Raw genomic sequence first — 63,742 nt, 5'->3', positions numbered from 1 at the left:
ACTCTTCCTAGAGCTGGCCACCCGTCTAAACTGAGCAATCGGGGGAGAAGGGCCTTAGTCAGGGAGGTGACCAAGAAGCCGATGGTCACTCTGTCAGAGCTCCAGCGTTCCTCTGTGGAGAGAGGAGAACCTTCCAGAAGGACAACCATCTCTGCAGCAATCCACCAATCAGGCCTGGATGGTAGAGTGGCCACACGGAAGCCACTCCTTAGTAAAAGGCACATGGCAGCCCACCTGGAGTTTGCCAAAAGGCACCTGAAGGACTCTCAGACCATGAGAAACAAAATTCTCTGGTCTGATGAGACAAAGATTGAACTCTTTGGCGGGAATGCCAGGCGTCATGTTTGGAGGAAACCAGGCACCGCTCATCACCTGGCCAATACCATCCCTACAGTGAAGCATGGTGGTGGCAGCATCATGCTGTGGGGATGTTTTTCAGTGGCAGGAACTGGGAGATTAGTCAGAATTGAGGGAAAGATGAATGCAGCAATGTACAGAGACATGGGGGCGACATGGCTCAGGCAGTAAGAGCAGTCGTCTGGCAGTCAGATGGTTGCCGGTTCGATCCCCCGCCCGGGCTGTGTTGAAGTGTCCCTGAGCAAGACACCTAACCCCCAAATGCTCCTGACGAGCTGGTCGGCGCCTTGCATGGCAGCCAATCGCCATGTCGGTGTGTGAGTGCGTGTATAAATGGGTGAATGAGAAGCAACAATTGTACAGCGCTTTGGATAAAGGCGCTATATAAATACCAACCATTTACCATTTACCATTTAGACATCCTGGATGAAAACCTGCTCCAGAGCGCTCTTGACCTCAGACTGGGGCGACGGTTCATCTTTCAGCAGGACAACGACCCTAAGCTCATAGCCAAGATATCAAAGGAGTGGTTTCAGGACAACTCTGTGAATGTCCTTGAATGTCGTATTTATAATTTTGACTTGATCGCTACAGGAATCCTGTACTGAGAAGAACTCGCTGAACAATCCTCTGCGGGTACCACCGCATGTCACATCGCGCGTAATGTGCACGTCTCACGAACTGACTAGCTATCTGTAGTCATTACAGAGGTCGCAGGAATAGCTACTCTCGGGTATATCTGTTTACAGCCTAGGGACCCAAGCAGACCAACATAGCTAGTCAGTTCGTGAGACGTGCACATTACGCGCGATGTGACATGCGGTGGTACCCGCAGAGGATTGTTCAGCGAGTTCTTCTCAGTACAGGATTCCTGTAGCGATCAAGTCAAAATTATAAATACGACATCCACTAATGTGGATAACTAATCTAAATTATTATTCTAAAATGGAGTCAGATAAACGAAGGTGAATCTATTGGCCCTATTGTGGAGATTCTGGGTCAGCCCCGGACCAGTAAAGAGCGGAAGGCAGAGTGGTACTACTGCCTTTGTATCGTGGTTTGTTTATTGGCTGATCTAGACTGTCTGCATAGGGGCCACTACTTTTTAACCCTATTAGTATTCATTCAGCAACACCAGAAGGACGAGCACGCTGATACCTTCAGCCCTCGCTAAATTTCGTCGTTGGGTTAGCGTTGGGTTTTACAGTTGGTGACCCCGACGTGATCTAATTCCATTCATGTCAGATTCGTCTGCCGACGTGATCTGCTTTCATCCGTGTAAGATTTGAGCCTTACAAGGGGTGAGGTGTCTGAAGTTTGCTCCTTCTGGTGGTGTTGTGCAACCCGGCATGATACCCGTTACCCCGGGTGTGTGGTTTTCCTTCCATCTGGTTTTGCGATCCTTGGTGTGGTGAGTAGCATGGTTTCTTTCTATCAGTAATGTTAGGGAGAGTTGTGTTATTTTGCTGCATGAATACTGTGTAGGGGATCGACATATCCCGGACAGGACTGGGACCGTAGAAACCAGCCATATTTGCAGGTTACTACCCCTCAGGGTACGTAGCGCGATCATGGTAGAGGGCAGAGAGAGAGAAATGGTGGTATGCATGTTTTTGTAACTGTGCTGTGTTACTGTGACTATTAGCTTAAACAGCAAATAGGCTACAGTAGGAACGGTTTTAGAAATAAGCATGTCGCAATTCGAAGTATATGAGTAGTATTTTTGATGGCTGCCCGTAGATGTGCAATATGACAACATGCACATATATATAATATTAACTGTGGAGTAAGTTTGAGCTCTGTTAAAGGTGGCAAGCTTCTCCATCTTATTTAAGTGTATAATTATAAGTTGCGACTGACTGCTGAGTCAGGAGCATAGCCTAGGTTTTAAGTTCCAGCTCTAGAAGCAGAGTTTGGGAGGCCTGTACCGGTGGTCACTATACCTCTGTGTACTGGGCCTGATGTTACGTCACAGGGCCGCTGGGTGCCACAGCAGATACAAGTCTCCACCCCTCTGATGCGCTGCTACAAGGTTGGGGAATCAGCTGCATGTGGGGCCTATGCGAGACCTCTGAGACTGGTGTCGGGTGTCGCCTCACAGAATTTCTGTCTTTCTGAGCTGCTGGAAACTAGGTCCTCTGGCCTGTGCTACCTGTATCAGTAACAGTTGTATACTTATAATTAAATACATAGGCTATAGTTTGTGAGACATTCGTTATAGACATGTGTAAATTAAATCTACCAAATGTTCTATAATAGATGTCACATAGGCTTTGCCCTAGTGGGGATACATCTGTTGTAAAACAGGATGAAATCCCTGATTATATAATTTGTCCTATCGGATAAATTTCATTCTATATAGGCGTAGGCCAAACGTATAGTGCATCTTGGTGCACCATATTGGTTCCTCTGTTTTACTTTGTGTGCTCTAGTAGCACCATTGTGAATGCAGAGGATGTATATTATTATAATACCGTATACTGCATGTCTTTGCATGCCATTTAGGAAATGTTAGGGAAACTAACATACTTACTTGGGTGCCAGTTAGATTAACTGAGGCATGTGTGTACCTAAATCTAATTGTATGTTTGTGTGGTTTCTCCCACTAACACAAAGTATATATATTAGGATATTCCCTAGACCATAGATAAACCAGTCAATGACAAAATTTACCCTTAAAGTTGACTGACCTAACAGTGGCCAGCCTCATCTGTCACTGATGGGGAAGACGTTTACGACCAGAGAGGTATTTATAACCTAGGGGAAATAAATTGGCTTATATTTTGGAAGAAGGTGTTCCAAATGGAAAATGCTTAAGCAAATTTAAAAATAATGAGTAGAAGCAATTTCTTCTCTTGTTTTATTCCCTGGGCATTAGAACTTCATAAGGGGGGTCATTTTTGGCAAAGACTGGCTTATGGGTCATTCCCTCCTAGCTCTCCACTGTTGTCTCCTTGATTGTTGTTTTTCCTCCCCCACTTTGTCTGTCACCTATTATGTCACTTGTCTTTAGAACAGTGAACCTGCACTCCAAATGAAGTGTATAATTTGTTATGTTTTGATCTCTTTGTTTAGGATCAATTCTTGATTGGATATCTGGATTTATGCAGATATTCACCCCGAATAAATGTTTATTTTTAAAAGTAAAATAACTGAATTATAAATCTTGTAATGGTACAGGTGAGCTATATACTTTCCAGTGTTCTGTTAGCATTCTGTATGCAACATACTGCAGTGTTGTACAAACGTATGCATGGCTATAGGCACGGCTCAATGATTTAGTTTCTGAGTATTTAGACTTGTCGTCCAAATATTTATAGGATAATTTATAATCCTAATTTTCAGCATGTTTGGTAAACCAGCTGATCACTGGTTTCAAACATAATCAATTGTCAATAAAAATATATTCCAATCAGTAAGAATTGGAGTGCAGGCGCTTCAATTCTATCAGCCATTTCCTTTTTCATCAGACCCGTACCATCGAGCGTGACTTAGCCTGCAGAACATATGCTGAGGATTTGCTTACTGCTGTCATACAAGATATTCTGGACCTTTGTCTGCACACGTCTCCTAGTCATGTTGTAAGGGAGCTCATTGAAGCCTTAGACTGGCATAGGTAAATTGTGTCAGAACAAAGGGAAAATATTCATTACCCACAGCATTTATGTATGTATGTAATGTTTATATGTTTGTTGTAAATAACTGTACCGGTTGTATCGGATTCTTAGTTTTCTTTCTTTTGATTTACCCAAACCTGGTCTATCCAAATTCCACTACCATATGCTCAATCTGCATAGTAGTGCAGAATCAGGTATATAAATTAAATCACCATATTGGTGGATATCACTATAAGGGGCATAGAAGCCATATTCACCACTCGTACTGATTGTCATGAAACATCCTGCTATGATCTATATGCGTAACCATCTTTTTCCCATTATGACACCAGAGGTATTAGTGTTCAGTTTTTGGATGGCCATGCTGAAATCATCCAGGTGTCTCACCCACAGTAGTACGTCACCAGCGAGATGAGTTCCTTCACAGGTGGAGGTCTGACCTGTCCAGCAAGTCACTTCACCAACTGGAAGTGATTGAGGACTTCACAAGGGGTCAGATCTGCGTTCTGAGGAGAATTCCGCTGGAGGTGGACGTCTCTCTGTGGTGGAAAGACACTCTTTTGGACAGTGTGCGTGGTCTCTGACTGACCTAATGGACCTGGTGCAACAGGTCGTCCAGGGCTGGCTCCTTTACCAGCTCTGCTCAAGACGCCTACACATGGTGGGACTGGTGGGACTGGGTGTTCTGAGGGTCCGTCATCACCAAAATTATCATCCTCCTATTAAGCTCCTTTACCCATGCTGCTTTGGTGCTCAGCCCCTGCAGCTGCCGACAATGTCGGGACTGAGACCCCAAGCCGCAGGGAATTACATACACAGCCACGGCCTTCATAGTGACCCCTTGGGAGTGTGTTATGTTTGCCCCATGGGGTCAAGAGAGGAATCTGTAAGGCCGAAATCTGGCATTATCACTCAGGGCTGGTCAGCTTGCTGACTTCCTCTGGTATTGTGGAATATGGAGCTGTAAAGTAATTTAGGAGCATGCATCATGAACCCCCGCCTTATCTCCACACCTTATCTCCACACCCATACGGGCAGGAGCCTGTGGGGGAGGTTTCAGAGGGCACGGCCTGTTAGGCCCTGACCTTCTCCTGAACCCCCCTTCATTGTTCTCTCCCTCTTTGCTCAGTCACTAAATGATGTGTACAGCATTGGATGTTTCATGACAAAGTCAGTTTAGATAATATTCATGTTTGGTATTATTCTGATTGTTTCAGTGCGACTGGTGCAATGATTTTATTTCTGCAACAGCAAACCCTGTACATCATAACCAACCAGGAGAAGCTGTGTGGAGCTCTGCCCCAGTGAAAGCCATGTGCCTCAACCCCCCTGCGCTTCCTGGGGAGGCGTGGCTCCAAATTACAGATGGGTGACTCATTTCTAAGGTTAACATCAAAGGCCAGAATTTGGATTTAAGGACAGCAAACTAAGCAATCTGGGAGAATGCAATCAGCCTCCCGTGCACTCCGTGCACGTAGTTTCTACGTACAGGGTGTCTGTAGCCAGACTCCCGTATGTAGCTTTTATTACCAGGTATGACGTTTAAGACTCCGTAATTTGGTTTGCATTGTAATGTTTTTATTTGGAACTAGTATGCAATTACGTGTATGTAACCTGCCTGGTAAAATAAAATTGTTAAAACTTGATCTGTTTGGTTTTCCTTACTGACACTTAATGTTACACAGGGAATGCGTGGTTTACCCCCTCGAACTGGTCTAGGGAGGATGATTATTTCCACTTACTGTATCACGGCGTATAGCACCCGTAGACCTATGTTGGTAAATCCCTCGCCTCCGCTTGGTAGTTCATTCATGTCGAGCACAGCCGTAGCTATGTTGGTCTGCTTGGGTCCCTAGGCTGTAAACAGATATACCCGAGAGTAGCTATTCCTGCGACCTCTGTAATGACTACAGATAGCTAGTAAGTTCGTGAGACGTGCACATTACGCGCGATGTGACATGCGGTGGTACCAGCAGAGGATTGTTCAGCGAGTTCTTCTCAGTACAGGATTCCTATAGCGATCAAGTCAAAATTATAAATACGACATCCACTAATGTGGATAACTAATCTAAATTATTATTCTAAAATGGAGTCAGATAAACGAAGGTGAATCTATTGGCCCTATTGTGGAGATTCTGGGTCAGCCCCGGACCAGTAAAGAGCGGAAGGCAGAGTGGTACTACTGCCTTTGTATCGTGGTTTGTTTATTGGCTGATCTAGACTGTCTGCATAGGGGCCACTACTTTTTAACCCTATTAGTATTCTTTCAGCAACACCAGAAGGACGAGCACGCTGATACCTTCAGCCGTCGTTGGGTTAGCGTTGGGTTTTACACAATCATGTAGATGCGGGTCAGGAGCTTCAACCATCAGAATGGGGAGAAAACGTGAGCTAAGTGACATTGTCCGTGGAATGACTGTTGCTGGCCATCTGCGAACACACATCCATCCATCCATCATCACCTACTTATCCGGAGTCGGGTCGCGGGGGCAGTAGGCAAAGCAGGGTATTCCAGGCGTCCCTCTCCCCAGCAACGCATTCTAGCTCCTCCTGGGGGATCCCGAGGCGTTCCCTGGCCAGGAGAGATATATAATCTCTCCAGTGGGCTCTGGGTCTCCGTCGTGGTCTCCGCCCAGTTGGACGAGCCCGGAAAACCTCCAAAGGGAGGCGCCCGGGAGGCATCCTGATCAGATGCCCGAACCACCTCAATTGGCTCCTTTCGATGCAAAGGAGCAGCGGTTCTACTCGGAGCTCCCTCCGGATGTCCAAGCTCCTCACCCTATCTCTAAGGCTGAGCCCGGCCACCCTACGGAGGAAGCTCATTTCGGCCGCTTGTATACGTGATCTCGTTCTTTCGGTCACTACCCAAAGCTCGTGACCATAGGTGAGGGTTGGGACGTAGATCGACCAGTAAATCGAGAGCTTCGCCTTCCGGCTCAGCTCCCTCTTCACCACAACGGTCCGGTGCAACGCCCGCATTACTGCTGACGCTGCACCGATCCGCCTGTCGATCTCACGCTCCCTTCTACCCTCACTCGTGAACAAGACCCCGAGATACTTGAACTCCTTCACTTGGGGCAAAGACTCGTTCCCAACCCGGAGGGAGCAATCCACCGTTTTCCGGCAGAGAACCATGGCCTCGGACTTGGGGGTGCTGACTCTCATCCCGGCCGCTTCACACTCGGCTGAAAACCGCTCCAGTGCGTGCTTAAGGTCACGGTCCGATGAAGCCAGCAGAACCACATCATCCGCAAAAAGCAGAGATGCGATTCTGAGGTCACCAAACCGGACACTCTCCTCACCTCGGCTGCGCCTTGAGATCCTGTCCATGAACACCACAAACAGGACCGGTGACAAGGGCGGACCTTGGCGGAGTCCAACACCCACCGGACACGTGCTTGACTTTGTGCCGAGAATGCGGACACAGCTCTCACTTTGGTAATACAGGGACCTGATGGCTCGTAACAACGGCCCCGGTACCCCATCCTCCCGCAGTACACCCCACAGGGTTCCCCGGGGGACACGGTCGAAAGCTTTCGCCAAGCCCACAAAGCACATGTGGACTGGATGGGCAAACTCCCATGACCCGGCCAGCAACCCTGCCAAGGTAAAGAGCTGGTCCACTGTTCCACGGCCAGGCCAGAAGCCACATTGCTCCTCCTGAATCCGAGGTTCGACCGTCGGTCAGAGCCTCCTATCCAGTACCCTAGAGTAAGCTTTCCCAGGGAGGCTGAGGAGTGTGATACCCCGGTAATTGGAGCACACCCTCCGGTCCCCCTTCTGGAAAATGGGGACCACCAGCCCAGTCTGCCACTCTACAGGTACTGTCCCCGACCTCCACGCAACACTGAAGAGGCGTGTCAGCCAAGACAGCCCAACAATGTCCAGAGCCTTCAGCATCTCAGGGCGAATCTCATCTACACCCGGCGACTTGCCACTGAGGAGCTTTTTGACTACCTCAGCAACTTCCGCCAGGGATATAGGTGCAGATTCCCCCGAGTCTTCAGGCTCTATCTTCCACAGAGGACGTGTTGTTCGGGTTCAGGAGCTCCTCGAAGTGCTCTTTCCACCGCCCGACAATATCCCCAGTCCGGGTCAGCAGTTCTCCTCCCCTGCTGAAAACAGCCTGAGACAAGCCCTGCTTTCCCTTTCTGAGTCGTCGGATGGTTTGCCAGAACTTCCTCGAGGCCAACCGAAAGTCCTTCTCCATAGCCTCCCCGAACTCCTCCCATACCCGGGTTTTTGCTTCAGCGACTGCCGAAGCTGCAGCCCTTCTGGCCACCCGGTACCTGTCTGCTGCTTCAGGGGACAACTGGGCCAGCCAAGCCCGAAAGGCCTCCTTCTTCAGCTTGACGGCCTCCCTCACCGCTGGTGTCCACCAGCGGGTTCTTGGGTTGCCGCCCCGACAGGCACCGATGACCTTCTGGCCACAGCTCCTGCTTGCTGCCTCTGCAATGGAGGCTTTGAACATGGCCCACTCGGACTCCATGTCCCCAGCTTCCCCCGGGATGCGTGAGAAGTTCTTCCGGAAGTGGGAGTTGAAGACCTCGCGAACAGGGGCCTCCGCCAGACGTTCCCAGTTCACCCTCACTACACGTTTGGGTTTACCGGGTCTGTCCGGCAGCCTCCCCGGCCACTTGATCCAACTCACCACCAGGTGGTGATCAGTTGACAGCTCTGCTCCTCTCTTCACCTGAGTGTCCAAGACATACGGCCGCAGGTCTGATGATACGACCACAAAGTCGATCATCGATCTTTGGCCTAAGGTGCTCTGGTACCAAGTACACTTATGAGCTACCCTATGCTCAAACATGGTGTTTGTTATCGACAATCCATGACCAGCACAGAAGTCCAATAACAAAACACCGCTTGGGTTCAGATCAGGCAGGCCGTTCCTCCCAATCACCCCCCTCCAGGTTTCTCCGTCATTGCCCACGTGAGCGTTGAAGTCACCCAGCAGAACTATGGAGTCTCCGGGTGGCACCCTTTCCAGGATGCCGCCCAGTGACTCCAAGAAGGCCGGATATTCTGAACTGCCATTTGGTGCATAAGCACAAATGACAGTCAGAGCTTTCCCCCCAGCGACACGTAGTCGCAGAGAGGCGACCCTCTCGTTCCCCGGGTGGAACTCCAACACAGTGGCGCTCAGCCGGTGGCTTGTGAGTATCCCCACACCCACCCGGCGCCTCTCACCTTGAGCAACTCCAGAAAAGAACAGAGTCCAGCCCCTCTCCAGGAGTTTGGTTCCGGAACCAGTAGTGTGCGTGGAGGTGAGCCCAACTATATCTAGTTGGTACCGCTCTGCCTCCCGCACTAGCTCTGGTTCCCCAGAACCAGTCTGCGACGCCGAGGATCAGCCCCCCCGATCCCCGCCTTTGCCTACTGCCCATTGGGCAAAGCACCCGACTCCGATGCCGACCCCTGCAGGTGGTGAGCCCACAGGGCGGCGACCCCACGTGACCAGTTCGAGCTGTGCCCGGCTGGGCCCCATAGGATAAGGCCCGGCCACCAGACGCTCGCCGACGAGCTCCCCTCCCGGGTCTGGCTCCAGCAGGGGGCCCCGGTTTCCCTTTTCCGGGCGAGGTAACTGGGTCGTTGTGTGGCCGTATCATGGGAGTCTTTGAATCGCTCTTAGTCCGGCCCCTCCCTCGGGACCAATTTGCCTTGGGAGACCCTACTGGGGGCTAACAGTGCCCCCGACAACCTAGCTCCCAGGATCACCAGGACACACAAACCCCTCTACCACGTTAAGGTGGCGATTCCTCGGAGGGGTGCGAACACACAACGCATCATAACTCTAAGTGGATAGGCTACAGCAGTAGAAGTCTAAAAATACATAATAAATTGCTTGGTGCGTGTTTTTAACATGAGTGTGTGTATATAACACGAGTGTGACTGTGTCATGAGTGTAATTCATGGCCAGAGATCAGGATCAGGAAACAAGATCAGGCAGATTTGCCGTCGCATTCTACAATTTCCGCTCAGCTAACCAATCGTGAGCTGAGAATTACAAGGTCATTATAACTATAAGCGCATTTACTTTGGGATCTTTGAAGCTCAATAACTCAAAACTAGAAAGAACAGACTTCAAATACTCACGCAATGCAGTGGCCTAAAACAACCTCACAACACACGGCAAGTGGTGAGCAGTGAACCCATTGCGGACATTTTCATGGAAAGGAAAGGAACGCCCACGTCACGTGGCATATTAGACACGTACATAACAGCCAAACGCACTGGGATCGCCGCAGAACTTTATGAGACAGCCTCAAAACTCGATCTCCTTTCGCCAGTGTCCGAGAGGAACTCTGTGGAACAGTTTTGGCACGACGTGTCCTCTCCTGTCTTTGGATTACAAAAGGTCGACCCAACTCCCAGCCGCCTTTCATGTTTAGTAGTGTACTTCAAGCTCGAGTCAAACTAACAACACATTACAATGACCATGAGAAGATATAAGCACTATTCTCTTGGTTGGCTTTTATGCGCCTTGTTCCCAGACAACCTTTCACTGATACGAGCAAACAAAAACAAAAACAATGCTATCTGTCACGCTGTGTCCTGGAACGTGTAAATAGACGCTCAAAGACTCGTTTGCTTCGTTTGCAGTTTGGGTCGTATTAGTGCGCTAATAGGTCGGCCCTCGCTTTTGGATGGGATGTCTCGCTGTCATGAATGGACCTCACGCTTTAGACGGTTTCAATCTTGTTTTGGGCATTAGCTATATGAAGCCGATTTGTATTGCAGTTCTAGGTTTCCATAGGTTAATTTGCATTGTGCTTTATTGATTTTGTGCTTTATTGATTTTGCACTTTAGCGGACTGGTCTGGGGGACGTTATTAGCTGGGTTATTAGCATTCCTGAAGGTGCTGATGTGACTGTAGCTTCACCCATCTCTAGCTCGGTGGTTACTTACCATGTTACTGTTTCCATATGACAGGTTTCTGCTCATTTGTATACTGTAATGGTATTGTATAATGGATGTCAGTTTGATTTGAAGTCTTTGTACGCACTAAAGCCACTGTCTTGGTTATGTCAAGGGACTTCCTGGTTAAATAAATGTTAGAGGGAAATTAAGCTTTTGCTCTATTAGTTAAGCAGCGGCTGTAGTTAGTAAAGTGCTCCACCTTAACCTGACTCCACCTTTGCTCAGTACGCTGGGCGACCGTGTCTCGCTGCTCTCTGGCGCCCTCTGCAGAAACAACTTCCCATCGCTGCTGAAAAACCAGCTCAATCCAGGTCTTCAAACAACTGGGAGCTGGTTGACCAGTACAGACCAGCTCAAGCTAAATTTTAAAACAGCTGGTATTGGTATTTTAAGCTGGTCATTTATCCATAGTTTAGCCCACAGACTGCTGTTGTGCTTCCTGTGTACAGAGTTTTGAAAAAGTGTACTCGGTACGGGGACATGGGTATAACCAATTGTAAATAAATTATAATAATAAGATTCCAAGTATTTTATTGCCTAAAGGGCTAGAATGAACATATTGACCGTTTTCAACAGGAAACCCAAAAACCTCTGAATGAGGTAATGTTTATGCGACAGGTGGCCTGTACCGTAGTGGTTAAGGTAAATGACTGGGACACACAAAGTCTGTGGTTCTAATCCCAGTGTAGCCACAATAAGATCCGCACAGCCATTGGGCCCTTGAGCAAGGCCCTTAATCCTGCATTACTCCAGGAGTGGATTGTGGGTCGCTCTGGATAAGAGCGTCTGCCAAATGCCATCAATTATGAATGAAGCTGATCACAATTTTTTGCGCTCCATGCCGTGAAACTGGTTGTAACGATAGAAGTCATAAAAATCCTAGAAATATGCAATTAACACAAAAGACGGTTTGGTATTGTCCTGTTTTGAATTGGATTGAAACCACTCCAATATGACAGTGATTGATTTTACGTTACCTTTGAGTGACATTCACACTGTACTACAGCTGCTGTCTCCATGGCGATGGCCTTTTATGTGTTAGCATGACCCTGCTTAAAACCCAACCACACGTCTTTACTTATGACGATGGCTCTGTGTTTCTCAACTGATCTCAGATCAGCTCAAGTGAGTGTGGAATGAGCCCAAACCCAGCGTATGAGGGGCGTATTTGTCTCTGTCTGCGTTCATACTGCACCGGAGAGAGAGACTTACCTCATCACACACCTGGGAGACACACTGGTGACGGGTCAGGAAAAGAGCAGCACTCTGGAGTGATTCCACTGCTGTATTTATTACACCCCAACTCATTACACACACACATACACACACACACACACACACACACACACACACACACACACCAGTGTACTTACAATACCACCGTGTACCACAGGAATTACTCAGTAATAACATTCTGAGGTTATATCAGAGAGATTAGACATTTCTCATCAAGCACAATACAATGTTTTCTATTTACATTTAAAATAATACACAATATTTTGTTGTGTTTTTGTTCAGGACATTTGTAGTAAACCTGCTCTGAGTTGATTAAATACAGTCCTTTGACTTCAACTGATCTTTACAAATAATGCCACAGTGCTATTTTACACTTACAGACACCTTCAGTGGACAGATCCGCAAAGTCTCCACAGAACTAAAGATTGGAAACAGTCTCTCAGTGAAGGAGTGTTTAAAAGTGTAGAGAAGAGTGTTGTCACTGGGGTCAGAGAATGACACCTCCCCCCTGTCCCAGTCCAGCTGCACTCTGACCCTCTGGAGGTCCCTCTGCACAGTGAGGAGTGTAGGGGGTGAGGTCAGGGCTCTGTATTCCCCATCGTACAGCTCTATACTCCACACTCCTCCTGCTGGGCTCTCATCCACACACCCTTTCCTGCTTAAGGACTCTGTAACCACACCCACCAGCCAGACCTCACCCCCTACTTCTACATCCCAGCAGTGTCTCCCTGAGCTGAATCCCTCAGAGCCCAGCACACACCACTGCCAATCAAATCTCTCTGGATTATCAGGAACTTGCTGTCCCTCATCACTGCATCTCACACTGGTCAGATCCTCAGACAGTGAGAGGATGGGATGTGCTGTGTTTGGGTCCAGAGTCACAGGAGCTGAAGGGACAGAGAATGAGACGTCAGCACTGAGCTGCACAAAGGGAAACCGTCAGACACAATGGGGTCCTCATGATATAAACTGGGTTTCACAACAACAACCATTATAGCCTCAGATACATGTGTGAGAGAAGCAGCAGAACCAAAAGACAATAATATTTCTTAAGTCACAAGGATAGTATAATCGTTGTAAGAGGGAGCAAAGCCTGTCAGTGTTTCTGTAGCCCCTAAAATACAGTATCACTCTTAAAGCAGCATTTTATTATGAGCATCAGTGAGATTAAGGACTGGTGCTCAGTCTCTTCACTCCAGGGCTCTCACACAGACAGGACCAATAGGACTCTGACTGGCTTCATCAGCTTGTGGAAAGGATGCTGAAGATTCCCCCTGTACAGTGACAATGTGGATCTCCCTGCCCCCAGTACTCACTGTATTGAACAATCCCCAGCATCTTCTCCCACACTCTGTACTTCAGATTGCCCAGGTGCTTGGCCACATCAATCAGCACTTCTGAGACCTTCTCTGGATCCCCCAGGGTGCACTGGGCTCTGCAATAATATTCAGGAGTCACTTGTGCTGTGGACGGGGCTTCATTACCATAGAAGATTATCAGCAGCAACATCAGATCTTCATTCTGTAAGAAAATGGCTCCATCCCTCCCAGCGTTCGGCCACACAGCCCCACTGAGAGACACACACTCACAGCCCCACTGAGAGACACACACTCACAGCCCCACTGAGACACACACTCACAGCCCCACTGAGAGACACACTCACAGCCCCACTGAGAGACACACACTCACAGCCCCACTGAGAGACACACACTCACAGCCCCACTGAGAAACACACACTCACAGCCCCACTGAGAAACACACACACAGCCCCACTGAGAAACACACACTCACAGCCCCACTGAGAAACACACACTCACAGCCCCACTGAGAAACACACTCACAGCCCCACTGAGAAACACACACTCACAGCCCCACTGAGAAACACACACTCACAGCCCCACTGAGAGAAACACACTCACAGCCCCACTGAGAGACACACACTCACAACCCCACTGAGAAACACACACTCACAGCCCCACTGAGAAACACACACTCACAACCCCACTGAGAAACACACACTCACAGCCCCACTGAGAAACATACACTCACAGCCCCACTGAGAAACACACTCACAGCCCCACTGAGAAACACACACTCACAGGAGTGTGGGAGGGGGGAAGGGGGGTATTTATATGAGAGGTAAATAATATTGTAAATACTTCAATATTTCTCAATGTTCCTCCATAGTCATTATTAAAGCTGCATTAATTATTACAGAGAGAGGCATTTCAAACACATTCCACAGTAGCTCACTGATAGAACACTGCAGGCTAATAAACTACTCTTGATATTTAACCTGATGATAGAGGATGGAGTTTGTTTACCTGTTTTGTGTGTCCTTGTAGCTCTGAAATAAAGAGAGTGAATTATTATCACTGTAGCCAATACTCTGTCCATTAACATCATGTTAGAAACCACATTAATCTCTTTAAATACCTTTTGATATTCTATGACATAGAAAAATAAATCTTCTGCTTTAACACTGTTATACATGTGTACAGTGTATGTTGCATGATAACGTTGATTTAAAACACTTTCCCTGCAAGACAATAATTCTGCTTGATTAAGTTTTGAGGAGATTTTTGCAAGAATAGAGAATACTATATTGTATAAATGAATGTGTGTGAGCATTAACAGCAGTGTACATAGAGTCCTACAGACACAGAGTGAACAGGTCTTACCTGCAGGAATGAGACGTCTTCAGCTCCCACCTCCTGTTCTAAGGCTCTGATCTGTTCTGAAAAGGATGATATCTCTTCTGTCATCTTTTCAATCTTCTCCTTCATCATCCGACTCTTCTGCTCCTCTTCCTCCCTCAGTGCAGTGATCCTGGCTGCCTCTTCATCTTTTAGGAACTGCTGAAGTTTCTCAAACTCCATCTTTATCTGTCTCTCTGTGTGCTGGGCCTGGCTCTGGAATAAACATTATTCACCATCATTTCAGCACAATCCAGTGCTGCATTTTCAACACTGTGATTTAAAGGCCTCAGTTCAGTACCTTGATGTGCTCTGCTGTTTGATCACAGATTAGCTTCACTGCATTAAAGGCTTCTAGCTTCTCCTGCAGTGGAGCCAGTGCAGTCCTGAGTTTCGCCTGGAAAGAAATGACAGAGTCCACACTTTACTGAGGAAACAGACCCACAGTAAACTTCACTGCCTACACAGACAGCACAAGAGTCCCTGCTCAGACAGAGGGGAGACAGAATGGCTCTATTCTGTTTTCACAGACAAAATTCAATATCCATCCATTAACAGTGATCTTCCATCTTAGACCACATTGTGTCAGACACATTTATCTGATCATGAACTTTGACCCCGACTGTCCCATGCTGAGCACTGCTCCCGACACAGCTCTGAGAACGTCTCCACACTCCTGCCCCTCCCTCCTGTCTCTCTCTGTCAGTCATGTGACACGTAGTGAGGAGCTCCAACTGCAGTCAGGCCTGAGAACTAAAATGGCTCCTTTTGGAGATCATTTCACTTTGGAAATACAGTAAATACTTACATTAGAATGTGAAATAATGAAACATTTTAATATTCAATGTTAATTATACTTCTGTTTTCAGTTATACTGATAACCTTCACCAAGGGCTCAGTAGATGACAGCAACACAAATAATTTTCAATCATCAAGAATTTTCTCATGAAATTAGTAAAATATAAAGTTAATAAAATAAATTATGAATGTGTAAATTCCGTTATAACCATTTACCTTATATTCTTCTGCAGCCTCCTGAACTGGTCGCATTTTGTGGTTTTCATGTTTTTTGGAAATTTGACAGATAACACAGATGGGTATTTGATCATTCAAACAGAAGACTTTGAGTTTCTCACTGTGCAGACTGCAGAACACTTCAGATCCTGCTTTAGCTCTCTGACTTCTCTCCTTTAAGAACGCCTCACAGATATTCCTCAGAGACAGGTTAATGAGAGGAAGCTCCTTCGAAGATCTTCTCCTGCAAACTGGGCAGTCCAGAGATCCCTTCTGATCCCAGTACTGCTGCAGACAGGCCTTACAGAAGCTGTGACTGCAACTCAGGACAACAGGATCCCTGAAGATTTCAGAGCACACAGGACAGGAGAGCTCCTCTTCCAGGAGAGAAGGAGATCCAGACGCCATTCTGTCTCCGTCTGTTCTGAGCTCAGTAATGGCTTCTGCTAAATCTGCAGTTTAGTTTCACCTTTACTTACTGCTGTAACTGCAGGTAAACTTAATACATCTCTTTAAATGTCTGCTTCTCAGTCTGTTTTTTGTTTCTCTATCTTTAGAAGTTCCTTAATTTCTGAAGAATATGCAGTGAGATCATATCCTGAGATTCCCAGTGTAACTGAAGGGTCTGTGTGTGAGAAACTTGTACTTTGCTCTTCCTGCAGGGGGCAGCATTGTGCCACTGAGATTTGAGTGGCTGATCTGCCTGCAGTTTTACACCACAAAATAATAATTCATTATTTGTTGAAAATAACTTCCCCAACACTGCAAGAGAGGGAAGGTTCATCAATGTTAGAAAGCCATCGTAGGGCAGCATTTATTTCCGTATTAAGGTTGATCCTCCGGGAATTACATAGATTTTTAAATAGAGATTCTACGTCATAAGAAACTTTCTTAGTAAAAGCTATGACGGATTACTAGTTATTACGAGTAGGAGAAATGGTAGATTTAGGCCTAAAACGACTAACAGAACTTATATAAAGTACAGAATGATGTGTAGTTCCCGAAGGTACATTATAAGGGTTCTGATTGTAGGAAACCCCTAGATATAAACCTCTATAAAATATAAAATAAAGGTTTAGGGTTACATCTGAGTCTATACATTCAGACTAGACTATGAGATAAAAAGGAGATATAAGGGTTAATATAAATAAATTAAGCTTTTGAAAAGCTCTAACAGGTACACAGCAGCAATGGTGTAGTTAGTAAATTGCTCCACCTTTACCTGACTCCACGTTTGCTTTGTACAGAATTTGAGGTATGTGCGCAGGGCGGTAAAATCCTACTCACTTCCTTTGCGATCACTGAATTCACCCGATTCAACAAAAGAACTTACGGTCTTCAGTCCAGATGGAGAGGAGTTGAATCCGGCGTTTTCGCTCTGAGCCTCAGGCGGCTAACCCGATATTTTCCTACATTTACGTTGAGCTACAGCATTTATCGCAACATAAGGGGCATTACAGTAAAACTAAATAAAATATATTTGTGAAAATATTATCACTGCAACAACACGTTGTCATTAAAGACACTTGTATTATGACACGTAAACTTCCCCCCTGGATCTCAGGACCGTACGGCGGTGTTCCAGTGGTTGTGCCGCACGATCTGTTGTGACCGGCGACACCACAGAGCAACAGGTAATTGGCTGCAGGGTCGCCCGGGGCGACCGTGTCTCGCTGTGTCGGGGAAATTCCCTGGAGAGGCGACGTCTTGCAAACAACCTTTCCCGTTTAAAAGAACCCAGTTCTTTCACAGCAAGGAGAGCTACAATAATACGAACTTTATTACAACTGCAGCAAAACAAAGCACGGAGAATGCATCACACCAATGTGAGAATACACTCTAGATTTTAGCAGACAGGGTGTCTATTCTCATACCATTACACATCCTAAGTTATCACATGCATACATTACGGTGAAAGCCAATCATCTTCATACAGTGTTTCAGTACTTTTCCATCACGCCTTTTACTCCTGGGCACACATCTGCTCTTTAAGTCATGTAACATTTGTTTTGCAATTAACACACTGCTACAGTAACTACAAAGCTTACATGTATCCTCCGTTTTTCCTCCGATGCTGGTTAAGGAGGAACCGACCTTGGGTGCGCTTCCTCCTCATTCTTTTTCCATCATAACAAGCACCTGAGCACAACCCCGAATGGGAGAGTGTTCTGCCTTATCTCCTGAAGCTGTGGTCGAGCACTCACCCCTCCCTTACATTTTTACTGGTTATCTGTCACAAGCACAATTTATTATTTTAAGCAGTTTTCTAACTATATGCATTGTACATATCTGGATACATATATCCTAGGTTGCATTGTACTATATTATATTTTTCTCCCACAGCTGCTCTCTGGCTCCCTCTGCAGGTCAGTAGGGTGTTCACAGCCTGATTGCTCGAGCTTCCCCAGACACGTGACGTTTTCGTGCGACTCGTCTCAGGTTGTTGGACCGTATTCAACTCCAGAAGCAGACAAATGCTGTTAGCCTGGTCGCTTATCTACAAACACAGTTTCTCTCCGCACAAATATATCATTTGGAATGACTGTGACATACTATTCAAAAACAAATCTATTTTTTTACCAAATTGGTTTACCAATAATATTCTACTTGTAAAACAATTATTTATTTCAGATGGTCTTCTAATGAAATACTCTGAATTTTTGTCCACTTACAATATCCCTGTCACCCCAAAAGAATTTGCTATTGTAATGGATGCCATCCCCAAAGGTGTAATGATGTTATTTAAGGGTAATACTGAACTGCCTCCTTTTCCTTGTCCGTCAACTTTGGATGACACCATTGTAGGAAAGATATGTCTCTTATCCAGCCCTTCAACCCGGAACAGAAGGATCAGATCACTTTTTCAGAAAGACATTGTCACCATCCCTTATGTAATCCATTACTGGGGAAGGCGTGTCCCAAATATCCAATGGAAAACAGTTTGGACTTTATCCTCAAGATACTTGATCACAAACAAACCTCGAGATGTCTGTTTCAAACTTCTCCATCGATGCTATCCAACAAGACATTATTTGCAAAAAATCAGAAATGACATCGATGTTAATTGTTCTTTCTGTGGTCTTGATAATGAAACAACCACACACTTATTTTGGAGCTGTCCTTACACTGTTACTTTTTGGAAAGAATTTGCCCAATATATTCGTTGTACCATCTATCCTCAATTCTCATTACTATACAAAGATGTGCTGTTTGGTTTTTATGAAGTTTGCAGTTTAGAACAAAAACAGTATTATATTATAAATCTTTTTATTATCTTGGCTAAATTCCACATTCACAAAAGTAAATTCTATAACAGAAAACCTTTATTTAAAATTTTTATGAATGAAATGCAACAATACATACAAACTATTCAGCACTCTTCAAACTCCAAAGCCCTAAAAACTCTTAATATATGTAAACTATATAATTGTCTTAACTGCTGAACTAGTTTTTTATTCTTTATTCTCTTTTATTATTTAATTCATTTTATTTTATTTGTATTGTACTTATAATTTAGTTACTCTTAACCCCTGTCATTTGTGATGTTATTGTGATACTTTTGCTTCACATATTGTGATTTGTATTGTTATATTACTACGTTGTCAATAAGAAGAAAAAAGAAAAGAAAAAAATCCAGAAGCAGCAGCACCTTGACGTTTCGCTTTGTTCCTGCAGAGGGCGCTCAAATTCCAACGGAGCGTTTGTTACACGAGGGAAATCGTCAGCAACAGACGCTACTACAATTCCATGGCTCAAACAAAAAAAACTAAAATGTTTTCGGTGAAGCCAAAATGTGTACACAGCGCTCATTCCGGCTGGAGATTCACAGCTAACGGACATGGTGGCCATTCTGTTTGAGAATTACAGAAAGACAAACCTGCCCTTTAAAAGAAGGGACAACGCCAACGAAAAAACAAATGAAGAGGACTCTTCAAAAAGAGCGACAAAAATGCAACAATAAAAGCAAGGATTCTGTTCCATTTTTCCTTCCTTTATCTACATTTAATACGATGAAGCCCAGTCTCAGCACAGTCCACTCATAGCAATGAGCACAAAGTCTTACTTTAAAATGTATGCACTTTAAAAACACCGCCTTGAGCTCCTTTAGAGAACACCAGAGAAAACCTCTCATCGCTGCTGAAAAGGACTGCTCAAGCTAGGTTTTGAAACAGCTGGTAAGTGGTGAACCAGTACGGACCAGCTCCATACTCAACATGCTGTGGCCAGCTCAAGCTAGGTTTTGAAACAGCTGGCAGCTGGCATTTCTAGCTGGTCATAGCTGGATTTTGCACCAAGGATGCGTTCTCAAAATGTGTTTTCATCACAGTGACCTGCGCTTAGAAGAACCAAATGTTAAAAAAAGGAAGAGAAATGTTTTGGGGCTGACTGACTCTACAAGTCATGAAAAAAAAACAATAAAAACAAGAGCTTTTTTCAAGTGATTCCAAATCTAATCAAACGAAATGGAGCAGGATGGCAAGTAACTTACTCATCAACCCCTGCGAAAAACAAGAACGGTACTTTGTATGCAACGTACCACAATTCCATTTTAAAAGAATGAATCAATAAAGCACTAGTATTTCCCAATATGCTTTATTTTGTATGAATGGGTGAATGAGAAGCATCAATTCTGAAGCGCTATATGAATGCCAACCATTTACAAAAAATATGTATATAATTTATACTCATTGATAAATACTGTATGTACATCAATGCTAGTCAACCAGGTCCTCAGAATTGGGTCATAATTTACATTACGTTACATTTATGGTGTTTGGCAGACCCTCTGATCCTGAGCGAAGTACAGTTGATTAGACTAAGCAGGAGACAATCCTCCCCTGGAGCAATGCAGGGTTAAGGGCCTTGCTCAAGGGCCCAACAGCTGTGCGGATCGTATTGCGGCCACACTGGGATTCAAACCACCGACCTTGCCTATCCCAGTCTTTTATCTTAACCACTACGCTACAGGCCGCCCTGTCTTTGGGAATTTCTCATCTATATCACACCTTATATCCTCTCTTGCCATACACACGGGCAAAAGCCTCTTTGAATGCCTGATCCATCCCAAGCCTTCACTGCGTTCAGCAGGGACCTCTCATCATGAGGACGGTGGTCATACGAGGACAATAGTCTCTGTAGTTTCTCTGGGACGAGCCTTCCATGGAGGTCACCCAGAAATGAGACGAGGTGCTCAGTGTTGCATGGGCCAGTCAGCGCTATGTGGAACAGCAGCCCAGCGGAGGACATTGCTGCACACATTGTTACAGTATGCTGGCTCCCCTCTGACCAGGACCATCCACTGTAGCTCTTTGTCCAATGATAAGGTGAGATGTACAGACATCCTACCTGGACATATGGGCACCTCCACTCTTTCACACACTCTGAGCTCCTCTCAAAGGGGACGGTATGCAGCCGCTTCATCATCACCTCATGTTTCCTCAGGAATGGCTGTCAAACTCACATTCTGGACATTTCCCAATGTTGTCTGCTACGACTCTGTGGTGGTGGTATAATGTTTTGATATGATATGTATACCTATACATATATATTTCAATATGATATTATGGTGGACATGTCAGATTGCTGTCTAACTCAATTGCATTATGTTTTGAACAGTTTTTAAATAATTAAAATAATTAATGTTGACATTGAATGCATTTTGTGTGAGAGCAATGAAAAATTACCCACTTAGACTGCTGTTGTGCTACCTGTGTTAAGAGTTTGAAAATGTCATTATAATTCTGAATGTTGAAGAAACCAGACCTCTAACATCACGTGCTGAAGATGCCTGACATCCATGGAAGGATGAGTCCCATGTGTGCTGGTCTACAGGGCAGTAATGGCCCATGTGTGCTGGTCTACAGGGCAGTAATGGTCCATGTGTGCTGGTCTACAGGGCACTAATGGCCCATGTGTGCTGGTCTACAAGGCAGTAATGGCCCATGTGTGCTGGTCTACAGGGCAGTAATGGCCCATGTGTGCTGGTCTACAGGGCAGTAATGGCCCATGTGTGCTGGTCTACAGGGCAGTAATGGCCCATGTGTGCTGGTCTACAGGGCAGTAATGGCCCATGTGTGCTGGTCTACAGGGCAGTAATGGCCCATGTGTGCTGGTCTACAGGGCAGTAATGGCCCATGTGTGCTGGTCTACAGCGCAGTAATGGCCCAGGTGTGCTGGTCTACAGGGCAGTAATGGCCCATGTGTGCTGGTCTACAGGGCAGTAATGGCCCATGTGTGCTGGTCTACAGGGCAGTAATGGCCCATGTGTGCTGGTCTACAGGGCAGTAATGGCCCATGTGTGCTGGTCTACAGTGCAGTAATGGCCCATGTGTGCTGGTCTACAGGGCAGTAATGGCCCATGTGTGCTGGTCTACAGGGCAGTAATGGCCCATGTGTGCTGGTCTACAGGGCACTAATGGCCCATGTGTGCTGGTCTACAAGGCAGTAATGGCCCATGTGTGCTGGTCTACAGGGCAGTAATGGCCCATGTGTGCTGGTCTACAGGGCAGTAATGGCCCATGTGTGCTGGTCTACAGGGCAGTAATGGCCCATGTGTGCTGGTCTACAGGGCAGTAATGGCCCATGTGTGCTGGTCTACAGGGCAGTAATGGCCCATGTGTGCTGGTCTACAGGGCAGTAATGGCCCATGTGTGCTGGTCTACAGGGCAGTAATGGCCCATGTGTGCTGGTCTACAGGGCAGTAATGGCCCATGTGTGCTGGTCTACAGCGCAGTAATGGCCCATGTGTGCTGGTCTACAGGGCAGTAATGGCCCATGTGTGCTGGTCTACAGGGCAGTAATGGCCCATGTGTGCTGGTCTACAGGGCAGTAATGGCCCATGTGTGCTGGTCTACAGGGCAGTAATGGCCGCTTGCCTGTCTTACTGTATGTCAGCGTTAGCAGCAGGCAGTGCAGCTGTGGCACAAGTCAGATTGCAGATTGATGGAGCAGCACAGTTTATGAATGAACTGGGGTGAATTACACCCCAACTCATTACACACACACCAGTGTACTTACAGTACCACCATATATCACAGGAATTACTCATTACACACACACCAGTGTACTTACAATACCACCATGTACCACAGGAATTACTCAGTAATAACATTCTGAAGTTATATCAAAGAGATTAGACATTTCTCATCAAGCACAATACAATGTTTGTATTTACATTTCAAATTATACACAATATTTTGTAATGATGTGTTTTTGTTTCTAACATTTGTAGTAAACCTTCTCTGAATTGATTAAATACAGTCCTTTGATTTCAAGTGATGTTTACAAACAATCCCACAGTGCTATTTTACACTTACAGACACCTTCAGTGGGCAGATCCGCACAGTCCCCCGAATACTAAAGACTGGAAACAGTCTCTCAGTGAAGGAGTGTTTAAAAGTGTAGAGAGGAGTGTTGTTACTGGGGTCAGAGAATGACACCTCCCCCCTGTCCCAGTCCAGCTGCACTCTGACCCTCTGGAGGTTCCTCTGCACAGTGAGGAGTGTAGGTGGGGAGGTCATGGCTCTGTATTTCCCATCGTACAGGGCTATACTCCACAGTCCTCCTGCTCGGCTCACATCCACACGCCCTTTCCTGCTGAAGGACTCTTTAACCACACCCACCCACCAGTCCTCACCCCCCACTTCTACATCCCAGCAGTGTCTCCCTGAGCTGAATCCCTCAGAGCCCAGCACACACACCCACGGATCAAATCTCTCTGGATTATCAGGAACCTGCTGTCTCTCACCACTGCGTCTCACACTGGTCAGATCCTCAGACAGTGAGAGTTTGGGATGTGCTGTGTTTGGGTCCAGAGTCACAGGAGCTGAAGGGACAGAGAATGAGACGTCAGCACTGAGCTGCACAAAGGGAAACCGTCAGACACAATGGGGTCCTCATGATATAAACTGGGTTTCACAAGAACAACCATTATAGCCTCAGATACATGTGTGAGAGAAGCACCAAAACCAAAAGACAATAATATTTCTTAAGTCACAAGGATAGTATAATATAGTAATAAGAAGGAGCAAAGCCTGTCAGTGTTTCTGTAGCCCCTTAAATACATTATCACTCTTAAAGCAGCATTTTATTATGAGCATCAGTGAGATTAAGGACTGGTGCTCAGTCTCTTCACTCCAGGGCTCTCACACAGACAGGACCAATATGACTCTGACTGGCTTCATCAGCTTGTGGAAAGGATGCTGAAGATTCCCCCTGTACAGTGACAATGTGGATCTCCCTGCCCCCAGTACTCACTGTATTGAACAGTCCCCAGCATCTTCTCCGACACTCTGTACTTCAGATTGCCCAGGTGCTTGGCCACATCAATCAGCGCTCTTGAGACCTTCTCTGGATCCCCCAGGGTGCACTGGGCTCTGCAATAATATTCAGGAGTCACTTGTGCTGTGGGCGGGGCTTCATTACCATAGAAGATTATCAGCAGCAACATCAGATCTTCATTCTGTAAGAAAATGGCTCCATCCCTCCCAGCGTTCTGCCACACAGCCCCACTGAGAGACACACACTCACAGCCCCACTGAGAGACACACACTCACAGCCCCACTGAGAGACACACACTCACAGCCCCACTGAGAGACACACACTCCCAGCCCTACAAAGAAACAAACACTCACAGCCCCACTGAGAAACACACACTCACAGCCCCACTGAGAGACATACACTCACAGCCCCACTGAGAGACATACACTCACAACCCCACTGAGAAACACACACTCACAGCCCTACAGAGAAACAAACACTCACAGCCCCACTGAGAGACACACACTCACAGTCCCACTGAGAGACACACACTCACAGCCCCACTGAGAGACACACACTCACAGCCCCACTGAGAGACACACACTCACAGCCCCACTGTGAGACACACACTCACAGGAGTGTGGGAGGGGGGAAGGGGGGTATTTATATTAGAGGCAAATAATATTGTAAATACTTCAATATTTCTCAATGTTCCTCCATAGTCATTATTAAAGATGCAGTAATTATTACAGAGAGAGAGGCATTTCAAACACATTCCACAGTAGCTCACTGATAGAACACTGCAAAGCTAATAAACTACTCTTGATATTTAACCTGATGAGAGAGGATTGAGTTTGTTTACCTGTTTTGTGTGTCCTTGTAGCTCTGAAATAAAGAGAGTGAATTATTCACTGTAGCCAATACTCAGTCCTTTAACACCATGTTAGAAACCATTTTTATTTAAATATCTCTAAATTACTTTTGATATTACATGACATAGAAAATTAAATGTGCTGCTTTAACACTGTATACATGTGTACAGCGTATGTTGCATGATAACGTTGATTTAAAACACTTTCCCTGCAAGACAATAATTCTGCTTGATTAAGTTTTGAGGAGATTTGATGACTTTTGCAAGAATAGAGAATACTATATTGTATAAATGAATGTGTGTGAGCATTAACAGCAGTGTACATAGAGTCCTACAGACACAGAGTGAACAGGTCTTACCTGCAGGAATGAGACGTCTTCAGCTCCCAGCTCCTGTTCTAAGGCTCTGATCTGTTCTGAAAGGGATGATATCTCTTCTGTCATCTTTTCAATCTTCTCCTTCATCATGCGACTCTTCTGCTCCTCTTCCTCCCTCAGTGCAGTGATCCTGGCTGCCTCTTCATCTTTTAGGAACTGCTGAAGGTTCTCAAACTCCATCTTTATCTGTCTCTCTGTGTGCTGGGCCTGGCTCTGGAATAAACATTATTCACCATCATTTCAGCACAATCCAGTGCTGCATTTTCAACACTGTGATTTAAAGGCCCCAGTTCAGTACCTTGATGTGCTCTGCTGTTTGATCACAGATTAGCTTCACTGCATTAAAGGCTTTTAGCTTCTCCTGCAGTGGAGCCAGTGCAGTCCTGAGTTTCTCCTGGAAAGAAATGACCACACTTTACTGAGGAAACCCACAGTAAACTTCACTGGCTACACAGACAGCACAAGAGTCCCTACTCAGAGAGAGGGGAGACAGAATGGCTCTATTCTGTTTTCACAGACAAAATTCAATATCCATCCATCCATCTATTATCTTAACCTGCTTATCCTGAACAAGGTCGCAGGGGGGCTGGAGCCTATCCCAGCATACATTGGGTGAAAGGCAGGAATACTGTAAAGACGGGGACTATAAATATAATACCGGGGACAACGTCCCTCACCCAAAAGCTCACACGAGCTAGAAATAACAAGAACCTTCAGGAAGGCGTCAGAAGCACACGCCGCACTAACGACCTGAACACCTTCCTTACCTTTTCTTTTAAGAGTGAACGAAACCCCGCACCAGCACGATACCTGACTCACTAACACACCTAGTCTACCGCGTGCTTACCAGCTTGGTGCAAGAGCGAACGGTTGACACCAAAGCACTGACAGACTGCCAGCGAGGGCTTTAAATACCCTCAGGAGGTAGGCTCCCCTGGCACTAACGAGGACCAGGTGAAAATAATGAAACCCTGGTGGCCACATCCAGTCACTACCTCACAACCCTGACAAATACACCCTGACAGGTCGCCAGTCCATCACAGGGCACACACACCATTCACTCACACACTCATACTCACAGACAATTTAGACTCTCCGATCAGCCTAACCTGCATGTCATTGGACTGTGGGAGGAAACCCATGCAAACACGGGGAGAACATGCAAACTCCACACAGAGAGGCCCTGGCTGACCGGGATTCAAACCCAAAACCTTTGCTGTGAGGCATTCAATATCCAGATGTTTCAAAATGAAAATACCCTACAATGTATACTCTCATGACACATTAACAGTGATCTTCCATCTTAGACCACATTGTGTCAGACACATTTATCTGAGCATGAACTTTGACCCCGACTGTCCCATGCTGAGCACTGCTCCCTAACACAGCTCTGAGAACGTCTCCACACTCCTGCCCCTCCCTCCTGTCTCTCTCTGTCAGTCATGTGACACGTAGTGAGGAGCTCCAACTGCAGTCAGGCCTGAGAACTAAAATGGCTCCTTTTGCAGATCATTTCATTTTGGAAATACAGTAAATACTTACATTAGAATGTGAAATAATGAAACATTTTAATATTCAATGTTAATTATACTTCTTTTTTCAGTTATACTGATAACCTTCACCGAGGGCTCAGTAGATGACATCAAAACAAATCATTTTCAATCATCAAGAATTTTCTGATTAAATTAGTAAAATATAAAGTTGATAAAAGAAATTATGAATGTGTAAATTGCGTTACAACCAGTTACCTTATACTCTTCTGCAGCCTCCTGAACTGGTCGCACTTTGTGGTTTTCATGTTTTTTTGAAGTTTGACAGATAACACAGACGGGTATTTGATCATCCAAACAGAAGAGTTTCAGTTTCTCACTGTGCAGACTGCAGAGCACTTCAGATCCTGCTTTAGCTCTCTGACTACTCTCCTTTAAGAACGCCTCACAGGTGTTCCTCAGAGACAGGTTAATAGGAGGATGTTCCTTTGAAGATCTTCTCCTGCAAACGGCACACTCCACAGATCCCTTCTGATCCCAGTACTGCTGCAGACAGGCCTTACAGAAGCTGTGACTGCAACTCAGGAGAACAGGATCCCTGAAGATTTCAGAGCACACAGGACAGGAGAGCTCCTCTTCCAGGAGAGAAGAAGATCCAGACGCCATTCTGAGCTCAGTAATGGCTTCTGCTAAATCTGCAGTTTAGTTTCACTTTTACTGATTGCTGTAACTGCAGGTAAACTTCATAAATCTATTTAAATGTCTGCTTCTCAGTCTGTTTTTGTTTTTCTATCTTCAGAGGTTCCTTAATTTCTGAAGAATATGCAGTGAGATCATATCCTGAGATTCCCAGTGTAACTGAAGGGTCTGTGTGTGAGAAACTTGTACTTTGCTCTTCCTGCAGGGGGAACATTGTGCCACTGAGATTTGAGTAGCTGATCTGCCTGCAGTTTTACACCACAAAATAATAACTTCCCCAACACTGCAAGAGAGGGAAGGTTCATCAATGTTAGAAAGCCATCGTAGGGCAGCATTTATTTCCTTATTAAGGTTGATCCTCCGGGAATTACACTGATTTTTAAATAGAGATTCTACGTCATAAGAAACTTTCTTAGTAAAAGCTATGACGGATTACTAGTTATTACGAGTAGGAGAAATTGTAGATTTAGGCCTAAAACGACTAACAGAACTTATATAAAGGACAGAATGTTGTGTAGTTCCCGAAGGTACATTATAAGGGTTCTGATTGTACGAAAGCCCTAGATATAAACCTCTATAAAATATAAAATAAAGGTTTAGGGTTACATCTTAGTCTATACATTCAGACTAGACTAGGAGATAAAAAGGAGATATAAGGGTTAATATAAATAAATTAAGCTTTTGAAAAGCTCTAACAGGTACACAGCAGCAATGGTGTAGTTAGTAAATTGCTCCACCTTAACCTGACTCCACGTTTGCTTTGTACAGAGTTTGAGGTACGTGCGCAGGGCGGTAAAAGCCTACTCACTTCCTTTGCGATGACTGAATTCACCCGATTCAACAAAAGAACTTACGGTCTTCAGTCCAGATGGAGAGGAGTTGAATCCGGCGTTTTCGCTCTGAGCCTCAGGCGGCTAACCCAATATTTTCCTACATGTACGCTGAGCTACAGCATTTATCGCAACATAAGGGGCATTACAGTAAAACTAAATAAAATATATTTGTGAAAATATTATCACTGCAACACGTTGTCATTAAAGACACTTGTATTATGACACGTAAACTTCCCCCCTGGATCTCAGGACCGTACGGCGGTGTTCCAGTGGTTGTGACGCACGATCTGTTGTGACCGGCGACACCACAGAGCAACAGGTAATTGGCTGCAGGGTCGCCCGGGGCGACCGTGTCTCGCTGTGTTGGGGAGACGACGTCTTGCAAACAACCTTTCCCGTTTAAAAGAACCCAGTTCTTTCACAGCAAGGAGAGCTACAATAATACGAACTTTATTTCTACTGCAGCAAAACAAAGCACGGAGAATGCATCACACCAATGTGAGAATACACTCTAGATTTTAGCAGACAGGGTGTCTATTCTCATACCATTACACATCCTAAGTTATCACATGCATACATTACGGTCAAAGCCAATCATCTTCATACAGTGTTTCAGTACTTTTCCATCACGCGTTGTACTCCTGGGCCCACTTCTGCTCTTTAAGTCATGTAACATTTGTTTTGCAATTAACACACTGCTACAGTAACTACAAAGCTTACATTTATCCTCCGTTTTTCCTCCGATGCTGGTTAAGGAGGAACCGACCTTGGGTGCGCTTCCTCCTCATTCTTTTTCCATCATAACAAGCACCTGAGCGCACCCCAGAATGGGAGAGTGTTCTGCCTTATCTCCTGAAGCTGTGGCCGAGCACTCACCCCTCCCTTACATTTTTACTGGTTATCTGTCACAAGCACAATTTATTATTTTAAGCAGTTTTCTAACTATATGCATTGTACATATCTGGATACATATATCCTAGGTTACATTCTACTACATTATATTTTTCTCCCACAGCTGCTCTCTGGCTCCCTCTGCAGGTCAGTAGGGTGTTCACAGCCCGATTGCTCGAGCTTCCCCAGACACGTGTCGTTTTCACCCGACTCGTCTCAAGTTGTTGGACCGTATTAAACTCCAGAAGCAGCAGCACCGTGACGTTTTGCTTTGTACCTGCAGAGGGCGCTCAAATTCCAACGGAGCGTTTCTTACAAGGGAAATCCACAGCAACAGACGCTACTACAATTCCATGGCTCAAACGAAAAACGAAAATGTTTACGGTGAAGCCAAAATGTGTACACAGCACTCATTCCGGTTGGAGATTGACAGCTAACGGACATGGTGGCCATTCTGTTAGAGAATTACAGAAAGACAAGCCTGCCCTTTAAAAGAAGGGACAACGCCAACAAAAAACAACCGAAGAGCACTCTTCAAAAAAAGCAACAAAAATGAAAATAAAAGCAAGGATTGCGTTTTATTTTTCTTTCCTACTGTGGTGCCTCGGGGTGGATCCTGAGGGCAGTGGGTGGGCCCAGCTGGAAACCAGACACAGGAGTCAGCAATATTCAGAAAAAATTGAGCTTTTCATTTCTCTTCTTTTTCGTTCATTCTGTCAGGGTATTGGTGATAGCGCCCCCCTCGGGGCAAGGGTAGGAAAACACGGGAGAAAATAAGGGATAGGGTAAGTGAAGGTGCTTTATTATCCTCACGTGTCCGTCGGTACAGGTGGGGATCAATCCTCCTGGTCAGTACGGCAGGGCACAGATGGTACTTTCTCTCTGCCTCTTCCTTCCTCAGAATAGACTGACTCTGTTTGCAGCCTCGACCACGCCTTAAATCCTCCCCTGCTCATTATGGAAAAAGGGCTGCAGCTGAGTTAGTGCTTTTCCACAGTGTTCACTCACGTGTGCTGTCCGGGGTCCTGGACTGCAGGTAGAGGTGTCTCTCTCCATGGTGCTGATCTCCCCATCACCTCTCTAGGGAAATACACTCCTTCGCATACCTCTCCCAATGTGTAACGTTTGCGTGGCTGAGTGGTGCGGGTTCTTCGGGGGTTTTCCACCCACGTGTATATATATTTCAATATGGTATTATGGTGGACATGTCAAATTGCTGTCTAACTCAATTGTGTTATGTTTTGAACAGTTTTTAAAACATTATGTTCACCTGTGCAAAAAGTGCTGTCGATACACAGTTTTAGTGGTGTTTGTGTTGTGTTGACACTGAATGCATTTTGTTTGAAAGCAATGAAAAATGATCCAGTTAGACTGCTGTTGTGCGACCTGTGTTAAGAGTTTAGCCCACATCCCACATCCAGGTGTATTTTCCTAGTTCTGGATGTGATGCTTTGACTTATGGTAGAACCTATGCACTTGTAAGTCGCTTTGGATTAAAAGCGTCTGCCAAATATCTAAAATGTAAAATGTAACATAGACTGCTGTTATGCTTCCTGTGTTAAGACTTTAGCCCACATAGACTGCTGTTGTGCTACCTGTGTTAAGACTTTAGCCCACATACACTGCTGTTGTGCTACCTGTGTTCAGAGTTTAGCCTACATAGACTGCTGTTGTGCTACCTGTGTAAAGACTTTAGCCCACACAGACTGCGGTTGTGCTACCTGTGTTAAGAGTTTAGCCCACATAGACTGCTGTTGTGCTTCCTGTGTTAAGAGTTTTGAAAAAGTGTACTCGGTACTGGGACATGGGTATAAGCAATTGTAAAAAAAATTAAGATCCCTCAACTATTCTATTGCCTAAAGGGCTGGAAGAAACATATCGACTGTGTTTTCAACAGGAAACCCAAAAGATATGAGGAAATGCTTAGTCACACTGCTATTTGAAAATGTCATTTAAATTCTGAATGTTGAAGAAACCAGACCTCTAAAATCACGTGCTGAAGATGCCTGACATGCTTGGAAGGATGAGTCCCATGTGTGCTGGTCTACAGGGCAGTAATGGCCCATGTGTGCTGGTCTACAGGGCAGTAATGGCCCATGTGTGCTGGTCTACAGGGCAGTAATGGCCCATGTGTGCTGGTCTACAGGGCAGTAATGGCCCATGTGTGCTGGTCTACAGGGCAGTAATGGCCCATGTGTGCTGGTCTACAAGGCAGTAATGGCCCATGTGTGCTGGTCTACAGGGCAGTAATGGCCCATGTGTGCTGGTCTACAGGGCAGTAATGGCCGCTTGCCTGTCTTACTGTATGTCAGCGTTAGCAGCAGGCAGTGCAGCTGTGGCACAAGTCAGATTGCAGATTGATGGAGCAGCACAGTTTATGAATGAAGCTGAACACAATTTCTTGCTCTCCATGCCGTGAAACTGGTTGTCACGATAGAAGTCATAAAAATCCTAGAAATATGCAATGAATCACAAAAGATGGTTTGGTATTGTCCTGTTTTGAATTGGATTGAAACCACTCCAATATGACACTGATTGATTTTACGTTACCTTTGAGTGACATTCACACTGTACTACAGCTGCTGTCTCCATGGCGATGGCCTTTTATGTGTTACCATGACCCTGCTTAAGACTCAACCACACGTCACTGCTTATGATGATGGCTCTGTGTTTCTCAACTGATCTCAGATCAGCTCAAGTGAGTGTGGAATGAACCCAAACCCAGCGTATGAGGGGCGTATTTGTCTCTGTTCATACTGCACCGGAGAGAGAGACTTACCTCATCACACACCTGGGAGACACACTGGTGATGGGTCAGGAAAAGAGCAGCACTCTGGAGTGATTCCACGGCTGTATTTATTACACCCCAACTCATGACACACACACCAGTGTACTTACAGTACCACCATATACCACAGGAATAATTCATTACACACACACCAGTGTACTTACAATACCACCATATACCACAGGAATTACTCAGTAATAACATTCTGAGGTTATGTCAGAGAGAATAGACATTTCTCATCAAGCACAATACAATGTTTGTATTACATTTAAAATTATACACAATATTTTGTTAGGATGTGTTTTTGTTTCTAACATTTGGAGTAAACCTAGTTGATTAAATACAGTCCTTTTACTTCAAGTGATATTTACAAAGAATGCCAGAGTGCTATTTTACACTTACAGACACCTTCAGTGGACAGATCCGCACAGTCCCCAGAGTACTAAAGAATGGAAACAGTCTCTCATTGAAGGAGTGTTTAAAAGTGTAGAGAGGAGTGTTGTTACGGGGGTCAGAGAATGACACCTCCCCCCTGTCCCAGTCCAGCTGCACTCTGACCCTCTGGAGGTTCCTCTGCACAGTGAGGACTGTAGGTGGGAAGGTCAGGGCTGTGTATTTCCCATTGTGCAGGACTATACACCACACACCTACTGGTAGGTTCAGATCCACACCCCCTTTCCTGCTGATGGACTCTTTAACCACACCCACCAGCCAGTACTCACCCCCCACTTCTACATCCCAGCAGTGTCTCCCTGAGCTGAATCCCTCAGAGCCCAGCACACAACACCACCAATCAAATCTCTCTGGATTATCAGGAACCTGCTGTCTCTCACCACTGCGTCTCACACTGGTCAGATCCTCAGACAGTGAGAGTTTGGGATATGCTGTGTTTGGGTCCAGAGTCACAGGAGCTGAAGGGACAGAGAATGAGACGTCAGCACTGAGCTGCACAAAGGGAAACCGTCAGTCACAATGGGGTCCTCTTGATATAAACTGGGTTTCACAACAACAACCATTATAACTTCAGATACATGTGTGAGAGAAGCAGCAGAACCAAAAGACAATAATATTTCTAAGAGTCACAAGGATAGTATAATCGTTGTAAGAATGAGCAAAGCCTGTCAGTGTTTCTGTAGCCCCTTAAATACAGTATAACTCTTAAAGCAGCATTTTATTATGAGCATCAGTGAGATTAAGGACTGGTGCTCAGTCTCTTCACTCCAGGGCTCTTACACAGACAGGACCAATATGACTCTGACTGGCTTCATCAGCTTGTGGAAAGGATGCTGAAGATTCCCCCTGTACAGTGACAATGTGGAGCTCCCTGCCCCCAGGACTCACTGTATTGAACAGTCCCCAGCATCTTCTCCCACACTCTGTACTTCAGATTGCCCAGGCGCTTCTCCACATCAATCAGTGCTCCAGAGACCTTCTCTGCATCCCCCAGGGTGCACTGGGCTCTGCAATAATATTCAGGAGTCACTTGTGCTCTGGGCAGGGTTTCATTACCATCGAAAATTATCAGCAGCAACATCAGATCTTCATTCTGTAAGAAAATGGCTCCATCCCTCCCAGCATTCTGCCACACAGCCCCACTGAGAGACACACACTCACAGCCCCACTGAGAGACACACACTCACAGCCCCACTGAGAAACACACACTCACAGCCCCACTGAGAGACAAACACTCACAGCCCCACTGAGAGAAACACACTCACAGCCCCACTGAGAGACACACAGTCACAGCCCCACTGAGAGATTCACACTCACAGCCCCACTGAGAAGCACACACTCACAGCCCCACTGAGAAACACACACTCACAGGAGTGTGGGAGGGGGGAAGGAGGGTATTTATATTTGAGGCAAATAATATTGTAAATACTTCAATATTATGAAATATATATGTTCCTCCATAGTCATTATTAAAGCTGCAGTAATTATTAGAGAGAGAGAGGCATTTCAAACACATTCCACAGTAGCTCACTGATAGAACACTGCAGGCTAATAAACTACTCTTGATATTTAACCTGATGAGAGAGGATGGAGTTTGTTTACCTGTTTTGTGTGTCCTTGTAGCTCTAAAATGAAGAGAGTGAATTATTATCAGCCAATACTCAGTCCATTAACACCATGTTAGGAACCACATAAATATCTTTAAATACCTTTTGATATTATATGACAGAAAAATAAATTTGCTGTGTAAAATGCTTTAACACTGTACATGTGTACAGTGTATGTTGCATGGTGAAGTTGACTTAAAACACTTTCAATGCTTTCAATAATTCAGCTTGATTAAGTTTTGAGGAGATTGAATGACTTTTGCAAGAATAGAGAATACTATATTGTATAAATGAATGTGTGTGAGCATTAACAGCAGTGTACACAGAGTCCTACAGACACAGAGTGAACAGGTCTTACCTGCAGGAATGATATGTCTTCAGCTCCCAGCTCCTGTTCTAAGGCTCTGATCTGTTCTGAAAGGGATGATATCTCTTCTGTCATCTTTTCGATCTTCTCCTTCATCATCTGACTCTTCTGCTCCTCTTCCTCCCTCAGTGCAGTGATCCTGGCAGCCTCTTCATCTTTTAGGAACTGCTGAAGTTTCTCAAACTCCATCTTTATCTGTCTCTCTGTGTGCTGGGCCTGGCTCTGGAATAAACATTATTCACCATCATTTCAGCACAATCCAGTGCTGTATTTTCAACACTGTGATTTAAAGGCCTCAGTACAGTACCTTGATGTGCTCTGCTGTTTGATCACAGATTAGCTTCACTGCATTAAAGGCTTTTAGCTTCTCCTGCAGTGGAGCCAGTGCAGTCCTGAGTTTCTCCTGGAAAGAAATGACAGAGTCCACACTTTACTGAGGAAACGGACCCACAGTAAACTTCACTGCCTACACAGACAGCACAAGAGTCCCTGCTCAGACAGAGGGGAGACAGAATGGCTCTATTCTGTTTTCACAGACAAAATTCAACATCCATCCATCCATTCATCCATTATCTTAGCCCGCTTATCCTGAACAGGGTCACAGAGGGGCTGGAGCCTATCCCAGCATACATTGGGCGAAAGGCAGGAATACACCCTGGACAGGTCGCCAGTCCATCGCAGGGCCACACACCATTCACTCACACACTCATACCCAAGGGCAATTTAGACTCTCCAATCAGCCTAACCTGCATGTCTTTGGACTGTGGGAGGAAACCCACGCAAACACGGGGAGAACATGCAAACTCCACACAGAGAGGCCCCGGCTGACCGGGATTCAAACCCAGAACCTCCTTGCTTTGAGGCATTCAATATCCAGATGTTTTAAAATGAAAATATCCTACAATGTATACTTAGTCTCTCATGACACATTAACAATGGTCTTCCATCTTAGACCACATTGTGTCAGACACATTTATCTGAGCATGAACTTTGACCCCGACTGTCCCATGCTGAGCACTGCTCCCTAACACAGCTCTGAGAACGTCTCCACACTCCTGCCCCTCCCTCCTGTCTCTCTGTCAGTCATGTGACACGTAGTGAGGAGCTCCAACTGCAGTCAGGCCTGAGAACTAAAATGGCTCCTTTTGGATCATTTCACTTTGGAAATACAATAAATACTTATATTAGAATGTGTAAATAATGAAACATTTTAATATTCAATGTTAATTATACTTCTGTTTTCAGTCTGATAACCTTCACCAAGGGCTCAGTAAAACAAATCATTTTTAATCATCACGAATTTTCTGATGAAATTTGTAAAATATGAAGTTAATAAAATAAATTATGAATGTGTTAATTGCGTTATAACCAGTTACCTTATACTCTTCTGCAGCCTCCTGAACTGGTCGCATTTTGTGGTTTTCATGTTTTTTGGAAATTTGACAGATAACACAGATGGGTATTTGATCCTCTAAACAGAAGACTTTGAGTTTCTCACTGTGCAGACTGCAGAACACTTCAGATCCTGCTTTAGCTCTCTGACTTCTCTCCTTTAAGAACGTCTCACAGGTATTCCTCAGAGACAGGTTAATGGGAGGATGTTGCTTCGAATATCTTTTCCTGCAAACTGGGCACTCCAGAGATCCCTTCTGATCCCAGTACTGCTGCAGACAGGCCTTACAGAAGCTGTGACTGCAACTCAGGACAACAGGATCCCTGAAGATTTCAGAGCACACAGGACAGGTGAGCTCCTCTTCCAGGAGAGAAGGAGATCCAGACGCCATTCTGTCTCCGTCTGTTCCGAGCTCAGTAATGGCTTCTGCTAAATCTGCAGTTTAGTTTCACCTTTACTTACTGCTGTAACTGCAGGTAAACTTAATACATCTCTTTAAATGTCTGCTTCTCAGTCTGTTTTTGTTTCTCTATCTTTAGAAGTTCCTTAATTTCTGAAGAATATGCAGTGAGATCATATCCTGAGATTCCCAGTGTAACTGAAGCGTCTCTGTGTGTGAGAAACTTGTACTGTGCTCTTCCTGGTAGACACGCCTGGTTATCTGAGACACTTCCTGCAGGGAGCAGCATTGTGCCACTGAGATTTGAGTGGCTGATCTGCCTGCAGTTTTACACTACAAAAAAATAATTTATTATTTCTTGAGAAAAACTTCCCCATCACTGCAAGAGAGGGAAGGTTCATCAATGTTAGAAAGCCATCGTAGGGCAGCATTTTCTTCCTTATTAAGGTTGATCCTCTGGGAATTACATTGATTTTTAAATAAAGATTCTAGATCATAAGACACTTTCTAAGTAAAAGTTATTTTGAGTAAGAGAAAATGTATATTTAGGCCTAAAACGACTAACAGAACTTATATAAAGTACAGAATGATGTGTAGTTCCTGAAAGTACATTATAAGAGTTCTGATTGTATGAAACCCTTCGATGTAAACCTCGATAAAATATAAAATAAAGGTTTAGGCCTACATCTTACTCTATACATTCAGACTAGAGAAGGAGATAAAAAGGAGATATAAAGGTTAATATGAACAAATTAAGCTTAAGCAAAGCTCTAACAGGTACACAGCAGCAATGCTGTAGTTAGTAAATTGCTCCACCTTAACCTCCACGTTTGCTTTGTACAGAGTTTGAGGTACGTGCGCAGGGCGGTAAAAGCCTACTCACTTCCTTTGCGATCACTGAATTCACCCGATTCGACAAAAGAACTTACGGTCTTCAGTCCAGATGGAGAGGAGTTGAATCCGGCGTTTTCACTCTGAGCTTCAGGTGGCTCACCCCACATTTACCTACATTTACCCTGAGCTACAGCATTTATCTCAACATAAGGGGCATTACAGTAAAACGAAATAAAATATATTTGTGCAAATATTACCACTGCAACACGTTGTTGTCATTAAAGACACTTGTATTATGTCACGTAAACTTCCCCCCTGGATCTCAGGAGGGTACGGCAGCGCTCCAGTGGATGTGCTGCACGGGCTGGCGTTGCTCTGTGGTGTTGCCGGTCACACGTAATTGGCTGCAGTGTCGCCCGGGGCGACCGTGTCTCGTTGCTCTCCGTCGCCCTCTGCAGGTCAGTCGGGTGTTCACGGCCTGGTCGCTCAAGCTACGCCAGACGCGTCTTTGCCCGACTCGTCTCAGGTCGTCTCAGGACCGCACACATCTCCAGAAGCAGCAGCAGCTTGACGCTTCGTGTTGGGCCTGCAGCGGGGCCGTTTACAGTGAACCCACAATTTCGACACAGCAGACAGTGGTGTTAGGGAACTACAGAAAAACAAACCTGCCCTTTAAAAGAAGGGAAATCACAAACAAAAAAAACAACCAAGGAGCACTCTTATGCAACCGCAAGAAAATCAACAATAAAATAAAAAAATAAATAAAATCAAAGGAGCGATTTAATTTCCTTTTGTTATATTCACAGTGACCTGCGTGTGGAAGACGCAAATATTTAAAAAAGGAAGAGAAATGTTTTGGGGCTGACCGACTGTACAAGTCACACACACAAAAAATAAAATAAATAAATAAAATCTATCGCTTTTCCAGAATGATTCCAAATCCAACCAACAACAGTAACTAGCACATTTACCCCTGCGAAACGGCAAAAAAATTATTTTTATTTCTCTTTTTTATTATTAAAAAGAGGACCTTTTTGATGGTAAATTGATCGGTCCACTGATAATATTGTTTAAAAAGTGCACCACTGGGTCTGGGGTAAAAAAAAAAAAAAAAACACTCGTTACCATGACAACACAGTCCGAAATCTGCTTTAGATTTAGGACGTGGAAAGTAGGATATCTAGAGAATTTACAACCTTGCAACCAATGAGGGGTTAAAGAACTACATTTTGTAAATTTGCAGTTATCCAGGGACCAATGGTGGAATAAGGGGTAATCAGACCTGGGTCAAACACACAACTGTTTGGGATTCAAATACTTATCTACGCTTTACTGAGTTTGTACGGTAAAGACATACTCTCAAAACGTGCAAACCCCACCTTCTGGTGGATCTGGATCAATCGAGCGCAGAACAGCATTTGAATTTAAAAACAATTACCCCTCCGATCGCTCCTGTTCCAGCGGAGCTAGCATGGCGCAACAAATCCTTTTCACATCAGCAGTGAAAGTAGGGGAAGGAGGGGGTGGCCATTTTTAAATTTGTCTACAGAAATCCATGTTTGGCATTTACATTTTTATTCACCTTTTTATTTTCCTGTTTTTTCCTTTTTTATTTTATACAGTATTGAAAACAACAACAACAACAAAAAAAGAGACGACCCAGTCCATGCGCAAAGCAGTCCAAAGGGATTATTTTTTCCGTTCTTTTTCCCCTTCTCTCTCTCTCTCTGCCGGTCCTTCACTCGCTCCGTTCGAGGTGCTCCTTTACGCTACGTAGGTGTAAACTTTGCGGTCCTCGGGCGTTCGTGCCAAGTATTCTCTCTCTATGTATTCCAAGTATTCTTCTCTCTTCAATGCGCTTTTTAATGACCACGGGACTGGGGAGGAACCTGGCCCTCAGCTGCTGAGTCACCTGGGAAACAAGGCACAAAAGACCTAAATCACAACGTGCACTACTCTCCCATTACAGCCCTGTCAGGTGTGAGGTCACACATAGGCCATTAGCATGTTCTCAGCTGAGCATTCTAATGCTGATGTCACAATCACTAACTCATTTGAATAAATTCATCACTCAACCAATCAGACCCAGGCCTGCCCTAGTTAGGGGCGGACCCAACTGTGGCTGCCACTTGACATTATATGACAAATAATAATTACCTTCGGCTTAGCAGAGATATTACAACAACTTACAAACGGTAACATCCTGGTCACTTTGAATTACACACGAGAGGTACGGTCAAAGAGGCACCCGAATTTAACGTCAGAATTTCACATGAAGGCAAACTGCCAGCCGTTACCTCCAACTCACACAAGCTTTCACAAACTAGCATGACGCTTCAGGTGAGCGATTATGAGGCGAGAAGGGGATCTTCCACCAGTGTTTAGGAGTGTGGGCCTGGGCTACACCGCTAGGCCTCACCTCTGCTACGAGAACGTTGTACTGCATCTCATGCTACCCCTGGACTTTTCACCTCTGTTCCACACTCAGTGCCAACAAACAGCAGCACACTCTGCGACTGTCCTGGACCACAGTCAAAGCCCCCTCACCTGTGGCAACTGATGCTTTGGCTCCCTCTTCACTGACCTCCATCTTGGCTCTCTGTAGAGCCTTGGAGACATACAGTGGCTCTAAGCCCAGGGAATAGGAGGAAACCATAATTAACTGTTACATAATAACGCAGTCTTTGAATTAATTCAAGTGTGCTTGCTGACAGGAGTAATACTGCCATTTTGCTTTTCTGCCATGAGGGGGCGGTGGAGTGTCATTTTCATTGCAAAGAGCCAATGAATCAGGACAGAATTTGTAGCAGTGGCTGTTTTTTGAGGTTTTTTTACAAGGTGTAAATTTGATTGATGGATTCTTCACCAGCTACATCTGCAGTTGAGGGTGTTGGGGCTGGTTCCATGAGAGACATTTCACATTTTTATTGTACCCCTGTATTCAACGCCAGAATGTTTTATTGAACACTTTTTTAAGCTCCAATAAAAACACTCAGGACGCACAGACAGAGCTGTGGAACACACAGCACAGGTGTGCAAACTGTGCCTCGGTGAGAGGTGCGTTTCTCACACACGTGTCTGAAGTCGGCTCTGCGTCTGTGGAACATGTCGCTGACACCCCAAGTTAAGAGAGGCCGTCTCATGTGGAGCTCTGCCTCGACAGAAAACCTGCAGCACCCGTGCACAGACACGGCGGGAGAGACGCCAGGCAGCGAGGGACACTTCCACATTACACCACCAGGGGGCAGCACAGCAGCTCACAGATCTGTGTGTGATTACACCAACAGGGGGCAGTACAGCAGCTCACAGATCTGCATGTGATTACACCAACAGGGGGCAGCAGCTCACAGATCTGCGTGTGATTACACCAACAGGGGGCAGTACAGCAGCTCACAGATCTGCATGTGCGCTGGAACAGCCTCCTTGTTGCACAAAGAAGGACGGCCTGTAGCGTAGTGGCTAAGGTAAATGACTGGGACCCACAAGGTCGGTGGTTCGATCCCCGGTTTAGCCACAATAAGATCCACACAGCCGTCGGGCCCTTGAGCAAGGCCCTTAACCCTGCATTGGCCCTCCAGGGGAGGATTGTCTCTTGCTTAGTCTAATCAACTGTAAGTCGCTTTGGATGAAAGCATCTGCCAAATCACATGTCATGTAACAATGTTGAGTCAGAGAGTGCAGTAGGGAAACAGGAAGTCTTCATGACGTCCACAAAATATTTCTGTATTGTCCACATAACACAATACACTTAACAAATCGGCACATGGGGAGACATTAAATGGAGGAAAAAAAGAACGCTAGTGAGCCGTTTCTAAGGAACTGCCGTTCCACTTGTAGCACAGTTCTGTTATCTAAGGTTTACACTCCTGTTTAGATGTACTTTTACAAGATTTAAGCAACAACCTTCAAGTTACTGATGAAAAGTGGAAGACAAAACATTTTGTGGGGAGCTAGAGGAACTGATGGAATGCATAAAAAACGACATTATTAGACACACATCCCAGATCACACAAAATGTTCTCCCATTGTGACTGGAATGTTTTGTCAATGTCACCACAACATTGCCACAACGTGGCGGCAACACTACAAGAATGTTTTTGTGTTAGCTGGGCCATTAGCATGTGAACAGAGTGGTGTATCCACGGCCTCTAGCGGGTCACAGGGGAACGTCCTCACCTGGGGACAGGTGAACAGTCCTGGGGCCCAGGAGCCCCGCCCACGCCTGTGCGGCGGCCACGCCCGCGTGGGGGAGACCCTTGGTGCGGTCCGTGATCCAGTGGTTCATGGTTCTGGCTGCGTGAACGGTGTTGGAGAAGTCCAGGCTGCAGGCTCCTGCTCCCACACTGGGAGACGCTCCGGACAGAGGAGAGGAGGGGACCCTTCATCGCCAAGCCCTTCTGCACGAAAACGCCATTGGAGATGGTCGCCGTGGCGCCCAGGCTGGGCTTGGTCTGGCTCCTGTGTAGCTCCGCCAACATTCACCCACTCATACACACACTCACACACCAACAGCGATTGGTTGCCATGCAAGGCACCAACACAGCCGACTACAGCACATTTCACAGAGTGAGCTGGACATGGAGATGAACACAGAAAAGAAACAATAACAAGACAATAATAAATAGTTAAATCAAAACTCTATTTGGGGTCCGACCCTTATTGTAGAAAGTAATGAGGTCCAGCCCCAGAAACAGGTCTAACCTTCCCTTTGTGAGGACAGAGTTCTAGCTGTCACAATATGTCATGACAGATTGAAACTGCAGGTGGTGTCTAGTCATGACATAGAAGAGATAGTCACTGTGATAGTCACTCTAGCCCAGAACATCCCTGTAAATATTAGATACACATGGAGGGAGATGCACAAGCCACACAAGTGAGCAACTGTAACCAAGAGTTCTGACCTGACCTGACACGATGCGTTTGTCTGTATGATTGCGTGCGTATTACATGTGTGTACACTATATGAGTGTGTGTTGCACAGTGCGTTTGTCTGTATGATTGTGTGCGTATTACATGTGTGTACACTATGTGAGTGTGTGTTCCACAGTGCGTTTGTCTGTATGATTGCGTGCGTATTACATGTGTGTACACTATATGAGTGTGTGTTGCTATATGACATGAGAATATACATGATCCATTAGGAATATTTTTACTTTGTTACACCAACTTATTCGTGCGATTATCTAATCAGCCAATCGTGTGGCAGCAGTGCAATGCATGCAACCATGTAGATGCGGGTCAGGAGCTTCAGTTACTGTTCACATCAACCATCAGAATGGGGAGAAAATGTGATCTACGTGACATTGTTCGTGGAATGATTGTTGGTGGCAGACAGGATGGTTTGAGTATCTCAGAAACTGCAGATCTGCTGGGATTTCCATGCACACCAGTCTCTAGAGTTGCAAAGAATGGTGAAGAGAAAAAAAATCCAGTGAGCAGCAGTTCTGCAGACAGAAACGCCTTGTTAGTGAGAGAGGTCAGAGGAGAATGGCCAGACTGGCCAAAGCTGACAGGAAGGTGACAGTAACGCAAATAACCACACATTACAACAGTGGTATGCAGACAAGCATCTCGAAACGCACAACGCTTCATAACTCTAAGTGGATAGGCTACAGCAGCAGAAGTCTAAAGATACATAATGAATTGCTCGGTGAGTGTGTTTAACATGAGTGTGTGTATATAACACGAGTGTGACTGTGTCATGAGTGTGTGTATATAACACGAGTGTGACTGTGTCAGGAGTGTAATTCATGTCCAGAGATCAGGATCAGGAAACAAGATCAGAGAGATTTGCCGTCGCATTCTTCAATTTCCGCTCAGCTGACCAATCGTATAAGATCCGCACAGCTGTTGGGCCCTTGAGCAAGGCCCTTAACCCTGCATTGCTCCAGGGGTGGATTGTCTCCTGCTTAGTCTAATCAACTGTATGTCGCTCTGGATAATGCCAATAATGTAAAAGTCATAAAAATCCTGAAATATGCAATGAACACAAAAGGTGGTTCGGTACTGTGCTGTTTTGAATTGGATTGAAACCACTCCAAAATGATACTGATTGATTTTACGTTACCTTTGAGTGACATTCACACTGTACTACAGCTGCTGTCTCCATGGCGATGGCCTTTCATGTGTTACCACGACGACCCTGCTTAAGACACAACCACACGTCACTGCTTATGATGATGGCTCTGTGTTTCTCAACTGATCTCAGATCAGCTCAAGTGAGTGTGGAATGAACCCATTACATTACATTACATTATCCAGAGCGACGTACAAAAAGGGCATACCCATAACCAAGAACAAGTGCGCTGAAAGACCCAAGAGGGAAGTACAATTGCAACTGCTACCTGTACAACAAGGATAAGGACCAGGGCCTATTTTTTTTATTTTTTTTAAACATAAAAATAAACAAACAAACAAAGCATGAGTGACCAAACATAACTAGCCAAACTAAAAATACCGATACAAAAAGTAAATCACAGAAAGACAACAATTAAGGTTCACAGGGAGGTAGGGAGGGACGGGGAGAGGTGCTGCTTGAAGAGGTGCGTCTTCAGTTTGCGCTTGAAGGTGGGGAGAGATTCTACAGTTCTGACCTCAGCGGGGAGTTCGTTCCACCACCGTGGAGCCAGAACAGACAGTAGTCGTGAGCAGGAGGTGGAAGTTCGGAGAGGGGGAGGTGCCAAGCGGCCTGTGGAGGCTGAACGAAGAGGTCTGGCCAGGGTGTAGGGTGTAGAACCCAAACCCAGTGTATGAGGGGCGTATTTGTCTCTGTCTGCGTTCATACTGCACCGGAGAGAGAGACTTACCTCATCACACACCTGGGAGACACACTGGTGACGGGTCAGGAAAAGAGCAGCACTCTGGAGTGATTCCACTGGTGTATTTATTACACCCCAACTCATTACACACACACACACCAGTGTACTTACAATACCACCATATACCACAGGAATAACTCATTACACACACACACACACACACACACACACACCAGTGTACTTACAATACCACCATATACCACAGGAATGACTCATTACACACACACCAGTGTACTTACAATACCACCATATACCACAGGAATTACTCAGTAATAACATTCTGAGGTTATATCAGAGAGATTACACATTTCTCATCAAGCACAATACAATGTTTGTATTTACATTTAAAATAATAGATAATATTTTGTAATAATGTGTTTTTGTTTATAAAATTTGGAGTTAATCTGCACTGAGTTGATCAAATACAGTCCTTTGACTTCAAGTGATGTTTACAAACAATGCCACAGTGCTATTTTACACTTACAGACACCTTCAGTGGGCAGATCCGCACAGTCCCCACAAAGAATGGAAACAGTCTCTCAGTGAAGGAGTGTTTAAAAGTGTAGAGAGGAGTGTTGTCACTGGGGTCAGAGAATGACACCTCCCCCCTGTCCCAGTCCAGCTGCACTCTGACCCTCTGGAGGTCCCTCTGCACAGTGAGGAGTGTGAGTGGGGAGGTCAGGGCACTGTATTTCCCATCGTACAGGGCTATACTCCACACTCCTCCTGCTAGGCTCGCATCCACACCCCCTTTCCTGCTGAAGGACTCTTTAATCACACCCACCAGCCAGGCCACACCCCCCACTTCTACATCCCAGCAGTGTCTCCCTGAGCTGAATCCCTCAGAGCCCAGCACACACCACCCTGTATGAAATCTCTCTGGATTATCAGGAACCTGCTGTCCCTCACCACTGTGTCTCACACTGGTCAGATCCTCAGACAGTGAGAGTTTGGGATGTGCTGTGTTTGGGTCCAGAGTCACAGGAGCTGAAGGGACAGAGAATGAGACATCAGCACTCAGCTGCACAAAGGGAAACGGTCAGACACAATGGGGTCCTCATGATATAAACTGGGTTTCACAACAACAACCATAATAACCTCAGATACATGTGTGAGAGAAGCAGCAGAACCAAAAGACAATAATATTTCTCAGAGTCACAAGGATAGTATAATCATTGTAAGAGGGAGCAAAGCCTGTCAGTGTTTCTGTAGCCCCTTAAATACAGTATCACTCTTAAAGCAGCATTTTATTATGAGCATCAGTGAGATTAAGGACTGGTGCTCAGTCTCTTCACTCCAGGGCTCTCACACAGACAGGACCAATATGACTCTGACTGGCTTCATCAGCTTGTGGAAAGGATGCTGAAGATTCCCCCTGTACAGTGACAATGTGGAGCTCCCTGCCCCCAGTACTCACTGTATTGAACAGTCCCCAGCATCTTCTCCCATACTCTGTACTTCAGATTGCCCAGGTGCTTGGCCACATCAATCAGCGCTCCTGAGACCTTCTCTGGATCCCCCAGGGTGCACTGGGCTCTGCAATAATATTCAGGAGTCACTTGTGCTGTGGGCAGGGTTTCATTACCATCGAAAATTATCAGCAGCAACATCAGATCTTCATTCTGTAAGAAAATGGCTCCATCCCTCCCAGCGTTCTGCCACACAGCCCCACTGAGAGACACACACTCACAGCCCCACTGAGAGACACACACTCTCAGCCCCACTGAGAGACACACACTCACAGCCCCACTGAGAGACACACACTCACAGCCCCACTGAGAGACACACTCTCATAGCCCCACTGAAAGACACACACTCACAGCCCCACTGAGAAACACACACTCACAGCCCCACTGAGAGACACACACACACAGGAGTGTGGGAGGGGGGAAGGGGGGTATTTATATTTGAGGCAAATAATATTGTAAATACTTCAATATTTGTAAATGTTCCTCCATAGTCATTATTAAAGCTGCAGTGATTATTACAGAGAGAGGCATTTCAAACACATTCCACAGTAGCTCACTGATAGAACACTGCAGGCTAATAAACTACTCTTGATATTTAACCTGATGAGAGAGGATGGAGTTTGTTTACCTGTTTTGTGTGTCCTTGTAGCTCTAAAATAAAGAGAGTGAATTATTATCACTGGAGCCAATACTCAGTCCATTAACACCATGTTAGGAACCACATTAATATATTTAAATAACTTTTGATATTCTATGACATAGGCGGCACGGGTGGTGCAGTGGGTAGCACTGCCGCCTCACAGCAAGGAGGTCCTGGGTGTCTGCGTGGGTTTCCTCCGGGTACTCCGGTTTCCTCCCACAGTCCAAAGACATGCAGGTTAGGCTGATTGGAGAGTCTAAATTTCCCATAGGTATGAGTGTGTGAGTGAATGGTGTGTGTGCCCTGCGATGGACTGGCGACCTGTCCAGGGTGTATTCCTGCCTTTCGCCCAATGTATGCTGGGATAGGCTCCAGCCCCCCTGCGACCCTGTTCAGGATAAGCGGGATAAGGTGATGGATGGATTCTATGACATAGAAAAATAAATATGCTGCTTTAACACTGTTATACATGTGTACAATGTATGTTGCAAGATAAAGTTGATTTAAAACATTTTCCCTGCAATAATTCTGCTTGATTAAGTTTTGAGGAGATTGAATGACTTTTACAAGAATAGAGAATACTATATTGTATAAATGAATGTGTGTGAGCATTAACAGCAGTGTATATAGAGTCCTACAGACACAGAGTGAACAGGTCTTACCTGCAGGAATGAGACATCTTCAGCTCCCAGATCCTGTTCTAAGGCTCTGATCTGTTCTGAAAGGGATGATATCTCTTCTGTCATCTTCTCAATCTTCTCCTTCATCATCTGACTCTTCTGCTCCTCTTCCTCCCTCAGTGCAGTGATCCTGACTGCCTCTTCCTCTTTTAGGAACTGCTGAAGTTTCTCAAACTCCATCTTTATCTGTCTCTCTGTGCGCTGGGCCTGGCTCTGGAATAAACATTATTCACCATCATTTCAGAACAATCCAGTGCTGCATTTTGAACACTGATTTAAAGGCCTCAGTTCAGTACCTTGACGTGCTCTGCTGTTTGATCACAGATTAGCTTCACTGCATTAAAGGCTTTTAGCTTCTCCTGCAGTGGAGCCAGTGCAGTCCTGAGTTTCTCCTGGAAAGAAATGACAGAGTCCACACTTTACTGAGGAAACGGACCCACAGTAAACTTCACTGCCTACAGACAGCACAAGAGTCCCTGCTCAGACAGAGGGGAGACAGAATTCTGTTTTCACAGACAAAATTCAACATCCATCCATCCATCCATCCATCCATTATCTTAACCCGCTTATCCTGAACAGGGTCACAGGGGGGCTGGAGCCTATCCCAGCATACATTGGGCGAAAGACAGGAATACACCCTGGACAGGTCGCCAGTCCATTGCAAGGCACACACACCATTCACTCACACACTCATACCCACGGGCAATTTAGACTCTCCAATCAGCCTAACTTGCATGTCTTTGGACTGTGGGAGGAAACCCACGCAAACACAGGGAGAACATGCAAACTCCACACAGAGAGGCCCCGGCTGAGCAGGATTCAAACCCAGAACCTCCTTGCTGTTACGCACTCAATATCCAGATGTTTTAAAATGAAAATATCCTACAATGTATGCTTAGTCTCTCATGACACATTAACAGTGATCTTCCATCTTAGACCACATTGTGTCAGACACATTTATCTGAGCATGAACTTTGACCCCGACTGTCCCAAGCTGAGCACTGCTCCCTAACCCAGCTCTGAGAACGTCTCCACACTCCTGCCCCTCCCTCCTGTCTCTCTCTCTCAGTCATGTGACACGTAGTGAGGAGCTCCAACTGCAGTCAGGCCTGAGAACTAAAATGGCTCCTTTTGCATATCATTTCACTTTGGAAATGCAATAGATACTTACATTAGAATGTGAAATAATGAAACATTTTAATATTCAATGTTAATTATACTTCTGTTTTCAGTTATACTGATGACCTTCACCAAGAGCTCAGTAGATGACAGCAAAACAAATCATTTTTAATCATCAAGAATTTTCTGATGAAATTAGTAAAATATGAAGTTAATAAAATAAATTATGAATGTGTAAATTGCGTTATAACCAGTTACCTTATACTCTTCGGCAGCCTCCTGAACTGGTCGCATTTTGTGGTTTTCATGTTTTTTTGAAATTTGACAGATAGCACAGATGGGTATTTGATCATCCAAACAGAAGACTTTGAGTTTCTCACTGTGCAGACTGCAGAGCACTTCAGATCCTGCTTTAGCTCTCTGACTTCTCTCCTTTAAGAACGTCTCACAGATATTCCTCAGAGACAGGTTAATGGGAGGATGTTCCTTTGAAAATCTTCTCCTGCAAACTGGGCACTCCGGAGATCCCTTCTGATCCCAGTACTGCTGCAGACAGGCCTTACAGAAGCTGTGACTGCAATTCAGGACAACAGGATCCCTGAAGATTTCAGTGCACACAGGACAGGAGAGCTCCTCTTCCAGGAGAGAAGGAGATCCAGACGCCATTCTGTCTCCGTCTGTTCTGAGCTCAGTAATGGCTTCTGCTAAATCTGTAGTTTAGTTTCACTCTTACTTACTGCTGTAACTGCAGGTAAACTTACACATCTCTTTAAATGTCTGCTTCTCAGTCTGTTTTTCTCTATCTTCAGAAGTTCCTTAATTTCTGAAGAATATGCAGTGAGATCATATCCTGAGATTCCCAGTGTAACTGAAGCGTCTCTGTGTGTGAGAAACTTGTACTTTGCTCTGCCTGGTAGACATGCCTGGTTATCAGAGACAATTCCTGCAGGGGGAACATTGTGCCACTGAGATTTGAGTGGCTGATCTGCCTGCAGTTTTACACCACAAAAAAATAATTCATTATTTGTTGAGAAAAACTTCCCCAACACTGCAAGAGAGGGAAGGTTCATCAATGTTAGAAAGCCATCGTAGGGCAACATTTTCTTCCTTATTAAGGTTGATCCTCTGGGAATTACATTGATTTTTAAATAAAGATTCTACATCATAAGACACTTTCTAAGTAAAAGTTATTTTGAGCAAGAGAAAATGTATATTTAGGCCTAAAACGACTAACAGAACTTATATAAAGTACAGAATGATGTGTAGTTCCTGAAAGTACATTATAAGAGTTCTGATTGTATGAAACCCTTCGATGTAAACCTCTATAAAATATAAAATAAAGGTTTAGGCCTACATCTTTCTCTATACATTCAGACTAGAGTAGGAGATAAAAAGGAGATATAAAGGTTAATATGAATAAATTAAGCTTAAGCAAAGCTCTAACAGGTACACAGCAGCAATGCTGTAGTTAGTAAATTGCTCCACCTTAACCTCCACGTTTGCTTTGTACAGAGTTTGAGGTACGTGCACAGGGCGGTGAAAGCCTACTCACTTCCTTTGCGATCACTGAATTCACCCGATTCAACTAAATAACTTAGGGTCTTCAGTCCAGATGTAGAGGAGCTGAATCCGGCGTTTTCACTCTGAGCCTCAGGCGGCTAACCCACATTTACCTACATTTACCCTGAGCTACAGCATTTATCTCAACATAAGGGGCATTACAGTAAAACGAAATAAAATATATTTGTGCAAATATTACCACTGCAACACGTTGTTGTCATTAAAGACACTTGTATTATGTCATGTAAACTTTCACCCCTGGATCTCAGGAGTACGGCAGCGCTCCAGTGGATGTGCTGCACGGGCTGGCGTTGCTCTGTGGTGTTGCCGGTCACACGTAATTGGCTGCAGTGTCGCCCGGGGTGACCGTGTCTCGTTGCTCTCCGTCGCCCTCTGCAGGTCAGTCGGGTGTTCACGGCCTGGTCGCTCAAGCTACGCCAGACGCGTCTTTGCCCGACTCGTCTCAGGTCGTCTCAGGACCGCACACATCTCCAGAAGCAGCAGCAGCTTGACGCTTCGTGTTGGGCCTGCAGGGGGCGCTGCTGCACGTCTATGGTCCGTACAGCAGAAGGGCGCCATTCGGTGTAGGGCTGGTATGATACGCTATTCTAAATAACGTCGTGAAAGACAATTCAAAGGGAGCGTTTCTTACACAAGGGACATGCACATCAACATACGCTACTACAATTCCAAGGCTCAAACGAAAAAACGAAACCGTTTACTGTGAACCCAAAATTTGGACACAGCACACAGCAGACAGTGGTGTTAGGGAACTACAGGAAAACAAAGCTGCCCTTTAAAAGAAGGGATATCACGAACCAAAAAACAACCAAGGAGCACTCATATGCAACCGCAAGAAAAGCAACAATAAAATAAAATAAAAAATAAAATCAAAGGAGCGATTTAATATCCTTTTGTTATAGTCACAGTGACCTGCGTGTGGAAGACGCAAATATTTAAAAAAGGAAGAGAAATGTGGGGCTGACCAACTGTACAAGTCACACACACAAAAAAATTAAATAAATAAAAAAATAAAAAAACGATAGCTTTTCCAGAATGATTCCAAATCCAAACCAAATCCAGTAACTAGCGCATTTACCCCTGCGAAACGGCAAAACAAATATCTTTCTATTTCTCTTTTTTATTATTAAAAAGAGGACCTTTTTGATTGTAAATTGATCGGTCCACTGATAATATTGTTTAAAAAGTGCACCACTGGGTCTGGGGTTAAAAAAAAAAGAAATCACTCGTTACCATGACAACACAGTCCGAAATCTGCTTTAGATTTAGGACGTGGAAAGTAGGATATCTAGAGAATTTACAACCTTGCAACCAATGAGGGGTTAAAGAACTACATTTTGTAAATTTGCAGTTCTCCAGGGACCAATGGTGGAATAAGGGGTAATCAGACCTGGGTCAAACACACAACTGTTTTGGATTCAAATACTTATCTACGCTTTACTGAGTTTGTACGGTAAAGACATACTCTCAAAACGTGCAAACCCCACCTTCTGGTGGACCTGGATCAATCGAGTGCAGAACAGCATTTGAATTGAAAAACAATTACGAATTTGCCCCCTCCGATCGCTCCTGTTCCAGCGGAGCTAGCATGCCGCAACAAATCCTTTTCACATCAGCAGTGAAAGTAGGGGAAGGAGGGGGTGGCCATTTTTAAAATTGTCCACAGAAATTTTGGCATTTACATTTTTATTCACCTTTTTATTTTCCTGTTTTTTCCGTTTTTATTTTATACAGTATTGAAAACGACAACAACAAAAAAAGAGAAATGCGGAGCGTTCACAGTTTTCCCGAGGAATTCTCTCTGAAGTGGATCTCTACGGGGCGCCACACTCCACGGCCCGAGGCGCGCTCCGTCCTCCGCTCAGAATTCGTGCTGGGAGTCCAGGCCCCATTTTTAAATCATCTACAACACTTCATGGAGTGTGGGCCTGGGCTACACCGCTAGGCCTCACCTCTGCTACGAGAACGTTGTGCTGCATCTCATGCTACCCCTGGACTTTCCACCTCTGTTCCACACTCAGTGCCAACAAACAGCAGCACGCTCTGCGGCTGTCCTGGACCACAGTCAAAGCCCCCTCACCTGTGGCAACTGATGCTTTGGCTCCCTCTTCACTGACCTCCATCTTGGCTCTCTGTAGAGCCTTGGAGACATACAGTGGCTCTAAGCCCAGGGAATAGGAGGACACCGTAGTTAACTGTTACATAATAACACAGTCTTTGAATTAATTCAAGTGTGCTTGCTGATAGGAGTAATACTGCCGTTTTGCCTTTCTGCCATGAGGGGGCGGTGGAGTGTCATTTTCATTGCAAAGAGCCAATGAATCAGGACAGGATTTGTAGCAGTGGCTGTTTTTTGAGTTTTTTTTACAAGGTGTAAATTTGATTGATGGATTCTTCACCAGCTTCATCTGCAGTTGAGGGTGTTGGGGCTGGTTCCATGAGACACATTTCACATTTTTATTGTACCCCTGTATTCATGGCCAGAATGTTTTATTTAACACTTTTTTTTAAGCTCCAATAAAAACACTAAGGACGCACAGACAGAGCTGTGGAACACACAGCACAGGTGTGCAAACTGTGCCTCAGTGAGAGGTGCGTTTCTCACACACGTGTCTGAAGTCGGCTCTGCGTCTGTGGAACATGTCGCTGACACCCCAAGTTAAGAGAGGCCGTCTCATGTGGAGCTCTGCCTCGACAGAAAACCTGCAGCACCCGTGCACAGACACGGCGGGAGAGACGCCAGGCAGCGAGGGACACTTCCACATTACACCACCAGGGGGCACACAGATCACAGATCTGCATGTGATTACACCAACAGGGGGCAGCACAGCAGCTCACAGATCTGCATGTGATTACACCAACAGGGGCAGTACAGCAGCTCACAGATCTGCATGTGATTACACCAACAGGGGGCAGTACAGCAGCTCACAGATCTGTGTGTGATTACACCAACAGGGGGCAGTACAGCAGCTCACAGATCTGCATGTGATTACACCAACAGGGGGCAGCACAGCAGCTCACAGATCTGCATGTGATTACACCAACAGGGGGCAGCAGCTCACAGATCTGCATGTGATTACACCAACAGGGGGCAGCAGCTCACAGATCTGCATGTGATGACACCAACAGGGGGCAGTACAGCAGCTCACAGATCTGCATTTGCGCTGGAACAGCCTCCTTGTTGCACAAAGAAGGGCAGTCTGTAGCGTAGTGGTTAAGGTAAGTGACTGGGACGCGCAAGGTCGGTGGTTCTAATCCCGGTGTAGCCACAATAAGACCCACACAGCCATAGGGCCCTTGAGCAAGGCCCTTAGCCCTGCATTGGCCCTCCAGGGGAGGATTGTCTCTTGCTTAGTCTAATCAACTGTAAGTCGCTTTGGATGAAAGCATCTGCCAAATCACATGTAATGTAACAGTGTTGAGTCAGAGAGTGCAGTAGGGAAACAGGAAGTCTTCATGACGTCCACAAAATATTTCTATATTGTCCACATAACACAATAACTTAACAAATCGGCACATGGGGAGACATTAAATGGAGGAAAAAAAGCGCTAGTGAGCCGTTTCTAAGGAACTGCCGTTCCACTTGTAGCACAGTTCTGTTATCTAAGGTTTACACTCCTGTTTTGATGTACTTTTACAAGATTTAAGCAACAACCTTCAAGTTACTGATGAAAAGTGGAAGACAAAACATTTTGTGGGGAGCTAGAGGAACTGATGGAATGCATAAAAAAAGACATTATTAGACACACATCCCAGATCACCCAAAATGTTCTCCCAATGTTACTGGAATGTTTTGTCAATGTCAGCACAACATTGCCACAACGTGGCGGCAACACTACGACAATGTTTTTGTGTTAGCTGGGCCATTAGCATGTGAACAGAGTAGTGTATCCACGGCCTCTAGCGGGTCACAGGGGAACGTCCTCACCTGGGGACAGGTGAACAGTCCTGGGGCCCAGGAGCCCCGCCCACGCCTGTGCGGCGGCCACGCCCGCGTGGGGGAGACCCTTGGTGCGGTCCGTGATCCAGTGGTTCATGGTTCTGGCTGTGTGAACGGTGTTGGAGAAGTCCAGGCTGCAGGCTCCTGCTCCCACACTGGGAGACGCTCCGGACAGAGGAGAGGAGGGGACCCTTCATCGCCAAGCCCTTCTGCACAAAAACGCCATTGGAGACGGTCGCCGTGGCGCCCAGGCTGGGCTTGGTCTGGCTCCTGTGTAGCTCCGCCAACATTCACCCACTCATACACACACTCACACACCAACAGCGATTGGTTGCCATGCAAGGCACCAACACAGCCGACTACAGCACATTTCACAGAGTGAGCTGGACATGGAGATGAACACAGAAAAGAAACAATAACAAGACAATAATAAATAGTTAAAACAAAACTCTATTTGGGGTCCCACCCTTACTGTAGACAGTAATGAGGTCCAGCCCCAGAAACAGGTCTAACCTGCGCTTTTTTAAGGACAGTTCTAGCTGTCACAATATGTCATGACAGATTGAAACTGCAGGTGGTGTCTAGTCATGACATAGAAGAGATAGTCACTGTGATAGTCACTCTAGCCCAGAACATCCCTGTAAATATTAGATACACAAGGAGGGAGATGCACAAGCCACACAAGTGAGCAACTGTAACCAAGAGTTCTGACCTGACCTGACACGATGCGTTTGTCTGTATGATTGCGTGCGTATTACATGTGTGTACACTATATGAGTGTGTGTTGCACAGTGCGTTTGTCTGTATGATTGTGTGCGTATTACATGTGTGTACACTATATGAGTGTGTGTTCCACAGTGCGTTTGTCTGTATGATTGTGTGCGTATTACATGTGTGTACACTATATGAGTGTGTGTTGCTATATGACATGAGAATATACATGATCCATTAGGAATATTTTTACTTTGTTACACCAACTTATTCGTGCGATTATCTAATCAGCCAATCGTGTGGCAGCAGTGCAATGCATGCAATCATGTAGATGCGGGTCAGGAGCTTCAGTTAATGTTCACATCAACCATCAGAATGGGGAGAAAATGTGAGCTAAGTGACATTGTCTGTGGAATGATTGTTGGTGGCAGACAGGAGGGTTTGAGTATCTCAGAAACTGCAGATCTGCTGGGATTTCCATGCACACCAGTCTCTAGAGTTGCAAAGAAAAAAAATCCAGTGAGCAGCAGTTCTGCAGACAGAAACGCCTTGTTAGTGAGAGAGGTCAGAGGAGAATGGCCAGACTGGCCAAAGCTGACAGGAAGGTGACAGTAACGCAAATAACCACACATTACAACAGTGGTATGCAGACAAGCATCTCGAAACGCACAACGCATCATAACTCTAAGTGGATAGGCTAAAGCAGCAGAAGTCTAAAAATACATAATGAATTGCTCGGTGAGTGTGTTTAACATGAGTGTGTGTATATAACACGAGTGTGACTGTGTCATGAGTGTGTGTATATAACACGAGTGTGACTGTGTCATGAGTGTAATTCATGTCCAGAGATCAGGATCAGGAGACAAGATCAGGCAGATTTGCCGTCGCATTCTTCAATTTCCGCTCAGCTGACCAATCGTATAAGATCCGCACAGCCGTTGGGCCCTTGAGCAAGGCCCTTAACCCTGCATTGCTCCAGGGGTGGATTGTCTCCTGCTTAGTCTAATCAACTGTATGTCGCTCTGGATAAGAGCGTCTGCCAAATGCCATCAATTATGAATGAAGCTGATCACAATTTTTTGCGCTCCATGCCGTGAAACTGGTTGTAACGATAGAAGTCATAAAAATCCTAGAAATATGCAATGAACACAAAATGTGGTTCGGTACTGTGCTGTTTTGAATTGGATTGAAACCACTCCAATATGACACTGATTGATTTTACGTTGCCTTTGAGTGACATTCACACTGTACTACAGCTGCTGTCTCCATGGTGATGGCCTTTTATGCGTTACCACAACCCTGCTTAAGACTCAACCACACGTCACTGCTTATGATGATGGCTCTGTGTTTCTCAACTGATCTCAGATCAGCTCAAGTGAGTGTGGAATGAACCCATTACATTACATTACATTATCCAGAGCGACGTACAAAAAGGGCATACCCATAACCACGGACAAGTGCGCTGAAAGACCCAAGAGGGAAGTACAATTGCAACTGCTACCTGTACAACAAGGATAAGGACCAGGGCCTATTTTTTAATTTTTTTTAAACATAAAAATAAACAAACAAACAAAGCATGAGTGACCAAACTTAACTAGCCAAACACTGCTTACCTAGCCAAACTAAAAATACCGATACACAAAAAAGTAAATCACAGAAAGACAACAATTAAGGTTCACAGGCAGGTAGGGAGGGACGGGGAGAGGTGCTGCTTGAAGAGGTGCGTCTTCAGTTTGCGCTTGAAGGTGGGGAGGGATTCTACAGTTCTGACCTCAGCGGGGAGTTCGTTCCACCACCGTGGAGCCAGAACAGACAGTAGTCGTGAGCAGGAGGTGGAAATTCGGAGAGGGGGAGGTGCCAAGCGGCCTGTGGAGGCTGAACGAAGAGGTCTGGCCAGGGTATAGGGTGTAGAACCCAAACCCAGTGTATGAGGGGCGTATTTGTCTCTGTCTGCGTTCACACTGCACCGGAGAGAGAGAGACTTACCTCATCACACACCTGGGAGACACACTGGTGACGGGTCAGGAAAAGAGCAGCACTCTGGAGTGATTCCACTGCTGTATTTATTACACCCCAACTCATTACACACACACCAGTGAACTTACAATACCACCATATACCACAGGAATAAGTCATTACACACACACCAGTGTACTTACAATACCACCATGTACCACAGGAATTACTCAGTAATAACATTCTGAAGTTATATCAGAGAGATTACACATTTCTCATCAAGCACAATACAATGTTTGTATTTACATTTAAAATAATAGATAATATTTTGTAATAATGTGTTTTTGTTTATAAAATTTGGAGTTAATCTGCTCTGAGTTGATCAAATACAGTCCTTTGACTTCAACTGATGTTTACAAACAATCCCACAGTGCTATTTTGCACTTACAGACACCTTCAGTGAGCAGATCCGCACAGTCCCCACAAAGACTGGAAACAGTCTCTCAGTGAAGGAGTGTTTAAAAGTGTAGAGAGGAGTGTTGTCACTGGGGTCAGAGAATGACACCTCCCCCCTGTCCCAGTCCAGCTGCACTCTGACCCTCTGGAGGTCCCTCTGCACAGTGAGGAGTGTGAGTGGGGAGGTCAGGGCACTGTATTTCCCATCGCACAGCTCTATACTCCACACTCCTCCTGCTGGGCTCACATACCCACCCCCTTTCCTGCTGATGGACTCTTTAACCACACCCACCCACCAGATCTCACCCCCCACTTCTACATCCCAGCAGTGTCTCCCTGAGCTGAATCCCTCAGAGCCCAGCACACAACACCACTTATCAAATCTCTCTGGATTATCAGGAACCTGCTGTCTCTCATCACTGCATCTCACACTGGTCAGATCCTCAGACAGTGAGCGTTTGGGATGTGCTGTGTTTGGGTCCAGAGTCACAGGAGCTGAAGGGACAGAGAATGAGACGTCAGCACTGATCTGCACAAAGGAAAACCGTCAGACACAATGGGGTCCTCATGATATAAACTGGGTCTCACAAGCACAACCATTATAACCTCAGATACATGTGTGAGAGAAGCAGCAGAACCAAAAGACAATAATATTTCTTAAGTCACAAGGATAGTATAATCGTTGTAAGAGGGAGAAAAGCCTGCCAGTGTTTCTGTAGCCCCTTAAATACAGTATCACTCTTAAAGCAGCATTTTATTATGAGCATCAGTGAGATTAAGGACTGGTGCTCAGTCTCTTCACTCCAGGGCTCTCACACAGACAGGACCAATATGACTCTGACTGGCTTCATCAGCTTGTGGAAAGGATGCTGAAGATTCCCCCTGTACAGTGACAATGTGGAGCTCCCTGCCCCCAGTACTCACTGTATTGAACAGTCCCCAGCATCTTCTCCCACACTCTGTACTTCAGATTGCCCAGGTGCTTGGCCACATCAATCAGTGCTCCTGAGACCTCTGGATCCCCCAGGGTGCACTGGGCTCTGCAATAATATTCAGGAGTCACTTGTGCTGTGGGTGGGGCTTCATTACCATAGAAGATTATCAGCAGCAACATCAGATCTTCATTCTGTAAGAAAATGGCTCCATCCCTCCCAGCGTTCGGCCACACAGCCCCACTGAGAGACACACACTCACAGCCCCACTGAGAGACACACTCACAGCCCCACTGAGAAACACACACTCACAGCCCCACTGAGAGACACACACTCACAGCCCCACTGAGAGACACACACTCACAGCCCCACTGAGAGACACACACTCACAGCCCCACTGAGAGACACACTCACAGCCCCACTGAGAAACACACACTCACAGCCCCACTGAGAGACACACACTCACAGCCCCACTGAGAAACACACACTCACAGCCCCACTGAGAGACACACACTCACAGCCCCACTGAGAGACACACACTCACAGCCCCACTGAGAAACACACACTCACAGCCCCACTGAGAGACACACTCACAGCCCCACTGAGAGACACACACTCACAGCCCCACTGAGAAACACACTCACAGCCCCACTGAGAGACACACACTCACAGCCCCACTGAGAGACACACACTCACAGCCCCACTGAGAGACACACACTCACAGCCCCACTGAGAAACACACACTCACAGCCCCACTGAGAGACACACACTCACAGCCCCACTGAGAGACACACACTCACAGCCCCACTGAGAGACACACACTAACAGCCCCACTGAGAAACACACACTCACAGCCCCACTGAGAAACACACACTAACAGCCCCACTGAGAAACACACACTCACAGCCCCACTGAGAAACACACACTCACAGCCCCACTGAGAGACACACACTCACAGCCCCACTGAGACACACACTCACAGCCCCACTGAGAGACACACACTCACAACCCCACTGAGAGACACACACTCACAGCCCCACTGAGAGACACACACTCACAGCCCCACTGAGAAACACACACTCACAGCCCCACTGAGAAACACACACTCACAGCCCCACTGAGAGACACACACTCACAGCCCCACTGAGAGACACACACTCACAGCTTGACCCCACTGAGGAACACACACTCACAGGAGCGTGGGAGGGGGGAAGGGGGGTATTTATATTAGAGGCAAATTATATTGTAAATACTTCAATATGTTTATATGTTCCTCCATAGTCATTATTAAAGCTGCAGTAATTATTACAGAGAGAGAGGCATTTCAAACACATTCCACAGTAGCTCACTGATAGAACACTGCATAGCTAATAAACTACTCTTGATATTTAACCTGATGAGAGAGGATAGAGTTTGTTTACCTGTTTTGTGTGTCCTTGTACCTCTGAAATAAAGAGAGTGAATTATTATCATCATGTTAGAAACCACATTAATATCTTTAAATAACTTTTGATATTATTTGACATAGAAAAATAATACTGCTATACATGTGTACAGTTTATGTTGCATGATAAAGTTGATTTAAAACACTTTCCCTGCAAAACAATAATTCTGCTTGATTACGTTTTGAGGAGATTGAGTGACTTTTGCAAGAATAGAGAATACTATATTGTATAAATGAATGTGTGTGAGCATTAACAGCAGTGTACATAGAGTCCTACAGACACAGAGTGAACAGGTCTTACCTCCAGGAATGAGACGTCTTCAGCTCCCAGCTCCTGTTCTAAGGCTCTGATCTGTTCTGAAAGGGATGATATCTCTTCTGTCATCTTCTCAATCTTCTCCTTCATCTTCTGACTCTTCTGCTCCTCTTCCTCCCTCAGTGCAGTGATCCTGGCTGCCTCTTCATCTTTTAGGAACTGCTGAAGTTTCTCAAACTCCATCTTTATCTGTCTCTCTGTGTGCTGGGCCTGGCTCTGGAATAAACATTATTCACCATCATTTCAGCACAATCCAGTGCTGCATTTTCAACACTGTGATTTAAAGGCCTCAGTACAGTACCTTGATGTGCTCTGCTGTTTGATCACAGATCAGCTTCACTGCATTAAAGGCTTCTAGCTTCTCCTGCAGTGGAGCCAGTGCAGTCCTGAGTTTCTCCTGGAAAGAAATGTCAGAGTCCACACTTTACTGAGGAAACGGACAGACAGTAAACTTCACTGCCTACGGACAGAATGGCTCTATTTTGTTTTCACAGACAAAATTAAATATCCATCCATCCATCCATTATCTTCACCCGCTTATCCTGAACAGGGTCACAGGGGGGCTGGAGCCTATCCCAGCATACATTGGGCGAAAGGCAGGAATACACCCTGGACAGGTCGCCAGTCTATCTCAGGGCTCTCCAATCAGCTTAACCTGCATGTCTTTGGACTGTGGGAGGAAACCCACGCGAACACGGGGAGAAAATGAAACTCCACACAGAGGCCCCGGCTGACCGGGATTCAAACCCAGAACCTCCTTGATGTGAGGCATTCAATATCCAGATGTTTTAAAATGAAAATATCCTACAATGTATACTTTGTCTCTCATGACACATTAACAGTGATCTTCCATCTTAGACCACATTGTGTCAGACACATTTATCTGAGCATGAACTTTGACCCCGACTGTCCCATGCTGAGCACTGCTCCCTAACACAGCTCTGAGAACGTCTCCACACTCCTGCCCCTCCCTCCTGTCTCTCTCTGTCAGTCATGTGACAAGTAGTGAGGAGCTCCAACTGCAGTCAGGCCTGAGAACTAAAATGGCTCCTTTTGCAGATCATTTCACTTTGGAAATACAGTAAATACTGACATTAGAATGTCAAATAATGAAACATTTTAATATTCAATGTTAATTATACTTCTTTTTTCAGTTATACTGATAACCTTCACCAAGGGCTCAGTAGATGACATCAAATCATTTTCAATCATCAAGAATTTTCTGATTAAATTAGTAAAATATAAAGTTAATAAAATAAATTATGAATGTGTAAATTGCGTTATAACCGGTTACCTTATACTCTTCGGCAGCCTCCTGAACTGGTCGCACTTTGTGGTTTTCATGTTTTTTTGAAGTTTGACAGATAACACAGATGGGTATTTGATCCTCCAAACAGAAGACTTTGAGTTTCTCACTGTGCAGACTGCAGAACACTTCAGATCCTGCTTTAGCTCTCTGACTTCTCTCCTTTAAGAACGTCTCACAGATATTCCTCAGAGACAGGTTAATGTGAGGATTTTCCTTCGAAGATCTTCTCCTGCAAACTGGGCACTCCAGAGATCCCTTCTGATCCCAGTACTGCTGCAGACAGACCTTACAGAAGCTGTGACTGCAACTCAGGACAACAGGATCCCTGAAGATTTCAGTGCACACAGGACAGGAGAGGTCCTCTTCCAGGAGAGAAGGAGATCCAGACGCCATTCTGTCTCCGTCTGTTCTGAGCTCAGTAATGGCTTCTGCTAAATCTGCAGTTTAGTTTCACTCTTACTGCTGTAACTGCAGGTAAACTTAATAAATCTATTTAAATGTCTGCTTCTCTGTTTGTTTGTTTTTTCCTCTATCTTTAGAGGTTCCTTAATTTCTGAAGAATATGCAGTGAGATCATATCCTGAGATTCCCAGTTAAACTGAAGGGTCTTTGCTCTTCCTAACGACTAACAGAACTTACATAAAAGTACCAAATGATGTGTAGTTCCCGAAAGTACATTATAAGGGTTTTGATTGTACGAAACCCCTAGATATAAACCTCTATAAAATATAAAATAAAGGTTTAAAGAAAGGTTAAATCTTCGTCAATACATTCAGACTAGACTAAGAGAAAAAAAAGAGATATCAGAAATAAATTAAGCTTTTGAAAAGCTCTAACGGGTACACAGCAGCAATGGTGTAGTTAGTAAATTGCTCCACCTTTACCTGACTCCACGTTTGCTTTGTACAGAGTTTGAGGTACGTGCGCAGGGCAGTAAAATCCTACTCACTTCCTTTGTGATCACTGAACTCATCCGATTCAACAAAAGAATTTACGGTCTTCAGTCCAGATGTAGAAGAGTTGAATCTGGCGTTTTCACTCTGAGCCCGACATTTTGGCTTCCCTGAGCTCCAGCATTTATCGCAACATAAGGGGAATTACAGTAAAACTAAATTAAATATATTTGTGAAAATATTATCACTGCAACAACACGTTGTCATTAAAGACACTTGTATTATGACACGTAAACTTCCCCCCTGGATCTCAGGACCGTACGGCGGTGTTCCAGTGGTTGTGCCGCACGATCTGTTGTGACCGACGACACCACAGAGCAACAGGTAATTGGCAGCAGGTGTCTCGCTGTGTAGGGGAAATTCCCTGGAGAGGCGACGTCTTGCAAACAACCTTTCCCGTTTAAAAGAACCCAGTTCTTTCACAGCAAAAAGAGCTACAATAATACGAACTTTATTACAACTGCAGCAAAACAAAGCACGGAGAATGCATCACACCAATGTGAGAATACACTCTAGATTTTAGCAGACAGGGTGTCTATTCTCATACCATTACACATCCTAAGTTATCACATGCATACATTACGGTGAAAGCCAATCATCTTCATACAGTGTTTCAGTACTTTTCCATCACGCGTTGTACTCCTGGGCCCACTTCTGCTCTTTAAGTCATGTAACATTTGTTTTGCAATTAACATAACAAGCACCTGAGCGCACCCCAGACTGGGAGAGTGTTCTGCCGTATCTCCTGAAGCTGTGGCCGAGCACTCACCCCTCCCTTACATTTTTACTGGTTATCTGTCACAAGCACAATTTATTATTTTAAGCAGTTTTCTAACTATATGCATTGTACATATCTGGATACATATATCCTAGGTTGCATTGTACTATATTATATTTTTCTCCCACAGCTGCTCTCTGGCTCCCTCTGCAGGTCAGTAGGGTGTTCACAGCCTGATTGCTCGAGCTTGCCCAGACACGTGACGTTTTCGTGCGACTCGTCTCAGGTTGTTGGACCGTATTCAACTCCAGAAGCAGACAAATGCTGTTAGCCTGGTCGCTTATCTACAAACACAGTTTCTCTCCGCACAAATATATCATTTGGAATGACTGTGACATACTATTCAAAAACAAATCTATTTTTTTACCAAATTGGTTTACCAATAATATTCTACTTGTAAAACAATTATTTATTTCAGATGGTCTTCTAATGAAATACTCTGAATTTTTGTCCACTTACAATATCCCTGTCACCCCAAAAGAATTTGCTATTGTAATGGATGCCATCCCCAAAGGTGTAATGATGTTATTTAAGGGTAATACTGAACTGCCTCCTTTTCCTTGTCCGTCAACTTTGGATGACACCATTGTAGGAAAGATATGTCTCTTATCCAGCCCTTCAACCCGGAACAGAAGGATCAGATCACTTTTTCAGAAAGACATTGTCACCATCCCTTATGTAATCCATTACTGGGGAAGGCGTGTCCCAAATATCCAATGGAAAACAGTTTGGACCTTATCCTCAAGATACTTGATCACAAACAAACCTCGAGATGTCTGTTTCAAACTTCTCCATCGATGCTATCCAACAAGACATTATTTGCAAAAAATCAGAAATGACATCGATGTTAATTGTTCTTTCTGTGGTCTTGATAATGAAACAACCACACACTTATTTTGGAGCTGTCCTTACACTGTTACTTTTTGGAAAGAATTTGCCCAATATATTCGTTGTACCATCTATCCTCAATTCTCATTACTATACAAAGATGTGCTGTTTGGTTTTTATGAAGTTTGCAGTTTAGAACAAAAACAGTATTATATTATAAATCTTTTTATTATCTTGGCTAAATTCCACATTCACAAAAGTAAATTCTATAACAGAAAACCTTTATTTAAAATTTTTATGAATGAAATGCAACAATACATACAAACTATTCAGCACTCTTCAAACTCCAAAGCCCTAAAAACTCTTAATATATGTAAACTATATAATTGTCTTAACTGCTGAACTAGTTTTTTATTCTTTATTCTCTTTTATTATTTAATTCATTTTATTTTATTTGTATTGTACTTATAATTTAGTTACCTCTTAACCCCTGTCATTTGTGATGTTATTGTGATACTTTTGCTTCACATATTGTGATTTGTATTGTTATATTACTACGTTGTCAATAAGAAGAAAAAAGAAAAAAAAAAATCCAGAAGCAGCAGCACCTTGACGTTTCGCTTTGTTCCTGCAGAGGGCGCTCAAATTCCAACGGAGCGTTTGTTACACGAGGGAAATCGTCAGCAACAGACGCTACTACAATTC

General features: G+C 45.1%; 4 protein-coding genes across 4 annotated transcripts; all 4 read right to left on the bottom strand.

The window, feature by feature from the left end:
- Window positions 1–12,354: 12,354 nt before the first annotated feature.
- LOC133128955 (E3 ubiquitin-protein ligase TRIM35-like) lies at window positions 12,355–16,253 on the bottom strand. The gene is made up of 5 exons (XM_061242763.1): window positions 15,846–16,253; window positions 15,133–15,228; window positions 14,817–15,047; window positions 13,452–13,563; window positions 12,355–13,022 (listed from the first exon to the last, which is right to left on the bottom strand). The coding sequence occupies exons 1-5, from the start codon at window positions 16,251–16,253 to the stop codon at window positions 12,499–12,501; spliced, it is 1,371 nt and encodes a 456-aa protein (XP_061098747.1). The 3' UTR covers window positions 12,355–12,498.
- Window positions 16,254–22,896: 6,643 nt separating this feature from the next.
- On the bottom strand, window positions 22,897–36,496 carry LOC133129125 (E3 ubiquitin-protein ligase TRIM35-like). Its single transcript, XM_061242971.1, has 6 exons — window positions 35,857–36,496; window positions 34,788–34,883; window positions 34,472–34,702; window positions 34,109–34,131; window positions 33,395–33,513; window positions 22,897–23,670 (listed from the first exon to the last, which is right to left on the bottom strand). Exons 1-6 carry the CDS (start codon window positions 36,262–36,264, stop codon window positions 23,147–23,149), a joined length of 1,401 nt encoding a protein of 466 aa, XP_061098955.1. The 5' UTR covers window positions 36,265–36,496; the 3' UTR covers window positions 22,897–23,146.
- A 7,102-nt stretch (window positions 36,497–43,598) lies between these two features.
- On the bottom strand, window positions 43,599–48,567 carry LOC133129127 (E3 ubiquitin-protein ligase TRIM35-like). The gene is made up of 6 exons (XM_061242973.1): window positions 48,092–48,567; window positions 47,011–47,106; window positions 46,697–46,927; window positions 46,023–46,045; window positions 45,343–45,461; window positions 43,599–44,912 (listed from the first exon to the last, which is right to left on the bottom strand). The coding sequence occupies exons 1-6, from the start codon at window positions 48,497–48,499 to the stop codon at window positions 44,395–44,397; spliced, it is 1,395 nt and encodes a 464-aa protein (XP_061098957.1). The 5' UTR covers window positions 48,500–48,567; the 3' UTR covers window positions 43,599–44,394.
- A 7,672-nt stretch (window positions 48,568–56,239) lies between these two features.
- LOC133128954 (E3 ubiquitin-protein ligase TRIM35-like) lies at window positions 56,240–61,525 on the bottom strand. The gene is made up of 7 exons (XM_061242762.1): window positions 61,474–61,525; window positions 60,464–60,915; window positions 59,471–59,566; window positions 59,155–59,385; window positions 58,831–58,853; window positions 57,402–57,517; window positions 56,240–56,972 (listed from the first exon to the last, which is right to left on the bottom strand). Exons 2-7 carry the CDS (start codon window positions 60,869–60,871, stop codon window positions 56,455–56,457), a joined length of 1,392 nt encoding a protein of 463 aa, XP_061098746.1. The 5' UTR covers window positions 60,872–60,915; window positions 61,474–61,525; the 3' UTR covers window positions 56,240–56,454.
- Window positions 61,526–63,742: the final 2,217 nt, after the last annotated feature.

This window comes from Conger conger, chromosome 5 (assembly GCF_963514075.1).
Source record: "Conger conger chromosome 5, fConCon1.1, whole genome shotgun sequence".
Classification (NCBI taxonomy): Eukaryota; Metazoa; Chordata; class Actinopteri; order Anguilliformes; family Congridae; genus Conger; species Conger conger.
Note: the sequence above shows the minus strand (reverse complement) of the source record. Positions and strands in the feature narration are given on the sequence as shown.

Coding starts and splice junctions, on each gene's coding strand:
- LOC133128955 (XM_061242763.1), bottom strand. CDS start 16,253: ATGGCGTCTGGATCTCCTTCTCTCCTGGAAGAGGAGCTCTCCTGTCCT. Junction 15,229..15,845: donor AGGCTGCAGAAGAATATAAG/GTAAATGGTTAT, acceptor ATTTCTTTCCAG/GCGAAACTCAGGACTGCACT. Junction 15,048..15,132: donor AAACAGCAGAGCACATCAAG/GTACTGAACTGA, acceptor TGTTTATTCCAG/AGCCAGGCCCAGCACACAGA.
- LOC133129125 (XM_061242971.1), bottom strand. CDS start 36,264: ATGGCGTCTGGATCTCCTTCTCTCCTGGAAGAGGAGCTCACCTGTCCT. Junction 33,514..34,108: donor TACAAGGACACACAAAACAG/GTAAACAAACTC, acceptor ATATTATTGCAG/AGCCCAGTGCACCCTGGGGG. Junction 23,671..33,394: donor GCTGGGGACTGTTCAATACA/GTGAGTCCTGGG, acceptor CTGTCCCTTCAG/CTCCTGTGACTCTGGACCCA.
- LOC133129127 (XM_061242973.1), bottom strand. CDS start 48,499: ATGGCGTCTGGATCTCCTTCTCTCCTGGAAGAGGAGCTCTCCTGTCCT. Junction 47,107..48,091: donor AGGCTGCCGAAGAGTATAAG/GTAACTGGTTAT, acceptor ATTTCTTTCCAG/GAGAAACTCAGGACTGCACT. Junction 46,046..46,696: donor AAGATGTCTCATTCCTGCAG/GTAAGACCTGTT, acceptor TCTTTATTTTAG/AGCTACAAGGACACACAAAA.
- LOC133128954 (XM_061242762.1), bottom strand. CDS start 60,871: ATGGCGTCTGGATCTCCTTCTCTCCTGGAAGAGGACCTCTCCTGTCCT. Junction 59,386..59,470: donor AAACAGCAGAGCACATCAAG/GTACTGTACTGA, acceptor TGTTTATTCCAG/AGCCAGGCCCAGCACACAGA. Junction 58,854..59,154: donor AAGACGTCTCATTCCTGGAG/GTAAGACCTGTT, acceptor TCTTTATTTCAG/AGGTACAAGGACACACAAAA.